General features: G+C 35.6%; 1 protein-coding gene and 1 long non-coding RNA gene across 2 annotated transcripts; both read left to right on the top strand.

Annotated features, from left to right (window-relative positions):
* Positions 1-1,090: 1,090 nt before the first annotated feature.
* Positions 1,091-22,645, top strand: LOC115923476. Its single transcript, XR_004063905.1, has 4 exons — positions 1,091-1,268; positions 8,043-8,144; positions 16,476-16,545; positions 22,481-22,645. It is a non-coding gene; the product is annotated as an uncharacterized LOC115923476 (long non-coding RNA).
* A 500-nt stretch (positions 22,646-23,145) lies between these two features.
* LOC105445064 (low-density lipoprotein receptor-related protein 1B-like) lies at positions 23,146-33,689 on the top strand. Its single transcript, XM_030984171.1, has 8 exons — positions 23,146-23,193; positions 23,365-23,439; positions 26,616-26,690; positions 28,135-28,209; positions 30,315-30,548; positions 30,941-31,118; positions 31,685-31,809; positions 33,142-33,689. The coding sequence occupies exons 2-8, from the start codon at positions 23,394-23,396 to the stop codon at positions 33,447-33,449; spliced, it is 1,041 nt and encodes a 346-aa protein (XP_030840031.1). The 5' UTR covers positions 23,146-23,193; positions 23,365-23,393; the 3' UTR covers positions 33,450-33,689.
* Positions 33,690-57,808: the final 24,119 nt, after the last annotated feature.

Below are 57,808 nucleotides of genomic sequence, written 5' to 3'. Positions count from 1 at the left end.
ACAGTAGACACTGGGTTCTAATCGGTTAATACCACGACAGAATCTTAAAGTAGATATTTATTGATTTTAAAAACTAACTTTATTTTCATTATTGCAAAGTTGAAACTCTGATTCGACAAGGTTATCAAAATTCAATGCTTGGAAACAGTCAAAGTAATGATTATTATATATTACAAAACGCTTAAATACAGCCCCGGCATAGCACTTGAAGAGCTCTCAGAACGCTGCTGAGATGTGTGAGATCACAGTATGGACATGATTTGCACAAGCAGACGATGTCCCATGACATCTCACACATTTTCAGTGCCTGTGTTTTCATCTTCTCTTGAGTTCTTTCTCTTACTTCACTACCGTCAGGCTAAATGTATAATCTATTGCCTCACTCTAAACCCCGCCCATGGTTTTATTTTGATGACAAATGCAGCGATACAAAAATAAAGGAATCTGTCGCTTGTAAACAAAGTTAGACGCCATTGTATATTCAGCTGCACACACCGCGGTATGTTCGGCATTTCAGGAGGGTACAAATGCCGTCCTTCATATCATTCCGGGGGGGGGGGGGTTTCAATTTGAAAGTCTGGTTTCTTTGATTGTTAATTAACCCCTATCCTGTGTATTTACAGGCAAAAGATTTAAGTTATCATAATCGGGTCATATCCCCTTTTGATTGGTTTGACATGCCATTACATTACATTTATATACACTAAACTCATTATAATTTGACAAATAATAGCTGTGCAATTATGTTCATTCTTTATGGGATGTCGTCTACTTAGGCAGTATTGGTCCATATAGTGACGTCATTAAAACATCGTTATTTTTCCGGCGAATCTCTCGTATATCCCGGCTGCGATGAAGGTGGTTGTATTTGTATTTTTTATAAATCACCCGATATGTAGTTGACCTAAAATTTGTACGATGGCCATTTGTTAGCTTACAGTTTCTTGTGATACATTAGTTGAAATGTTTGTGATTTTCTTTGAATTTCACCTTTAACTCAATTTTAGATTCTCTCTTGGTTTATATCTCGTTCAAAGCCTCTCTCGTTTCTTCAAATGAGTACACAGGTACCTGTTTTTCGGAAGGATTAGGGCTGAATTACACCTTACCAATGTTCAACGAGTGTAAGAAGGAACTGCATTATAATGGCAGCATGGTACAGACCATTCCAAAGCTCATCTCATACACATCTAATGAGGAAGCTGCTTGTCCAAGAAGGAAGAGTAAACTGGGGATCCCACCCGGACACAGAGTGTGCAGATTACCTGGTAAGTCGTTCTTTGCCTGCTATAAACATTATAAAACATATAATCTGTTCTACTGTTCTTTTGAAAATGTAATAATGTAAGTCCTAGCCAAAAGTGTCATAAGATTCGATATTTATGTTAGAGACCATTTTAAGACATTGACAACAAACGTTGACAGTCTATCCATAACAGTCGGATGTTATAGTCTGAGGAGTAGCCGAACCCCCCCCCCCCTAAACAAAAAAAAGATGGCTTGACTTCATCCACTAAACACGAAAAACTGTCAAAAGCTTAAAACTTCGATTTAAAAAAAGAAAAGTTCCTGAGGAGGGGTGTTGTATTTATTTTGTAGTTATATTTTACAGGGTAACATTGTTAGTTACAAAACTGCTTTACATAATGACCCTTTTGGCCTTGATTAAGTATGTATATAAGATGATTAAATATTGAATTTATAGAAATATCAATTAATTTCTATTTAAGTGTTGTTTCCTAAAAAAGTTTGAAGTCGATGATAGTTGAAAAGGCATTTTCTTAATTCAATTCAATTCAATCAAGGTTTATTAAAGACATGAATGGCATTCATAGACTGAATTGTACATGCTTTCACAGTGCAGGTAAAATATAATACAAGTATAAGATAACAACATGAGATCAGAAAAATGGAATTAAATATAATATGTACAAGCATAATTTAAAATTTGATTGGTGAAATTATAGTAAAAATATATACGGAATTTAAAATGACTGATTGAGATTGCTTCACTGTCAAATATAACATAATGTCGCACAGCTGTTAAGGCAATTACAAGCTCGGATTTTCATAGTGAACATTTAACATACACGTTAGATTGGGAAGAGCACTGTTCTGGAATCTCTTAGAATTTCAAGAAAATCCCTGATTGTTATTGACGAATCGTAAATTGTATTTGTTGGTTTTCGGTGGCGGTAACCATGATTTGCACAGTAAATTCGTTTCTAGTGCAGTAGCCAGATCTTCGGTGAGTTTTACTCTTCGAGTCACAAGGGTTGGCAATTTCAGTCTTTCTATAGAGCATTGTCATATGAAGTATAATTTAATCCTTATATATCTTATAGGCTCTTTTTTGTATACTTTCTATAACATCAATCTGTTAACAAGTCAAACAGAAACCAGCCAATGCTAATTTTGAAGGACATATCGGAACAACTGACAACCAATACCAAAATAATTAATTATTTTGTGGGGTATGGGTGAATATGGACGTGTGTGCATGTGATTTTTTTGTCGTATTCGGTTCAGGTTTATACTTTCATATCATGAATGATTTGCCTGCCTATTCACGAGTAATATAATACATTCCGTCCTCCACCATGATTATAAAACATATAATCTGTTCTACTGTTCTTTTGAAAATGTAATAATGTAAGTCCTAGCCAAAAGTGTCATAAGATTCGATATTTATGTTAGAGACCATTTTAAGACATTGACAACAAACGTTGACAGTCTATCCATAACAGTCGGATGTTATAGTCTGAGGAGTAGCCGAACCCCCCCCCCTAAACAAAAAAAAAGATGGCTTGACTTCATCCAGAAAAGGAAATAATGTATACATCACTAAACACGAAAAACTGTCAAAAGCTTAAAACTTCGATTTAAAAAAAGAAAAGTTCCTGAGGAGGGGTGTTGTATTTATTTTGTAGTTATATTTTACAGGGTAACATTGTTAGTTACAAAACTGCTTTACATAATGACCCTTTTGGCCTTGATTAAGTATGTATATAAGATGATTAAATATTGAATTTATAGAAATATCAATTAATTTCTATTTAAGTGTTGTTTCCTAAAAAAGTTTGAAGTCGATGATAGTTGAAAAGGCATTTTCTTAATTCAATTCAATTCAATCAAGGTTTATTAAAGACATGAATGGCATTCATAGACTGAATTGTACATGCTTTCACAGTGCAGGTAAAATATAATACAAGTATAAGATAACAACATGAGATCAGAAAAATGGAATTAAATATAATATGTACAAGCATAATTAAAATTTGATTGGTGAAATTATAGTAAAAATATATACGGAATTTAAAATGACTGATTGAGATTGCTTCACTGTCAAATATAACATAATGTCGCACAGCTGTTAAGGCAATTACAAGCTCGGATTTTCATAGTGAACATTTAACATACACGTTAGATTGGGAAGAGCACTGTTCTGGAATCTCTTAGAATTTCAAGAAAATCCCTGATTGTTATTGACGAATCGTAAATTGTATTTGTTGGTTTTCGGTGGCGGTAACCATGATTTGCACAGTAAATTCGTTTCTAGTGCAGTAGCCAGATCTTCGGTGAGTTTTACTCTTCGAGTCACAAGGGTTGGCAATTTCAGTCTTTCTATAGAGCATTGTCATATGAAGTATAATTTAATCCTTATATATCTTATAGGCTCTTTTTTGTATACTTTCTATAACATCAATCTGTTAACAAGTCAAACAGAAACCAGCCAATGCTAATTTTGAAGGACATATCGGAACAACTGACAACCAATACCAAAATAATTAATTATTTTGTGGGGTATGGGTGAATATGGACGTGTGTGCATGTGATTTTTTTTGTCGTATTCGGTTCAGGTTTATACTTTCATATCATGAATGATCTGCCTGCCTATTCACGAGTAATATAATACATTCCGTCCTCCACCATGATATCAAGAACGAGCAACACTCAAGTATATTAATTTCAATTGTTCATATCAAGTACGGTTACCGTGTGGTTTTCTTAACAACACAACATGACGAACAATATGATGATACACCCGAGAGATTCGAAATTTAATCTAATTAGTGGATAATTAATCAGTCAAGTATAGTCTGTTTACCATCAATAGTAGCATAAATTTTGGCACTGGTGACAACGACTGGTCTCTGCTTCCCTCATTTCTGGACAAGAGGTTTTGGAACAAGATCTGTCAATATAGATCAATTATATTAGCAGTGATATTGTAAGAAACTAATACTATTTGTATTCTATTTTATTTGTTGATATCATAAAATAACAGCTATTTACAACAATGCTGATGTACAGTATTCATGCATTCGTAACATATCATATATAGTACAAAACATGAAACTAATGTAACATAATCACTAACTAACTAAAGTATTGATTTTTTTTGTTACTTCGTTTGTATCGAATTTCTTTTGATTACATTTCATATCGAGATAGGTGCGAATTTCTACCTTTAATTTTTTTACCAAATATACAGCATGTATCCTATACTTTTCACTTCCAAAACATTCTCTAATATAGTTTCTATTGATAATAAACTGAGCAAAGCTTAATATAAAATCGACAAGATTCATTTCTCTTCTCTCTATTTCATGACCTATTAAAAGATTTTTATCGTTCAAAATGATTCTTAAATCAAACAAAGTATCGATTATTTGGATACAATCTTCCATTACATAGATAATTCAAAATATGCGTTTAAAAAAAAACTACTTCAAAGGAATCACCTGTTACCATTCATATCGCACTGGATTACATTGCAGACGATGAACTTTGTACATATTGTATCCTTTTACGTAACTTCTGCAACCCAAAAGTCGGTAAATGCACTTTTTAACTTTGCCAATTTTAAGGCCCGGTCACACAGAAAGGACGCATGGGGGACGCACGGCCAGCGCATTGGAAATTTCCAAATTTGGACCAATGCTATGCATTCGTGGTCATTCGCTGTGTGCGTCGGGATTTTTTGAGCATGGTCAAAAGTGTGCGCGGAGCTCGACGCATGAATGTACACGTACACGCCAAAGGGACGCCAGACCTGCTCGGAGCGCGCTAGACCAATGCCAGACAAACATGGAGCACACGCCCTGTATACGTGCAGCGCGCTAGCAACACGTTATGCATTTGGTGTCAGCTCGCTTGCTTCTCCCCTTGAGCCCCCCATGCGTCCCCTCTGTGTGACCGGGCCTTTAAGGCCCGGTCACACATAGACGACGGACGGCCCGCGCATTGAAAATCAGAAAAGGTCGTGCGCCCGACTTTTGTCAGGATTTGGGAGAAGCTAGCGAGCTGACACCGAATGTGTAGCGTGTTGCTAGCGCGCTGCGCGTAAACAGGGCGTGTGTTCCACGTTTGTCTGGCGTTGGTCTAGCGCGCTTTGCGCGGGTCTGGCTTCCTATTGGCGTTTACATCCATGCGTCGAGCTCCATGCACACTTTTGAGCGTGCACAAAAAATCCTGACACACACAGGGAATGACGTCGAATGCATAGCGTTGGTCCAGCGCACTCGACGAACGAGTAACGCAGTATGACGCACACATAACGCACGTCAACGCACTGGCAAAAATTGCAAATTTTCAATGCGCGGGCCGTGCGTCCCCCATGCGTCCCTAAGGCGGAAAGTAATTCATTTTCTTGAAAATTAACAAAAATGGAATCAACTTTTTCATATTATGTTTACTGTAAGACTTGTTTCACTTTGAGGATATTGTTTCTTATTCAGTTTGGAAAATGCCATAACTCATTCCTATATTTAATGTTGCTCTTAGTATTATATCAAAACGTTTCATTTTTAAATATCTGTTACTTTAAACATATCAATATATTTCAATTCAGCCCAGGGACAAAACATGTCAACATTAAAGTCAGGCAACTGTTTGTTTCTACAAATACGATACATATTGCTATTTTTGCAATTAAAATGCAAACAAAGAGGCAAATCTCAAATGTTGTGGATCCAGTATTTAAACAAAATTTTCCAAGCACTTTGCTCACTTCTTAAATACTTATAAGTCCATGATAGACGGAGTGACCGGCATTTCGACTCGAAGTCCATCATTCCCAGCCCCCTTTTATTTCATGATTGTGACAGAAGTTTTGTTTAAGAAACTACTACTCATACTACTACTACTACTACTACTACTACTCCTACTACTAATAATAATAATACTACTAATAATACTACTAATAATAACAATAATAACGAACGTTCACAAGGCGTCGTTCCCATCATAATTGACAGCGCTGTCGCATCCAGTGGTCAGACAATGTAGACAAAGGGTATTTGAATGGTGTAGCTTTCATAGATCTTCGACGTGCATTCGATAAAGTCAACCAGTCTCTCCTCCTAAATAGATTACATCAATATGGTTGCTCCCCGAATGTAATTAAATGGTTTGAATCATACCTGAAAAATCCCCAACAATTTGTCTAATTAGGGAAAGAAAAATCAACATTTAGAAATATAACAATGGGAGTTCCACAAGGGTCCATCTTGGCCCCGCTCCTTTTTACTCTATTTATTAATGACTTCCGATGTTCCATCTCAAATGGCATTGTTTATATGTATGCAGATGTTACAACTATTTCTGTATGTGGTAAAACTAAGCAAGAGGTAGAACTCAAACTTACAAAAGCTCTTGGTGAACTGAATTCTTGGCTGAATAAAAATAAATTGATTTTGAATAGTGATCAGACCAAATCGATGCTGCTAGGATCAAAGCATAAGCCTAGATCATTAGATAACAGTATGATGTCGATTGAATTAAATGGATGCCAGTTGGAATGTGTATATGCATATAAATGTTTGGGAGTTATAATTGTACTGCTGTACTGTTTGGTCGGGGAGATTTGAAGCAACTCATAGTAAACTGGAGAGATTACATAAGAGGGCAGCATATATGATTTCTCGTTGTTCCTGGGAACCCCCATCTGAACAAATTTTTGAAATTCTATCCTGGCAGAAAATAGATCTGTTTTTTTTTTAGAGCATCTTGTTGTATGATTCACTAATGTTTACATAAAGCTGCACCTGAAGTACTCGGTGATAAATTTATTTATATCGAAGCGATATCATCTCGAACAACGAGGAGCACACATAAGATGTTAATAAGAATGCCACATGCTCGTACGACCTTTTATCAGAAGTCATTTCTTGTCACAGGTCCATCAAACTGGAATAAATTACCCGAATGTGTTCGATTTATAGAAAATATGAAACCATTTAAACGTGAAATGGCAAAATGGCAAAAGACGTCCTCGTTGTAATATGATCATGTTGTAATATGACTCTTTTTTTCTCTCATCTTTGTATAGGCCTATATTTTATTATATATTCATCTTGATTTCTCCTGTTGGTTTGTTATTGTTGTTGTTGCTGTTGATTTTTTTTTTTTTTTTTTTTTTTTTTTACTGTTTGCTTCAATTTGGATATATGGCATTTACATATTTGTATCATATACATATTACTCATTTCGTTATTACTCATTTCGTTAAAACCAGTATTTATTTGCTGATTGGGCTACCCTTCTTTTTAAAGATGTGTAATAAATAAATAAATAAAAAAATGTAGGGAATATGGTATACTTGTGGATAATCTATAAAGACACAAATCAATACAAAAACGTACGTCAGTAGTAGTAGTAGTAGCAGTAATAGCAGCAGCAGTAATATCACTGTTATCACATCGTTATTAATAGTAGAAGTAGTAGTAGTAGTAGTAGTAGTAGTAATAGCAGTGGTATTACTATTATTACAATGATAACTATTATTTATATTATTGTTATTATTATTATTATTAGTATTGAATTTGTCATTGTATGTAGATTTAAGTTTAAGTCTGGCCTGTAACTACATGGCTTCCTCTTTTTCATCATGTAGCAGTAGCCTACCTGAAAGAATACAGTGATACATCATATACATCAAAGGTATGAGGGAGTCGCAGAAGTTTACCAGTATTCCTAAACAATCAAATTCCTATGGTTGAGCAATAATTGCAGTGTCTTGTCCCCTCTTTTGACTACAGATTGTGGCGAAAATCCTTGTCGAAACGGCTGGTGTGAGGAGACTATGAGAAACTTCAAATGCCACTGCTCTGCCGGATATCGAGGAAAACGTTGCGATGAACGTAAGAATACAAAACAATCCTAATAATTATTTGACAAGTCGGTTAGGGAATTAAAATATACAACTTAATTTTTTCTAGTAACCTGAATTCGAGCAAAATTATAAACTTTGTAAAAAGCAACCGAACGGTGTACAGTATAACCAACCGATTGTACGAACATGATACATTAGTGAAACCTATTTCAGACAGGTATGGAAATATATTTTATTTGAAATTTAAAAAAATCATGAATATTCATCAATTATGCAAATTAGGTCATATAAGCTAAATATATATTCGCGCACTCATTATGCAAATTAGGAAAGTCAAACTGTTCATTTTTGGGGCATTTTTTAAATCATATATTCATAGATCATATTTACACCAAATATTAACCTTAAAATCCAAATATTTTTACAATGCCGATAAAATATGGCGATCGAAATTACTTGGATCACCGTCACAGCTAGTTTCTCATGTGTTTCACAAATTATTCAGAAAAACCGATCATATGATAAGAATTGTACAGTTGTGGGTACCTTGAGTGTAAATATCAAATTGATTTAATGAGTGAAAGACTTGAGGATATTGCATTTTTGTAGGGGTGTTTTATACATTGAGGTGCATTTTTACCACGCAGAATAGCAGTGCGAGTCAATGGAGATCAGCGGGCCATGTCACACATGGCTGAAAAGACAATATTCTAATTAAATAATTTAACATATATCCCACATGCCTATAACTATGAAACTACACAGAATTGTAGTTAAAGGTATGCTTAAAATATATGTGAAATAATAATTAAAAAATATTGTTTAGTTTTTTGTAATAAATTTACAAAAAATGCTATTTCCACCAACTGACTGCTGTTGTGTGTGTGTGTGTGTGTTCGCGGGACAGACTGTGTGCACAGGCAGTGTGATCACCCTACTTTCAGTCAAGTATTTCATTGTATTATGTAGTTTGGTAGGTTTATTTTACTAACTGTTTAATTTTCAGATATCAATGATAGTTTAAAGATATGGAAAAGATTCTTGTATTTTATATTTAACAAAGCAATCTCACATTCAAAATCACTATCAAGTGCTATATACGCGAACTAGCTACGTTTGTGCTGGCGAAAATGAGACAACCGGAGCAATATGTAACATTGAAAGGGGTACTTCTTACAAAGGAACAAGGGCACTTGTCAAAGTAAAAGGGGCACCTCTCAGATTGGAATAGGGCAATTATCAGAGTTGAAAAAGGGCACTTATATGAATGGAAAATGGACACTTATCGCAAAGGAAAGTAGGAATTTGTCAAAGGAATAGGGGTACGTGTCAAAATAAAAGGACGCTCATCAGAGTCGAAAGGGGAAAGGGGCTTTTTTACTAGGTAATATGGGCACTTGTCAAAGTGAAAAGGACACTTTTCTACGTAAAAATGGGCCTTTTTGCAAAGATAAAGAGGCACTTTTTCTATGTAAAAACATGCAATTTTGGGGCACTTGAAAAAGTGAACCCCCCCCCCGAGAGCGCCGCCTCTGCCTCACTTTCTCGAAGTTCTTCTCCTCTATTTGAGTTATATCTTTGTAGAGAACTGATGTAGTTAAATGGGGGTTATTAACGTGCCCCTTCCCTGTCATGTTCTATAGACATATTTCGATTTACATTCACCTAAAATGTAATTAAATTGTAATAATATAGTAGGGAAAATTAAGGAGTCGATCAGATCACTTTTTCCCAATTTGTATCATTAATAATGGTCTGTTTTCACTCAAATTTTCAGATTATCTTTATTTGTACATCTAGCATTGAAGTCACTACCTTAGCTCCACTTTCTCTCATCTGAACAATGTTACAAAGTTCCTTTAAGTCCGGGAGATTGTTTCTATCACATAGTTAGGCAAACAGTTTAAATCTAAATAATGTATAATCATCATTTCCACTTAATCTACTATCGTACACAAATAATATGACTCGATTTATATTAATAGCAACCCCCCCCCCTAGAATTAAAAAAAAGGACATAAAATACCCCTAAAAATGAATCTTTCACTGAACTGCAAGCCTGCCCAAATGAAACCATTATTTCCCAGCATTGGTAACAAATAGAAACGAGATTAAAATGAAAGAACTCCATGGCGACCAGAAGTGAATTGAATCATGCACGACATACATATATTATCCATTCAGTGAGCCATGGCATGAACACCTGTATTAGTATAATTGTTGTAAACCGAATTAATTCTACTATGATTAGGATAAGTAGGCGATCATACACTGATTAATGCAGTGTTAAAAAAGCGCATGCAAATAATAATGTAGGCACAGTGATGTGGATCAATTTTTCACAAACAATTTCCGCCATTCTAGGCCAGTGTGCAATGCTAAAATGTAACAACAACAAAAGATTTAAAAAGTAGAAAAGCATTGGTAACAAATAGGAACGAGATTAAATAGAAAGAACTCCATGGCGACCAGAAGTGCATTGAATCATGCACGACATACATATATTATCCATTCAGTGAGCCATGGCATGAACACCTGTATTAGTATAATTGTTGTAAACCGAATTAATTCTACTATGATTAGGATAAGTAGTCGATCATACACTGATGAATGCAGTGTTGAAAAGGCGAATGCAAATAATAATGTAGGCACAGTGATGTGGATCAATTATTCACAAACAATTTCCGCCATTCTGGGCCAGTGTGCAATGCTAAAATGTAACAACAACAAAAGATTTAAAAAGTAGAAAAGCATTGGTAATAAATAGAAGCGAGATGAGAAAGAATAAACGCTATGGCGACCAGAAGTGCAATGAATAGTGCACCACAATACACATATTATATTTATCAATATAAAAAAATTCAGTAAGCCATGGCAAGAACACCTTTATTAGTATAATTGTTGAAAACCGAATTTAATTTTATTATGCTTAGGATAAGTAGGTGATCATTAACTGATGTGTTCAGTGTTTGAAAAAGCGCAAGCAAATGATAATGTAGGCACAGTGATGTGAATCAATTATTCACAAACCATTTCCGCCATTCGAGGCCAGTGTGCAATGCTAAAATGCAACAGCAACAAAGATTTTAAAAAGTAGAAAGAAAGTGGCCTCCATAGTTGACGATGTCACTTTATCTATCATTAAATAAAACGAACGTGACAATGATGAAGCTCGTTTCAAGTGCAAGCTAATACTTACATCAGATATCACATTTTTCATTATGAGTATACATGCAATTTACCTGAGAAAAAAAGAAAGAAAGAAGAAAATGGCTTCCCATAAGAAGACCAGGAGAAGAAGAAGAAGACCAATAGTATTAAAAAAGAGAAAAGGTTGCATGAAATTAGACAAGATAATGAATGATATATAATCCTAGATCATAGCGGACGGTGGAAACAGGGAGGAAGTCACTTCTAAAAACGAAATCAGTACGGCGTAGAAAATACTCTTATCTTTGATGTATGTATGTATTTATGTGTGTATGTATTATTCGGAGGTGGGGAGGGCGGGGGGGGGGGGGTGACACAGCAGCCATCTCTTTTTGTCAACATTTGACGAAATTATTTAGGGAAAAAAAAATACTTATTTATTGTATCATATGTACAAGTTTCTTACTATTGAAGTAAGTAAATTGGACAAAACAAATATGAAAATTATCAAATATTCTTTTTAGGCTAGTGACTGGTGATTCATAACTCAAAATAAACTACTTGACAAGCAATAGGTCTATCTAGTACGAATTGGTTTTTCAAAGCCACCCATTTTTCCTCTTCCCATGCTGCGTCACTTTCCCTACTCTCAATTTCTTTAATTTGAATATCCAAGGGAGTGACTTGGAAATGGGGATGCAATACACGTATCTCGCTCTTGTCTGTTTATGGCATTCCCAAAAATATATAGGCCTATTTGAAATCGTTAGCTCTAAACTATTTACACAGTTTTACTGTCTAGATTGATCCGTCAAAAAACATCGCCCGAATGTTAGCTGAAACGTAAACGAAATGCAGATCACCAGTGAGTCACTCAACAATCGGATAAAGCTACGCCCATTTATTTTATTGGTATCTCTATTACGAGCATTCACTAACACAGACTTGGTATAATTCAACACCTGTACATTCATTGGCTAATATCATTTATGCCACTGATGTCATGCTTCTTACTGCGCATGTATGGATTATGTTTTTGCTTATTGTTGCTAAGGCTCAATATATTAATCTCTTCTTAATTCTGGAATGATATTTCGGTAGGGAATATCATTACCTAGTAATTGGTTTGTGGTGATGTAGCTTCTCGTCTGCCTAGTTCAAGAGAGAGAGAGTGAAATCCATCAAGCGTACCCCGACAGTTAATGATGTATCACTTATTCATTATCGATTTCAAAATATTTAGCCAGGGTGGCCCATTCAGCGATTAGCTGGTCTTCCGAGGAAGCCCTGGGGAAAATGGTGACAAAATCATACATGTAAAAATATGAAAAAAGTACTCATAGAAGTGTACAATTGAATCTGATATATAGTATAAATAAACATAGATTTAAAACAATAATACAAATGGCAACAGATTTGTGTGTTTCAACTCTTTCCGGACAGATTTAGATTTGATTTCGCTTTGTGTTTTGTTACATGGAATTCATCGGAAGTATCGTGATAATGTTGAACAGATTCTGAGGAAAACTGCACGAAATTTCCGGCTATGTCTTCCTTGACTAATTCCTAGTGTTTCCCCCTCATAATCACAACATTAGCTTTATGCCTTAACTCGTGTGGCATCGACTATTAGTTTCGAAACGGCAGTTGAGTTATTTGTGATTCATCTCTCTGCAGTTAAAGCAGCCTTTGTATCATATGTCAAGCTTTTATACCATGCAGTGTTTCCTTTCGTCATAATAAATTTTCTTAGCTAGGACATCAGATTTCATTGGTTTGATGGAATTTCCTTACATTTCTCAAAATTCATCTAACGTTCCATTTATGTTGTTTGCAAGGCCGAGGCTGACGTCATATGTCTTTTGTTGCACCATAAAATCAACTAAATTTCCAGTTTTGCGAGAAAAAAATGAAAACACTGATAACATGGTTCGCTAAACACTCGATTGTCAAAGCGGTCGGGGTGGGCACGGGGGAATGTATCAAGTGTTCCTCGCGTTGATTGGTTACTTGAGATGGGCGTGTCTCACTACGCAGACCTTCCTGATCAGAGTGTCTGTTTGCTGCGAAATTCGAGGCATATTGGATATTAACCCCGTGAAAGTTGGCGTTAATTTCCGAGTGTTTCAGTAGACGTGTTCATCATTTCCCATTTCGCTGTCTAAATCATAATTAGGCAAATTTGTATTGCGAACATAAATATCATTTCGAAAAATAAATATACAGACTATCTGTAATACTGGAACTTTTATTCACGATTTTACTTCCTTTTGAGGAGTTCGGGAATACGGACTACATTGCAAGAAAAACTTTACAGAAACTATAATGACAGTGTCATATTTGAGTTATAAAGACAACACAGCAAGGAAGATGAGCAAAGTCTTTCGACAACCTTAACTGTAGTATTCTTGGATGCTTGCTTCACGTTTACAATACATGTTGTCTTCTGAGAGTTAACTTTATTTGAGATGTGCGCAAGAACAAAATACAATCAATCAACTGTTGCTCGACTTGATTTCATCGAATAATTGAGATTTGTTTTCCATCGGTCAAAATGGTGAGTCCTCGCCTTTATTTATTTAATTACAAACATGTGCATATATATATATATATATATATATATATATATATATATATGTATGTATTTATGTATGTTGTATATATATCAGTGGTGGGTCTAGGTGGGGGCCGAATCGGCCAGCCCATCCCCCCCCCTCCACTGGGAGAGAGAGAGAGAGAGCAACGAGAAAGAATCGCTACCCTGAATACGAAATAAGAACCAGGGAGGATGTTGTCGTTAGTAGAACAATACAAAAAACAGTTTTATTTTAATAAAAAAATTAGAGATGAAATGATAGGGGCTGTGTAAATATCGAGGAGAAAATCACTACTGCTATCGCTCGTGACGTGACGACTATCTCAAAGATTCTGAAGTCCTAACACTCGAGAGCGTCCGGGGGCTCCGTCCTTTGTTCCTCCGGCAGGGGAACTCCCCCTGCACCCCATCCGCAAAGATAAAAGTGATTCCCCAGACAACCCTTTGTTGTAAATTTGTCCATATTAGAGAGTGAATGTCTTTCTGTCGCTCAAGACGGCCATTTTGAAGGTTCAGAAATGCTAAAACTCGAGAACGCCTGGGGCTCTGCACCACAACTGGAGCCTTAGGGCGGGCCCTTGGTCCCGACCCCATCCAGAAAGGCTAGCGCTAACGTGCAAACGTTGGTTCCTCCCCCCTCCGAAATCCTAGATCCGCCGCTGCATATTAAATCGTAGATATAAGTTGTTGTTGTTGGTAGTAGTTTTATGGCGTTCATTCATAACTGGATATATACGCGATATCTTCAGTTATATAAGAAAATTGAGTTATCAGTAAAGAACACTGGAAATAACAAATTGTAATTGTAATAAATTAATCAGTATCGCAATTTATTAGGAGTTTCTAGATGGTTTACAACTTCGTATTTCTGCTTTTTTGTCTTCATACGTTTTATCTGGAAGCCCGGTTTCGATTGCATAGAAATCTAGCTTTGCATATTGGGTTTTATCATAGAATTCGATGATAATGATCAATTGTATTGGATAACAAATTTATCAAGATCTGAATTTTATACATTAATATTTCAAAGAAATACAAGGCAAAACTAATGTGAAATATGAATATATTTTTGTTTAAAGGACGTGGGGAATCAACATTTCCCATTTCTTAGAAGTTTCAATTTTGTTGTGTCTACCTAATATTGATGACCACATGTGGCATGTTTTGTATTAAAAACAATATAAACATTCGCAAAGCGTTCTTTTTTAAACTAATTTCGTTATCCCCATCCTTATCTTTAAGTCAATCCAATAGTTTCAGGGTTTCATCTTCATCTTTCTACTCGTCTTTAATTGGTAGTCAACATTGTCTTACTATAGATAGTCATTGTAACGAGTATTTAACTGTTAAGTCCGGGGTGCCACAAGGGTCAATTCTGGGCCCATTGATTTGTGTTTGTACATTAATGATATTAATAATTAAACATTTAATAATAATTCCAAAATATCACTTTATGCTGACGATACTGTCATTTTTAATAATTCTAATGATTTTTCTAAAGTTCAAGAAAATTTACATAATGACTTTGATTTAATATTTAAATGGTTTGGTAAAGATGTATATACACCCTCAAAAAAATATGGTTATGTCCTTTGGATCAAAAAGAAAGTTGAAGAACAATCGTCTCTCAATTAAATCAATTGGATAAAAACTTACAGTGTGTCGAAACAATGAAATACTAGTTATACTTGACTCACAACTTGCATGGTCTGAACATATAAAATATATAAGTACTAAGATATCTCGTTCTATAGAATGTATTCGTCGTATAAAACGCCAAATACCCCATGAAACTCTTGTAAACCTCTATTTTGCATTAATTTTACCACATATCGACTATTGTTGTACTGCTTGGGGAAACTGCTTAAAGACAAATTTATCGAAGCTGCAAAAGTTACAAAAAAGATTTGCGAGATTGATTTTAAATAAGGAGTACGACACACCACAATGTACGCTTCTTACGACTTTAAACTGGCAATCGGTCGAACAAAGATTAAAATATCACTACTGTTTGTTAGCTTTTAAAATTATAAATGTCATAGCCCCAACTTATTTAAAATCACTTATCAATTATCGCATCTCAACTACTGTACCCGCTATTCATTGAATTCTCTTCTTGACATCCCATACCCGAAAACCGAATTCAAAAAAGATAATTCTCGTATAAAGCAAGCACCCTATTTAATAAACTTCCTCCCTCAATTCAATCAACCAAATCAATTCAAATATTTAAGCGCGGATGCCAATTGGCAAAGCATTTATTATAGTAGAATCTCCGTTCTTATTTCCCTCTACCGGTATAAGCAGTTTTCTTATGTTATTATGTATGTACTCTATATTATGTCAAACATGTAAATGTTCAGTTTTTATGAATGTTATATTGTTATGTATTCCTTGTATTTTGTATATCACAAACTTGTTATGTCGTTCTAGAGAGCGTACTTGGAAAGCAGTTCTGTTAAAGTGAATGTATACCCACCCTCTATTTCAAATAAAACTTGAATAAATAAATAAATACAAATAAATACATCACTTTTCGTAAGAGTGAGAAAACGGTTTTACTTTAACAGTGCTAAATCCCTTCATTTTTTTTTCTTTTTGACTATACAATAGATGCAGAGACATAAATCCGCTGTTACCCTGAGAGACACGTTCCTACTTCTCTGCACTTCATTCGTCATTGGTGAGAGTTAGAATGAATTTCGTCTTTTTTAAAATTAATTAGGAGCATACTCGCGGGCTAGATCAGTTACCTTGGGGGCAAAAGTCCAATTTGAGGGTTTTGAGACATTTGATATTGTTTTCAATATGTTGAAAAAATATTCTGCTGAAAAACAGTTGTACCATATTTCAAAAAAGCCGCTATGCATGTATATGTAATATTGAACAGTTTGAAGATTACCTTTTAACATAACCACAATTTTACCCGGTTTGAAAGAGAATTTCTCTACAAAATGATACTACATTTGTTAGGCTTGATTATAGTTTGAATAACAATGGAGAGCCAAAAATGTGATTTCCCCCAAATTTTCACCATAATATGAATGCATGTTTCTCTACGTTTCATGAATTATCTTCAATAATTTCTTTTTAGAAAACTGCCTAAACATATGTTCAATATGATATCAAAATTATCTTTTAAATGTTATAGCGCTCTAAACTTAGTATGCTGATATCAGTTAACATGGCATTTATGGGTAAAAATACGTCAACCCCTAAAGTATTGCAACAACAGGTTTACCAAAGGTTTCCGGTAACGTTTGAAATCTGGAACAACATACTAAAATTTTAAGAAACATACCTAGGTATCGGGGGTCGAAGAATCCATCATACCACATACAATGTGTTATGGCCACCAAAATATCTGTAAATTCAACATGGCATCCAAAATGGCCACCATTCTCCTAAAGATGACCGGAAGTGAGTTAAAGTTGGCAGTAAAACTGTCATTTGCAAGATTAAATGTATGTTTAAGAGGTCAGGATACTCTAGTGTGCTTTAAATGATCATAAAAGGTTTAATTCCACTTGCTATAGCCTTATACTCAAAACAATTTCAAAGATGGCATCCGTTTTGTAATCCGAGATGGCCGACGAAAACTGAAATTAGCCATAAATCGTGACATATCCATATAAGAGATTGTTGTATCTATACCTAGGTTTCGGGGTCGACAAATCAATTTTGACTGTTTAAAATGTGTAGTAGCCGCCAGAAAACCCGGTAACTCATGATGGCGTCCACAATTTATTGTAGCGAGTATCGTAACATAACCGGATTCAGTTTACTATTTACAAGACAGTTTTCAAGTGCAAAGTACATTTTAAGTGTAAAAATATTCATTGATGCACGAAAAAGTATGTTATAGCCTTTTATAGAGCAATGTATCCAAGACGGCTGTGCTGCCATTGTGCAATTCAAAGTTGTTGCCAACGCATTTTTATTTGCTATCCATTAGGTATCCCATCAATAAATATAATGTTAGTGTCTTTTCATTGGTTTCGGGATTTAAAACTCTATTAAAACAAGATCAAGTTGATATGTGTCAAGAATGATGGGCAGGAAAGCTGGAAAAATGTTTAAGAACGGCTGACAAATTTAAATGATTGAAAGTGAGTAACATTTTTATTTTACCAAATAATGAGGATAATTATATTTGTTAGGTGTAAGTGTATTTTAGCGTTAAAGGTGTACATTGTAGGTTTTGTTAAGATATTCAATACTGTTTTCAAATGTGCAGTCCATCTTGGAGGGCAGAATGGGGGAAAAATGTATATCACATTTCATCTAAGGCTAGAATGTCGACCTCAGTGACACATAATGTCTTGCATTCATGCCAGCAGCCAAATTATAGAGCACAGTAGCAACCATATTTAAAACATTACTGTCTCGCGTAAAACTATGTGATTCTTTTTGTATATCAATGAAAATCCATAACTCGAAAATACATTTTGTTTAATCTTCACAACGTCTTACTGTTCAAAAGAGAATCAAAATCTGGTTATGTAAATTATTTATTTGCTAAATTGGAAATGCACCATCATGGATTTCCAGGTTTTTTGGTGGCCATACCACTCTTGAACGTCATTTTGAAAATAACCACTTTCCGGGGGTCCGATTTTCTTAGAGTTTGTGCCTGCTTTCAAGAACTACCGGAAACCGTTGAGAAACCTGTTGTTCATCCTAACACCGTTTACCACATAATATCACCCATAGCAACCATCACATCCAGATGCCACTCTGACAAAATGACGTCTCCTACAAATTATCATTATTTACTTCACCCTTAAAAACTTCATATTAAAAAACATGCTAGTGTGCGGACCTTGGAAGGCTCCTGGGCTAGAATAAGGACTTTTAGATTTGCACGTCGACATAGTTGACTGCTACGTGATGACGTCATTTTAAGGCACCGCGCATGCGTCACGTCGTCTCCGTCGTCGACTATCAGAATCGAGAACGCGTCCACTTTGATTTTCCCGTCGTCCTAAATCTACAGCGCCGTGCACTTGTTTTCACATAGTCGTGACGTCATTTCAAGCCTCAAGATGAATGATAAAAAATTCAGAGATATAATTTTGTCTTTGAGTAACAACAGCTTTCACGAAACTGAGGTAGATATAGGTAGATTAAAATTCTTTTGTCTTGAAATGTGAAAGTTTGATTGGTATGTTATAGCACCCTTAGAAAGGTTTATAGCTAGTGGCAATGGCAGTGTGCATAAGCTTCGTCTCCGCACCGTGTACCGCCCAGCCGGCTGGTGACGTGACAGTACGCGCGGAATTTCCTTTGAAATTTGGCGCGCCGTTCATGACTTCATCATGCTGACTTCCTGTCGACGTATATCCTCGAGTAAAATCTAAAAGATCATATCTGTAGTCAACAGGGGCAGTTGACTACGCTGACACGCATGATCAGTGGACGTTCACGCCGTTTCCGTCCACTCAATCTAAAAGTCCCTAACGACTCCTCCTATACACCGCACCCATATTTCGCATCCCCTCTTTTCATATTCAATTAAACACCTTCGACTCAACGCATGCCAGATAGCAATTAGTGTTCCCACGTATTGCCGTATAAACAACATTTGCCAGCTATACGATGTAACGCTGGCAAATACATGTTGCAATTGTTTTTGGTCAAACTCTATTCTGACCCCACTAAGTATTGTATCTCATATCTTGTTTGGTTTAAGTCTTTAATTTAGGTGATCGTGGTAGTAAAGAAAGGTAGGGAGGTAGAATCATGATTGTTTGAGAGATGGTTCCCTTACTAGGGAGCCGGAACGTACCTGTCAAAAACAAAACTACATGTTATGTCGTAATTCGAATGAAGACACGACAGGTAGTTAAATGTTTTTTGACCGGTTCCTGATCCACCCTCTTTCTGCTTCCCCATGTTTGGCCAAACTGATGACATGTGTCCCCATCATATGGTGGCCCTGAAGGGACATCGCAAATAGACTAAATCGTGAAAAATATGCGATAAAATTCACGATATCGTCAATTTTATCGCATATTTTTCACGAAGAAATTCACGAAATTGACGATATCGTGAACTTTATCGTGAACTTTTCACGATATAAAGTTCACGATATCGTCAATTTTATCGTGTACTCTATCGTGTACTCTATCGTGTACTCTCCTGACGGGCGCTTCGTAAACAAAACCAGCCCTAGCTGGGGGAGACAGAGAGAAGGAAAAAAAGGGAAAGGGAAAGAGAAGATAAAAGGAAAGAAAGAATAATAAGAAGAAAAGAGGGAAACGGGGGGGGGCGAAGGGCTCTTGCCTCCTCCTCACTCCCCCCCCCCCCCGCCAAAAAATAAATAAGGAGAGAGAGAAGGGAAAGGGAAAGGGAAAGAAAATATAAAAGGAAAGAAAGAAGAGGAAGAAGGAAAGAGGGAAACGGGGGAAGGGCTCTTGCCCCCTCCCTTCCCCCCCGCCAAAAATAAATAAGAGAGAAAAGGGAAAGGGAAAGAAAATATAAAAGGAAAGAAAGAAGAGGAATAAGAAGGAAAGAGGGAAACGGGGGAAGGGCGAAGGGCTCTTGCCTCCTCCCTCCCCACCCCCCGCCAAAAAAAATAAATAAGAGATAGAGAGAGAAGGGAAAGGGAAAGGGAAAGAGAAGATAAAAGGAAAGAAAGAAGAGGAAGAAGAAGAAGAAAAGAGGGAAACGGGGGCGAAGGGCTCTTGCATCCCCCCCGCCCAAAAAATAAATAAGAGAGAGAGAGAGAGAGAGAGAGAAGGGAAAGGGAAAGAGAATAAAAAAGGAAAGGAAGAAGAATAAGAAGAAAAGAGGGGCTCTTGCCTCCTCCCCCCCCCCTCCCGCGCCAACAAATAAATAGGAGAGAGAGAGAGAGAGAGATAGAGAGAAGGGAAAGGGAAAGGGAAAGGGAAAGAAAATATAAAAGGAAAGAAAGAAGAGGAATAAGAAGGAAAGAGGGAAACAGGGGAAGGGCGAAGGGCTCTTGCCTCCTCCCTCCCCACCCCCCGCCAAAAAAAATAAATAAGAGATAGAGAGAGAAGGGAAAGGGAAAGGGAAAGAGAATAAAAAAGGAAAGGAAGAAGAATAAGAAGAAAAGAGGGGCTCTTGCCTCCTCCCCCCCTCCCGCGCCAACAAATAAATAGGAGAGAGAGAGAGAGAGAGAGAGATAGAGAGAAGGGAAAGGGAAAGGGAAAGAAAATATAAAAGGAAAGAAAGAAGAAGAAGACGGAAAGAGGGAAATGGGGGAAGGGCGAAAGGCTCTTACCTCCCCCTCACCCCTCCCGCCATAAAGGGAAGAGAAGGGAGAGGGAAAGAAAATATAAAAGGAAAGAAAGAAGAGGAAAAAGAATAAGAAAAGAGGGAAACAGGGGCGAAGGGCTCTTGCCTCCTTTCTTTTCTTTCTTTTCCTTTCTTTCCTAGATCTCCTTCTTTTTCGTTTTTCTCTTTCATTCTTCTCTTTCCCTTTCCTTCTCTCTCTCTCTTATTTATTTTTTGGCGGGGGGCGGGGGGACGAGGCAAAAGCCCTTTGCCCCCGTTTCCCTCTTTTCTTCTTCTTCCTCTTCTTTCTTTCCTTTTATCTTCTCTTTCCCTTTCCCTTTCCCTTCTCTCTCTCTCTCTCTCTGATTTATTTTTTGGCGGGGGGGGGGGGGGAGGGGGGGCAAGAGTCCTTCGCCCTTCCCCCGTTTTCCTCTTTTCTTCTTCTTCCTCTTCTTTCTTTCCTTTTATCTTCTCTTTCCCTTTCCCTTTCCCTTCTCTCTCTCTCTCTCTCTGATTTATTTTTTGGCGGGGAGGGGGGGGGGGGGAGTGAGGAGGAGGCAAGAGCCCTTCGCCCCCCCCCGTTTCCCTCTTTTCTTTTTATTATTCTTTCTTTCCTTTTATCTTCTCTTTCCCTTTCCCTTTTTTCCTTATCTCTGTCTCCCCTAGCTAGGGCTGGTTTTGTTTACGAAGCGCCCGTCAGGAGAGTACACGATAGAGTACACGATAGAGTACACGATAAAATTGACGATATCGTGAACTTTATATCGTGAACTTTTCACGATAAAATTCACGATATCGTCAATTTCATCGTGAAAAGTTCACGATAAAGTTCACGATATCGTCAATTTCGTGAATTTCTTCGTGAAAAATATGCGATAAAATTGACGATATCGTGAATTTTATCGCATATTTTTCACGATTTAGTCTATTCGCGATGTCCCTTCAGGGCCACCATACCATCACTTCTTCGCTACCCCTCCCGGACCAGTGACAAAAGACGAGTTTGAATAGGGGGTGGCGGCACGGGGGAACTTCCGTAACAAATGCAAAAATGTGGAGTGTGGAGGGGAGAAGAATGAGAGTGTGTGTGTGTGTGTGAGAGAGAGAGAGAGGGGGGAGAGAGAGGGAGAGAGAGGGGAGAGAAAGAGAGAGTGAGTGAGTGAGAAAAAGAGAGAAAGAGCAGAAGATGCGTATTCTAGTGGTCTGCGAACATAATTATTCAGGTTGAACTCCGTTGAACGAAAGTAATGAGATTACATTTTTGTATTTGATTCTTTGTTGTTTCCTTGCGATCTTGTTTTTTGTGTGTATACATGTCAACTTTACATTTTGTGTATTTAATTACTTATTGATATTCTGTATATGTGTACGTGTTTCAGCTCACGCGCGGGGGTCTACAAACATGGCCGATGAAGTGTTGCATACGGAGGATAATCATTGCCAGCCGATTCTTGTCAATGGTAAATTGATGCCTATAGTGCCAGAATACATGCCCTCGTTTCCCGTCGCCTTGAAGGGTATTAGACACCATTTCGTTTGCAAGTTAGCTGGTGAGTTTTAGGTTTATAGTGATGATCGTATGATATGTCAGTCCAACTTGTAGATTGATTTTAACTCATCGAAGGGTAGGCATTGGAAAATTATGATTCTTGAACAATAATGATAACTATACAATTTAGAACCTATCAACTACTAACATGTATGCATGCGTTAGAAAATTGAGATCTTTCTGAGATCATAGAGGAGTCAATGTCGAAATATTTTCAGACTTAGAAATATGCAATAGTATATAAAGGATAGGTGTTAAGAATCATGATCTTTTCACACATGCCCTCTAAGGAAGTGAGTGATTTTAGTGCAAATGGAAATTGTCAAAGATTTTCCAAGGTATTGCCGCCGAAAGCATGGAAGGCCCATTAATATAAGTATGTACGAGTACGTTTAAGCACCCCCCCCCCCCACCTTCCTTCGTTCCTCGCTTACCACCATCTCCATCCCCATATCATATTGCTTTAAGAATCAACTACTACACAACATACCACAACGAAGTACACAACGGAATCCACCACGTCACATCCTACCACTACTACTCGTAAGAAAACTTCATTTACACTATGTCTCTCTCTCTCTTTCTCTCTAGGAATTAAATAGCATGTGATGATTTATCCAGTGAGATTTGTAAATTTGTTGTAAATATGGTTTTTAATTTATTTGCTCCCAGGGTGTTTCATCAGGTGTATATATCATAATATTTCTTCTTCAGAATCAACTTCTACACAAGACACAACAGCGATGTCTTCGACGGAAGCCACCACCACACACCCTACTACAACGCCTCGTAAGGAAACTTCATTTACACCACCTCCCCCCCCCCACCTCTCTCTCTTTCTCTTTCCGTCTCTCTCTCTCTCTCTCTCTCTCTAATCTCTCCCTCTCTCCCCCTCTCTCTCTCCCTCTCTCTCTCTCTCTCATCTCTCTCCCTCCCTCTCTTTCTCTCTCCCTCTCTCTTTCTCTCTCCTCTCTTCTCTCTCCTCTCTCCTCTCCTTCTCTCCCTCCCTCTCTTGGCGCATTTATACTGCCAAATACCTCATTTCCTAAAATTGCGATGTTTCGCGCACACGTTTACACTTGTGCTGAAACATCACCGACTGAAAAGCTCAGTGGTGTTTTTGCGTGTTTCAGATGGTAATGCGCATGCGCGGCACTCCCATGCAAAAACTGTTATTATTCTTATTATATTCTTTATCTTTTTTTTCTCTGTCTTTCCATATGTTATTCTTTGTTTCTTCCTTCTTTTACCTTCTTTTATGTTATTCTTTGTTTTTTTCTTTTTATCACCTTCTCTTATGTTATTCTTTGTTTTTAAAATTATATCACTTTCTCTTTCTGTCTTTCCTTAAGTTATTCTTTGTTTCTTCCTTCTATCACCTTCTGTTATGTTATTCTTTGTTTTTTATCATTCTATCACTTTCTATAATGTTATTCTTTCTTTCTTCCTTCTTTTACTTTCTTTTATGTTATTCTTTGTTTTTAATTTTCTTTGTTTTTACTTTCTATCACCTTCTCTTATGTTATTCTTTGTTTTTATCCATTTTATCACTTTCGCTTTCTGTCTTTGCTTATGTTATTCTTTATTTCTTTCGTCTATCACTTATTCTTTTTGTCTTTACTTATGTTATTCTTTATTTCTTCCGTCTATCACTTTCTCTTTTTGTCTTTCCTTATTCTTGATATCAAGAATTCGATTACTTGATATCAAGAATTCATTTCTTGATATCTAAACTTCATTTCTTGATATCAAGAATTCGAATTCTTGATATCAATAATTCATTTCTTGATATCATGAATTCATTTCTTGATATCAAGAATTCATTTCTTGATATCAAGAATTCGAATTCTTGATATCAAGAAATGATTTTACGTTGTAAAGCAATGGTAATTCTTAATATCAAGAATAGAATTCTTGATATCAAGAATTCGATTTCTTGATATCAAGAATTCATTTCTTGATATCAAGAAATATGTTTAAATGATAAAACGGCTTGCCATACGAGCGTTTATACTTGCCAAACACGCCAAAACATGCCAAAAGATCACACTTTGTTTTGGAATGTTTCGGGCTTGGCATTTCTGCCGGTAAAGCGTAGTTGCCCTTGGTAACATCGCGGTCAGGCTCCGGTTTGGCATTTTTTTGGCGTGTTTGGAATACAGTGTAGATGCAGCACCCTCTCTCCCTCTTTCTTTCGTTCTCTCCAACCACGCTCACCCTTTTTTATGCCTCCGCTACAAAGTAGCTTGGGGCTTTTTGTTTTCGTCTGTACGTCCCGTTCTCGTGATCGCGTTATCTCAAGAACGGATTGATGGATTCCCGCCAAACTTGGGTCATGTATGTATCTTGCAGAGCCCACGAACTGATTAGATTTGGGGGTCACAAGGTCGAAGGTCACATGGCTCATTATATATGCAAATATAGCTCGTGATTACATTATCATTAGAACCGATTAACGGATTACCATCAAACTCAAGAAATGTATGTATCTTGCAGAGCCAATGAACTGATTAGATTTTGAGGTCATGAGGTTAAAGTTCAGAGGTCATGGGGCTCATTACGTATGCTAAATAAGCTTGTGATCGTGTTATCTCAAGATTGGATTGATGGATTCACGCCAAACCTGGGTCATTAATGTATTTTGCAGAGCCAATGAACTGATTAGATTTTTTGGGTCTCTTGATCAAAGGTCAAAGGTCACATGGTTCATTATATATGCAAATATAGCTCGTGATTACATTATCATTAGAACCGATTAACGGATTACCATCAAACTCAAGAAAGGTATGTATTTTGCAGAGCCAATGAACTGATTAGATTTTGAGGTCATGAGGTTAAAGTTCAGAGGTCATGGGGCTCATTACGTATGCTAAATAAGCTTGTGATCGTGTTATCTCAAGATTGGATTGATGGATTCGCGCCAAACCTGGGTCATTAATGTATTTTGCAGAGCCAATGAACTGATTAGATTTTTTGGGTCACGAGATCAAAGGTCAAAGGTCACATGGTTCATTATGTATGCTAAAATAGCTTGTGATCGTGTTATCTCAAGATTGGATTGATGGATTCACGCCAAACCTGGGTCATGTATGTATCTTGCAGAGCCAATGAACTGATTAGATTTGGGGTCACAAGGTCAAAGGTAACATGGCTCATTATGTATGCAAAAATAGCTCGTGATTACATTATCTTTATAACCGATTGACGGATTACCATCAAACTCAAGAATTGTATGTATCTTGCAGGGCCAATAAACTGATTAGATTTTGGGGTCATGAGGTTAAAGTTCAAAGGTCATGGGGCTCATTACGTATGCAAAAATAGCTTGTGAACATATCAATAGAACCGACGGACGGATTACTATCAAACTCAAGTCGTGTATGTATCTTGCAGAACCAACGAAATGATTAGATTTGAGGGTCATGAGGTAAAAGATCAAATGGTCATACCTTATATATGCAAAATAGCCTGTAATCACGATATTCTGAGAACCTGTAAATGGATTACAATCAAACTTGAATTTGAAAAATTGCTTATGTTTTGGTTTGTAAACTCGCTCACTGGCGGAGGCATTATTTTTTACTTCGCGCAGTCGAAGATCCATCTAGTTATTACCATTTTCTACATTTCTTCATTCACCCTCACTCTCTGTCTCTGTCTCTGTCTTTTCTTTCTCTCTTGATTTCTATGTTATATGAATTCTCAATTCCCCTTTCTCTCTTCAAATTTCTTTCGTCGTCTCTCCATGCTTCTCTCTTTCGATTTCATGTTCACGTGGATACAATATCCTACAACGTGAAGCATCTTCTTGTTCTAGGCAACCGCTCAGGTGTCAAAAGCTAGGAATTGAATATCATGTGATGATTTTGTCCAGTAAACTTGTCAAATTTGGGTAAATATGAATTCAAATCCATTTCTACCCTCAGATTGTATAATCTGGTGTATATATCATATTTCTTTTTCAGAATCAACTACAACACAAGATACCACAACGATGTCTACGACGGAATCCACCACCTCACACCCTACAACAACTACTCGTAAGAAAACTTCAGTAAATGATTTGTTCCCTGCAACCGCTGAGGCGCTTAAAACCGCTGAGGCGTTTAAATATAATCTGATGATTTGTCCTGTAACATTCTCATTAAATTGCGAGAGTTCTCTATTTTGCCGTTTCTTATTCAATTTTCCAAACCGGCTTAGTGGACTAATTAAAAAGAAGAAGAATGATTCTCATATGAGGTATGAGTTGATAATCGTTGGTAGCTTGGTTATTATCAACACAAATCCCAAACATAGTTTCATAATATATATGCTAAGTATCCAAATTGCACAATCAACATTTAATTATCATGGTATTCATATTATCTTTACAGACTTAAAATTTACTAAGCAAAATATGTATATATATATATATATTTACCTCTGGTAAATATTTTCTTTTGCTAAAGAACTTGATCAGCTACCCACCATTATTCTCTCGTTTTCATTTCTCACAATTACTTATTGCTTCATCTTCTTTTAGTAGAGCCATTTATTGCCCACTATGTCAACGTAACGCTGTACTACTTGCTTTCTAGTCATATCCTCAAAGTACTTTGGGCCCGAAATTTTCACGCTTAAAGGTACAATGTCCCATTTCCAGGCCCAAAAAATGAAAAGGTTAAATTCCAACGGCATTTAAAAGACGATACTAATTTAGAACTCTCCTCAAAATGAAAGGGCTTGAAAATGGCTTGTATTGGGAAAAGAACGACCATTAGTTGTCGAATCGACTTAAGTGATTGCAATCACCTAAGTAATAGTCTGATTTTCAGACCCTTTTACAGAATGGTCGGACGTTTTATGCTGCACAAAAGATTCAATCAGTTTAGTGTTGTCCATTACAAATACAAGTAGTGGGTTATTGATGTAGACAAATGCTCATGTACCTGTTACAGCTCATAATATGTATGTTATTACCAAAGAAAAAAAATGTCAATCAGTCACTCAATAGTGTCTGACAGTGAAGTCTAGAAGGTTAACGGGTATCCTTGCATAATTTGAATTCTAGGACACTGCTAATGTTTACATTTCACAGATAGGACATACATGACATATTCATAATTCCTGCCAAGTTATACAGAATTTCATGTTGGCTGCGAACGGGGCATATAGTATCTTTAAGGAATAAATGTAATAGGTCTCAAACTAGATTATATTCCTTGGAGCGAATAGTAACTTTGTATCACATTGTAATATTCGCTATATACAAGAACAGCATATCATTATTATCTCTATGTACATGCTTCAAGTATATTATAGACAAGCTTCTATAAACGATTTTGTGGCGATAAATTAGTTGTTTACAATTTGAATTACACTTTATTTAAAATTTCTTTTTTTTTCTTGCTTGAGGTTTATCAAATCTGGTTGTAATGAAAAGAAGCGTATATTGCCCCAATATCGAATAATCCTGTGTTTATATCATCTTTCATTATCCAGAAACAACTACTACACAAGACACCACATCGATGTCTACGACGGACTCAACTACCTCACGTCCTACCACAACTACTCGTAAGAAAACTACAATAATAATGATAATAATAATATATTATTTGTATATTGCGCTTAATACAAATGTCTCTAAGCGCTTTACAAATATACTATTACCCCGGTCATTGGATTCAGTGCTTGCCCGCACACAATATGTGCACAATCTCCACTCCCTGGGGAGCATTCCAGCCAGGCGTTACATGACGCTCAAAAACTGTTTGACCAACAATGACGGTCGCATCCTACCGGGTATCCATTTAACACCTGTGTGGAGAGTAGCAAGTGCAGGTTAATATCTTGCCAAAGGATATTAGTGCCGTGTCGGGATTCGAACCCTCGACCTTTGCATCTCCAAGTCAGCGCCTTAAACCACTCGACCACGACACTCCCACTTGACCACGACGCCCCTCTCTCTCTCACTCTCTCTCTCTCTCTCTCTCTCTCTCTCTCAATCTATCTTTCACTCAGTACAAACTTTTTTTTGATATATTTCTTTTTTCCTTACATTCGTTTTTTCTTCTTCCAGCGCTTTCTTTGAAAGAGGCTATCATCTTTTGTTATTTCAAACTGTTTGTAGTTGCTGCTGTTGCTGTTTTGTTTTAATTGTTTTCTTTGTTTTCAGAATATTTCATCACGTTATCCATGAAATGGATAGGCTTTGTTTCTTTAACAAAAGTGAAAGCATGTAAATCTTTTCGACATGTTCCCCACGAATCCAACGATAGGTACAACTCTCCTGTTTTAGTTTTTTTTGTAATGGCATGTTTCTATACTATATACTTTCGGATTACACGTACGCGAAAATCAGTCCAAAGTTTACTGGCATAAACCTAATACAAAAAGCAAATAGATAATAGAATATTCTTTACCCTATTTTTATTTTGTACAAGAATTGTTGTCAAATCACAATTTTAAAGTAGGTATTTCTATACGGCCATCTTTAACAAAATTGTACAAGGAAATAAATATTTCGTCGTCAATTTCGCTAGTCAAATTGTTCGATAATCATAACACTTTGTAGGTAAGTCATAGTCCTAAAACTTAGCCCTATTTAACGAAAACCATGCATAGAAGGAGAAAAGTCACCTTCTGTGGATATATATATATATATATATATCCACATTCTGGAATTACTCACCTCAAAACCTGCATAATACACATTCACAAATTTTACGAACCTCAAAAATCAGTCCATTGTAGTACGTGTAGCATAGATAATAATTCGATCCCTCTGTGACACAGACTAGTTTTATAATCGTGAAGTGGCATATACTGCCTTTGATTTGTTAAGGTATTGTATATCAGCATTAACATTGATTTGATGTGACTTAAGGGTGTACCTTTAATTGATTATCTCTTTACCAGCTCTCAAGAAGGAAGAACGACAGATATTCATTTGTACATTGGCATTGTTATTTACAATTGAAGGAGCACATAGTTACAATTTATATTCAGAGCATTATTCATTGAAATGTTGGTTATTGCCCATAAATACATTATGAATAGTCATATGATTAATCAAATTTAAATTCTCAGTATAGTAGTGACGTCAGTCTAAAGTGCGATTGTTTACGATTTGAAGCCGGTTAGGCCTTTATTCTGACGAGAGGGCTCAAATGCACTTCATGTCCGATTGTTAGTATTCTTATCATCATTTGAACCTAAATCAGAAACATGATGTCTGTTTTAGATTTCCATATTTAATACAGTATAAATGTTTTTTTTTCTTCACAATCGTAACGCTAATAAAGACAGTGTGCGGTGGCCTTTACTCGTTTTAATTTTAATTTTAAAGATTTTAAAGTAAGACTAAGAATAAGACTAATAGGCAAAAAATAAACATTAAAAAGTCTAAAAGATAACATTGAAGGAAAACAAAAATCGTGTTGATGTATATAGGCAGAAAACCTCTTCTAACATAGAACTAAGACCTTGAGGGAGAACTGAGCCAGTATGTTCCTGGTTCTGTATAGAGCAATCTTAACGTATATTCTTTGAATAATTTCTTTGCTTATTTCTTTATCTTCATATGTCTTGATATACGGTTCTATTTGGTTCATCTATTGAAAGAGAAACATCAAAACGTTATGGAATAAAATTACCTTCCTTTCGCCCATTTATTTTAGCATCGACTGCAAAGATCTTTGTGACAGATAAAGGCACCGAGTACAAGATTTTTGTTGCAGATCTACAAGCTGACCTAGACTTCACTTCCATTCCATCCACTAAACAACCCCGTTTTATTACCTATGACTCCGTGGAGAAGAAGATCTACTGGACTGACTTTGATGAACAACGAGTTTATCGTTCTGATGCGGATGGTGGAAACAGGGAGGAGGTCACTTCTGAAAACGATAAAGGTACGGCGTAGAAAAAATCCCTTAGTAAAGCTTTGAAATACACTCAGACGTAACGATAAACTGGCTCCCTATCCAATGATTATATAAAAATACAGAATCTTATATATACGAATAAAACTGTTCAAAGAATCTGACACAATATGACACCGAAATAAAGCTGATTCCAAAACATATTTTCTTTATGAGATGGATATCAACCAACATTGAATGTATACAGATTTGTGTACTATGCAATCTTTGTTTGTTTGTGTGTTAGTTTATTGATTGCTATTACTTTGTGTATTTATTTGGAATCTTTACCCCCCAAAGAATATTTTTGTTCAATCGTTAATTAGGACCCCCCCCCCCCCATTTCAAGATGTTTCGAATTCCTGATTTCCTTTTAATCTCAGGGATCCGAGGAATTGCGATAGCTGAATCATCACGCATTCTGTACATCGCCAACAAAGAGTCAAAGGAAATAACAACTGTGGATATTGGACAAGGAAGCGCATTTCCAGGGAGTGAGACAATCTTTGTAACCACGTATAACAATTACCCTAGGAATTTGGAGGTGGATGAGGAACAGGGGTAAGTAACTTAATTGATTACATCATCATACTGTTGGTTCAGAAGGAGGGGTGTGTGTTGTTAATTGACCCACCCAGACCGTACCACGTAGTACCCCTCATAATTATACTACAGTCAATTGAAAGCCTCCTGAAGTTTTGTATTCAGTGTTTATGTGACTATGTGTTTATCAAATACATGATAATAACGATGATGATGATGATGATAATCATCATCATAATAATGATGATAATAATAATAATAATGATAATAATAATAATAATAATAATAATAACAGTACTAATAATAATCCTAACAATACAAATGAACTGCAGCAAGTACAGTAAAGTGCGAGGCTTGCCCTTTTAATAAACGATTTTCAATACTGAGGCCTTTGTGCGCCACCGCAATACTTGACTTGTTACTTTTCACTTTTCACACCAGGTTTATACTCAAATGATAATGCACGATATGTTTCACTTTAGCAATGGTTACCCGTACATTGATGAAAGGATGACGTTATGACAACTTTTGATTTTCCCGATATCGATATGTATTGACAGGACACTCTTTATTTTTTTCTTCAGATTCTTGTACTGGTCAATGACCAAAGGTATCCAGCGCAAATCTCTCAATGGATCTGGAAGCACGGAGAATGTATACTATAACTTGGGTCTATCCAAAATCACCGGATTAAGCATTGATCTCAGCCGTACGTATTTCATATTTAGAAGGGTTCAGTAAAATGACATGTCATTTCAGATAGATGAATCAGAATTCAACAAGAGTTTATCTATACATGGTTCCACTCAGGTGTTAATGGGTACCCGGTAAGTCATTGTGGTTGGATTAGCATGTAGGCGACTAACTTTAACGCCCCCATTGAGTGGAGAATATGCACTGTATTCTGCAGAATGGTGATAGAATTCAATAACTGGGGTAATTATAATACTGTTAAGTGCTTCATAAGAAACAGGTATTTGCATTATTATTTATTTTGTATACGCTAAATTATCATGAACTTTTTCAAAATATCATTTAGGTAACAAACTTTATAACGTTTCTCAAATATTAAGGCATTTCAGAACCTTGACAAAGAGATGAATTTGATGGGAGAATGAAAATGATAAATGGGGAAACCAAGAGTTGTTTTAATGGGGGTATATAGCCATCAACTCTTTATAATTCTGAACACAATGCATCGGTATGGTTTAATAAAAAGGATAAACACAAGATATATATTAATGCAATAATCATGTTAGTGCCAAGCGCTGAAAAATATAAAAGTTGTTGTGTGTTCTCGTATAGCACTAGTATGTCACACTTGACGACCCTGGTGCACTTCTGTTATTACCCTTAGTTTGACATCAGCCGTGTCGTGTACGTAATTCTTATTTAGAAGGGCCATTGACATCATCCGTGTACGTGGACAGACGAATCGATTTTTCATGAAGGTCTTTGGAATGCAAAATCATGGATTTATCAAGAAAAGACAATTATTTTGCATTCGTATTACAATATCACGATATTCCCTTCATTCCATAATGGAAATATGACTTCGGTGATGTGATAAAATCCCTCATAATTATATTCCCTTCATTTAAAAGCATTACATCAACGTTTTGAATAGTCGCGGGGAGACAGTGTTAGCATTGGCAAATTCAACTATTCAAATATTTAGAAATATGTATGATTCCATTTCCACGTCCTTCTTGTAGTATTAATATAACTGTATAGTTTTTATAATAATATACCATGGGCTAGCAAAAAAAGGAGAAAATTATAGAAATGAATCGAACTTAACTGAAAGGTATTACTTATTCAACCTGACCAAATGTAATACGTCACGTATACCACGTAGTATCTTCAAGTTCTATGTAATTTTGTCTTGTCTTTCCCTCTCAGAATTTGATTTTTAATTGATATCAATTGTTTTTTTGTTTTTTTTTGTTATTACATTTTTATTAAATTAAGGATTAAATTATTTAAGAAGATATTTGTTCTTGTTTTCTTGTAAGATTTGCACGTTTCTTTGTTTTGGCAGGAAATCCACGACGCATATTTTTCTGTGACTATGATAAGAAACGAACTTTCTACACGGACGTAGGCAGTCAAGATGCTCGCGAGCTCACAGACTACATGAATGACCCTGACATCGATGGCGATGAAGAGCGAACAAAACTGCGAGATATCAAGTACTTCAATGGCACCCTCTACTGGACGAAGGAAGGCAGTCCCAAAGGCATCGCTGTAATGACTAAATACGATCAAAGCAGCCGATCATTCAACATCAAAGAAACCAATGAGATTAGCACACCCTCTCGATTTATCATTACTAATGTAGATCCATGATCGATATTTGATAAAAAAGAGCCCGGAGGTCTATTGTTTATTTGATTCAGCGCAGTCAACATTGTCATGTCAGATATGACATGGGAAACCACCGAAAAAACGCCCGTTTTTTGTTTTTATGGGGGGGGGGGATTAATTTTGTTGGGGGTGAGTTTCTTTAATGTAAATGAATGACAACAAAGGTACTATGCGTATTCACTGAACTCAGATACTGTTGTCAGATACAGAAATATGAAGCGCGTAACACTTCATCATTACGTCATCGTCAAAATAAAAACACCGCCGAATTTTTTCCACGTAATATCTGAACGAGGGATTTTCGCTTAAATTGTATTACCAACATTTTCTCTGATGTCTAAGCTTTAAGTTGATACCAAATTTGGCTGCCCGATCTTGCCGTTGTTATGTTAGAGCCGATTTCCCTTGCCACATTGCCCCGAAAAAATGTGGGTTTTTTTTTGGTCCGCGGCTGAATCATGAAGGATTCGTGGTCATAAATCACGGCGCGAGGGGGCGCGTGACACTTGTTCTGACACCGCGGACCAAAATAAACACATTTTTTCGGGGCAATGTTGCAAGGAAAACGGCTCTAACATAATAACGGGCAGAATCGGGCAGCCAAATCTGGTATCAACTTAAAGCTTAGACATCAGAGAAAATGTTGGTAATAAAATTTAAGCGAAAATCCCTGGAAGTCTAAACATTTCCTCTGGATTTATAACAAATAAATCCCCAAACATGAGTTTTGGCGCACGTTGGTTCCTCCCTCGCCCACTGTGCGCTGTAGCTACAAGTATGTCAAAGTTTACCCATCTTAAAGGGAGAATGCTTGAAAATCTCATATCGAATTGAATATTGCAGTATGTATTTTCTAGAATGTAGGCTTGTGCTGAAGTTATCGGGGTTGTTTTAGAGGATCAGTTAATAGTTCTTTCTTGTTCATGCTATGTCTTGCTAAGGTTTTGCTTTTAATTGATATGCTCCTTTTATACTTATTCTGTTTTGCCTTTCAAAACGAAATTGATGGAACCGTGTATTCCAGAGATATGAACCGTAATTTTTCAGACAAGGCTAGTAACAAGTCTGTTTGCATGGTATAAACTCCTTGAAGTGATAGGTTATTATCATGATTGCTCGAATACTAGCTATCAAACTCTCATTAATGTCAAACATTCCATACTCATAACTAAGATTTTTATATCTTGGCCAAAATAAAACGCCATGAAACATTATTATAGTCAAATGTCATTGTGTACGGAATCTGAATGCAATCTCGCAAGATTTTGAGAATGCAGAAGTGTAACTTGAATTTTCGAATTATTTACCTAGGTAAACTGATTGGAGATACTTGTATAAAAAAAAAAAATAATTATCGATTGTTTGTTAATCATATACAATACTTGTACATATTGATAACTTATTTTCTTCAAATTTGTTGTTCATAGGTGTTACTGACGATGACGTAGATCTCATCTTCTGATATAGTGTACTGTGTGAACTTAACCTTGATCAGTTTATTTAATGTTTTGAGTGGGATTCGTTTGTATGTATATATATATATATATATATATATATATATATATATATATATATATATGTATCCTGTAGAGTGCAATATGTATATGTATTTCAAATATTTATTTAATTATAATGAATGGTTTTCTGATAGTACAGATAATAGTATATGTTGTATTGCTTTCGTAGGGATTATACAGGACTTTGTGTGCTTAGCATTGGTCAAGACTACATATTATTTTCATTTAGAAATATGACTTTTTAAACCGAAATATTAGCATTTCGTAGCAAAACGTTTAAGATTGCTTTCAATCCTACTTTGCTGTTGATTGCTGTGAAACTAAGTTAAACCGTATGTGTTAAACCTAAAAAGAGAGAATCAATTGTAATAAGTATATGCATTATGTTTTGAAACCAATAATGCTGTGCGGTTGGGAAAAGGATAGCAAAGACGAACGATTTCCAAACAGTAGTTTGTTCGTTATGTTTGTGGGTTCATGGCTGTATAATATATTCGATGAACTTCTAATGTCTTTCTGTGAAGAAATAATGGAAATTTAAAAACCGAAAATACACACGAAAGAGGAAGTTTGGTTAATGCTCATCAATGTTCTCTGACTATCGACATTATGTCCGGGAGATTTATCCTATCACATATTTAGGCAAACAGTGCAAATCGAAATATTGTAAAACCGTCAAAGTATTTGGTTTTCATCCTTCCCCTTAATCGCCTATCGTACACAAATAATATGATTCAATTTTTATGTAGGCAAAGTGATGTTGATCAATTATTCAAAAACAATTTCTACCATTCGAGGACATTGATAACTTATTTCCTTCAAACTTGTTGTTCATAGGTGTTACTGACGATGACGGAGATCTAAGCTTCTGAAATAGTTTACTGTGTGAACATAAATATACCTTCATCAGTTTGTTGAATGTTTTGAGTGGGATTCGTTGATATATATATATATATATATAATTTTATATACGTATCCTGTAGAGTGCCAAAATGTAATGTGTAACTGTATTTGAAATATTTATTAATTAAATTAATAATCATAATGAACAGAAACGCATTCATAGTCTTTTGACAGTACAGATGAAAGGATATATTATAGTGCTTTCGTAAGGATGAAATAGGCCTTGATATGCATCGGTCAAGACTACATTACATTTACAAGTATGATTTTGGGAATTTAAATATTAGCATTTTGTTGCAAAACTTTCAAGAAAGCTGTCATTTCTTTGTTGTTGGTTGCTGTGAAATTAAATTATACTGTATGTGTTACACCTAAAAAAGAGAATCCATTGTAATGACTGTGCATTATGTATTGAAACCAAATAATGATATGCGGTTTGAAGAAGGCTAGCAAAGAGTAACGATTTCCAAACAGCAGTTTCTGTACATTTATGGGTTCATGGCTGCATGAAATATTCGATTAACTTCTAATGTCTTTCTGTGAAGAACATTGGAAATATAAATACCGAAAATACACTCTAAATAAATACAACCTATCGATAGAGGACGTTTGATTAATGCTCATCAATATACTCTGACTATCGACATTATGTCCGTCCGGGAGACTGTTTCTATCACATAGTTAGGCAAACAGTTCAAATCTAAATATTGTATAACCGTCAAAGTATTGGGGTTTTAATCCTTTCCACTTAATCCACTATCGCACACAAATAATATGATTCAGTTTTTACTAATATCTCCCCCCCCCCCAAGAATAAAAAGGAAATAAAATACCCCAAAAAATGAATATTCCACTGAACTGCAAACCGCCCAAATGAAATCACTATTTATCAGCATTGGTAAAAAATAGAAACGAGATGAGAGAGAATGAACTCCATGGCGACCAGAAGTGCAATGAATCGTGCATGACATACACATATCATCATTATCCATGCAATGAGCCATGTCATGAACACCGCTATTAGTATAATTGTTGAAAACCGAATTTAACTCTACTATGTTTAGGATAAGTAGGTGATCATAATCTGATGTGTGCAGTGTTGAGAAAGCGCAAGCGAATAATAACGTAGGCAAAGTGATGTGTATCAATTATTCACAAACAATTTCCGCCATTCAAGGCCAATGTGCAATGCTAAATTGCAACAACAACAAACATTTTAAACAGTAGAAAGAAAATCGCCTCCATAGTTGACGATGCCACTTTATCATTAAAAAAAATCAACATGACAATAATGAAGCTCAATTCAAGTGCAAGCTAATACTTACACCAAATATCACAGTTTTTAATTTTTAGAGTATACATGCAATTGACCTGAAAAAAAGAAAGAAAGAAGAAAATGGCCTCCAATAAGAGGAAGTCCACGAGAAGAAGTAGAAGAGTAGAGTTTAAATGAAATAATACAAGATAATGAATGATATATGTAATCCTAGATGATAAATAAGCAACTTTTAAAATCAAAAGTGGTTGCCATAACCTTGAAATTTCCCTCAAACCCATGGATAAGAAGTTATTAAATGTTTGTCACCGAAACAGCAGCCATTTGAATGTACATGGTCAAGGTAAGCACTTTTACTTTTGAAAGTTGTATAGTTGAAATCGCCATGTCAGAAAACATATTATAAGACCCTAAAATCATAAGAATCGGACAATGTTAACTGTGTTGGTAAATTCGACCACCAGTCTAAAGTGCATTGACCTTTTTGACAATAGCGCCCTCATTCAAGGTCGGAGGTATAACAAACTATACATTTTTGGAATCCTCGTGATCAGACGAGTAATTTGATATGAAATTTGATAAGGTTATTAAACTGTGTTGGTGAATTTGACCACCAGTCAAAAGTGTGTTGACCTTTCAACGTTTTTGACCATAGCGCCCTCATTTAAGGTCGGAGGTATAGCAAACTATACATTTTTTTTATTCCTTATGACCGGACGAGTAATTTGATATGCATATCGACACGATTGGAATATATTTGAATTTCTACCCTGTATGACCTTTGTTGACCCCTCACGAAAATGCCTGGGATTTTCAAGGGGGCAGCCCAAGTCAAAATTGTTCGGTATTCATCAGTGAACACAAAAACACTTTCAAAACTTTGTTCCCAGAGATTGGTCACGGGACCTACAGGCTGCTCTCTTACTACCTGTACATTCATTGGCTGATATCATTTATGCCACTGATGTCATGCTTCTTACTGCACATGTATGAATTGTATTTTTGTTTATTGTTGCTAAGGCTCAATATATTGATCTCTTTTTATTCCTGAAATGATATTTCGGTAGGGATTATCATTACCTATTAATTGGTTTTGGGGGATGTAGCTTCTCTTCTTGGTTGTCTGCTTACCTGGTACAAGAGAGAGAATGAAATCCACCAAGCGTACCCCGACAGTTAATGATGTATCACTTATTCATTATCGATTTCAATATATTTAGCCAGGGTGGCCCACTCAGCAATAAGCTGGTCTTCCGAGGAAGCCCTGGGAAAATGGTGACAACTTCATGCATGTAAAAATATGAAAAAAGTACTCATAGAAGTGTACAATTGAATCTAATATAAAGTATAGATGAACATAGATTTAAAACAATAATACAAATGACAACAGATTTGTGTGTCATATCTGTAAACAACTCACTGCTAGAGAACAATAATCATTCAATCTTACACCAAACAGTTTGTGAATAAAAAGATATTACAAACTTAGGGGTTTACAAAATAAGATGTTTAAATTCCATATCTTGTGTTAAAATGATTGGAATTGTCAACACACTCATACATATTATGAAACGTTTGTACATAAAAGCATATTTAAAATGCGTCGCACGATCGTTGAATGGGAGCCATGTCATGTATAATCGGGGCTCGATTTGACAAATCATAAGTACATTAGTTTTAGGGTGTCTTCATCAACTTAAGGTCTGACCCTTCGTAACCAAAAATTATCAATATAGATAAAGAAAAGAAGGGGTCCTAGAATGGACGCTTTACGGCACTCCTACAGAAACGGAATGTTCATCTCAGAGTGTTTTGACTCTTTTCAGACAGCTTTAGATTTTATTTCGTTTTTTGTTTTGTTACATGAGATTCATCGGAAGCATCGTGATAAATCTTGAACGGATTCTGAAGAAAAAGTGCACGGGATTTCCGGCTATGTCTTCCTTGCCAAATTCTTAGTGTTTTCCCCTCATAATCACAGTAGTTAGCTTTGTGCCCAAACAGACTTATACGTGTGGCATCGAATCTTAGTTTCAAAACGGCAGTTTCGTTATTTGTGATTCATCTCTCTGCAGTTATAGCAGCCTTTGTATCATATGTCTAGCTCGTATACCAAAATAAAAGTTTTTTTAAATAGAACATCAGATTTCATTGGTTTGATGGAATTTCCTTACATTTCTCAAAATTCCTCTTACGTTCCATTTATGTATAACGGCAAACGTCTTTTGTTGCACAATAATATCAACTAAAATTTCCAGTTTTGCGAGAAAAATGAAAACATTGATACCATGGTTCGTTAAACAAGCGATTGTCAAAGCGGTCGGTCGGCGTGGGCACGGCGAGGATGTTCAAGCAGGTGTTCCTCGCGTTGATTGGTTACTTGAAGTGGGCGTGTCTCGCTACGCAGACCTTCCTGATCAGGGTACCTGTTAGCTGCGACATCCGCAAATTGGATATTAACCCGTGAAAGTTGGCGTTAATTTCAGAGTGTTTCAGTAGACGAGTTCATCGTTTCTTATTTCGCTGTCTAAACGGAATAAGGCAATTGGTATTGTGAACATTAAGATAATTTCGAAAAATAAATAAACAGACTATTTATAATACTGGAACTTTTATTCACGTTTTTACTTCCTTTTGAGGAGTCTGGGAATAAAGACTACATTGCAAGAAAAACTTTACAGAAACTATAATGCTGCTGGGTGAACAAGACAGTGTCGTATTTGAGGTATAAAGACAACACAGCAAGGAGGATGAGCGAAGTCTTTCGACAACCTTAACTCTAGTATTCTTGGATGCTTGCTTCACGTTTTCAATACATGTTGTCTTCTGAGAGTTTACTTTATTTGAGATGTAAAGACACATCGCAAGAACAAAATACAATCAAGCAACTGTTGTTCGACTGGATTTGATCGAATGATTGAGAATTGTTTTCCACCGGTCAAAATGGTGAGTCCTCGCTTTTATTTATTTGATTACAAACATGTGCACATATGTGTGTATATATATATACCGGCATCTTCTGGAGGTCGCAAACACGGCACCACGTTGTCGTTACTTAATTGCGATATTCCACGATTCCACATGACGAATAGAAAATACCATGCTTATAGTAATACCCGAAACAAAGGATTACATGGCGCTTCCCTCCCCTCTCCAAATGTGTTCAAGCTCCTAAAAAATGCCCCTTTTTGCTGAGGAAAAGCGCACTGTTTACTGCTTAATTTTTCTCACTTTTAATAAGTTACGCCTTTCCATTTTCACTTTTACAAGTGTCCCTTCTTATATTGCCCTTTCCCTTGATTAAAATTGCCCTTTTCAATGCTGTGATAAGTGCCCTTTTTTTTAAAAGTGTAATAAGTTCCCTTTGTCACCTTTTTTGTATAAGTGTCCGTTGACCAATATTATTCTAGCAACATTTCCCGTCGTCGCTTTATGTTGTGTCATTTTACAGAAAAGTCAGAAAAGAGGGTTTTGCTTGCCACTACCAAACAAAATAAGCACACCTTGTTTATTTGAAAGATTTTTCCATAATACAAAGGTGTTTTTTCTACTTCATTATTGTGTAGCGGTCACCGCTTCATCGGAGGGGGCGTCCAGAAAAAGGGGCCCTTTGGATGAAAAATAGTATTTTGTAAATAATTTTTCAAGAAAACCTTGAAACACAATTAGTTTGATGTCATATGAAATCAAATTAAATAATTTACATTTTGATGACAATTTTGACGGAATTGGGATTAATTAACATCGCAATTTTTGTTTCTTCAAATTTTATCAAAAAAGGGTATTTTCCATACATCAAAATCGTAGAGGTGTCTTTTAATTTCCAGGAATTTTCTCATGTACAAGGTTAATTTTTGTGCAAAGGGAGGATTGTTTGTATCTCTTTTCAGTGAAATAGTTATCGAAACCCAAAGTTATTTACTTGACTTCCACACAAACGACATTTTGGGCATGTGGGAAAATGGAAAAAAAATGGGCATGGGCAGTTGCCGCCCCCTCCCCACCCGGCCCGTTCCAGCCGCTTGTCATAATCTTGCCCATGGTCAAGACTAAGGGGTGAGGCACATACATGGATATATTATGTATATCTACCGTATCTAGACTTGCCATGATGCACACCATGTTATAACTTTAAGAGCAATTTGAAGAATACTCAGACTTAGAGAATGATGGGGAAGTTAAGAACACCGCTTTTTAATTCAGAAAATACAATTGAGCATCTACAATATATCAGAACTACATGTAGGTTAGTGAAAGAGTCCTTTCCGATATTATAAATATTCTGAGGTTCTAACCATCCAAAAAATATTAATAATGCAAAAAAGTTCTTAACTTTGAAGAAAAAAAATGATGGATAAATGCGGAATATGCATGTTATTTAATCGTAAGTTGTTTAATCGTAAGTGTGGACAAAATCTTGGAGTTATTAAGTCCAAAGAATTGCTAAAATGCTTGAATAACTTTTTGCAAGAAATACAAAAAGAAGTCATCCTGGATGTTTTTAAGAACGAGCCCCCACCCCACCACCCCAATTTGAAAGACAAATTGAGAACAAAAACTCCCAGGATGTGTTTAGAATGCTAACTAGTTCTGAATTTTGAAAGAAATTAAGGCATAAAAAATGAAGACACTGCTTAATATGGAGATGGGTGTTGGGTGTATGTTTGAGCTTTGTATCACCAGGCGCGTGGTATGATACACAAAATTGGTTTGTTCGTTGTTTTAAACAAAACATAAAAACTACATTTATAGTAAGTAGAAAATTGAATATTTATTCGCACAATCACATCCCTAGAATTCGAATTTCCTGACAAGATTAAAGAATATTCAGTAAAATAAAAAGGGAAAATTTTGCTAATGTAAGTTTTTTTAAAGATTGTTCGTCAAATGCTAGGATAAAATGTTTATCATCAAATTTTTGAATTAATATGGTGTCAATCCCTTTACCCCCCCCCCCCCGCCCCTCCCCTCTCTCTCTCTCTCTCTTTCTCTCTCTGTCTCTCTGTCTCTCTGTCTCTCTGTCTGTCTCTCTCTCTCTTTCTCTCTCTTAACCGACGCCTAAAAAAGGGGTTCTCCTATGACAACAACTGTCATGTTTGGTAGAAGAAAAAAAATACACGTATCCTAAGGAAACATCCAGGGGCAGATAGGCCGTAGGGAATTTTGGGAAATTTTCCCGACAAGTAATTTTTTATTTTTGGTCGTGTTTCAAGTTTTCCTTGAAATATTATTAATAAAATACAATTTTCGTCAAAAGAGCCGCTTTTTGGACGCCCTCTCCGATTTATAGGTGACCGCTAAAAATACAAAAATAAAAGGCCTCTGATATATTGTGTATTATGATGAAATCTTCCGAATAAACAAGGTGTGCTTAGTTTATCTGGAAGTGGCAGGCAACTAAAAAACTAACCATGATATTTGACTTTGGCCCTCAGCTTATAAGAGCCATATCTTGATTCAAGAAGAATCGGAGTAGCTTTGTGTTGTAACAGCTACTCTATATTTCTATCATCATAGTAACAGGTTCCTATTTCTATACCACTACAAAGAGACGGGGCATGGGAGCAATATGCCCATAATATTATAAGAACGAACTGTGCGCCCCTGTTGTTAAATGGAATGGTGTTCACCGCTATCGAATGCCCCTGCTCTTTATAATAGCTTACTATGGCAAGGTATTTTGTCACCCCTAGTCTACCCCCTAACAACAGATACGTCATAACCTCCCTCACGTGTGTTTCCCTAATCTAAGTATCCAAGACCAGTTTATTCCCTTGAGTTTGCGCATAGTTCGCTCGCTATAATATGCTCGCTAGCATTCGTAATTCATCATCTAATTAATTTGTGACGTTAAAGGTATTATTCATTCTTATATTTTGAGAATATTTCGAAAAAAACATATCAGGAATATTTATTCTCTTTAGTAAGATCTCATTAATCGTAATGCGACCTGACAAACCTATAAGATATACAGATCATCACACATAATGGTAAAGTATGGTACTGAAGCAGTATCATGGGTCACGCAAAGAGAGAAACGATACAATATTAAAAAGATAGTCCTCGATAACTATTAATTGTAATGTAGGGGTATAAACCCATGTCCTAAAATTATGGTGTTTGGTTTTTGAAAGCCTATAAGTCTATAAAGTCTATAACTAATTGAGGAGCGGATTCCTCTTAATGTTTAAAACAGATAAATGGCACCAAACAAGTACTATGGATCATCATCGTATTTTTAATAGGCCATTTTGTAATGTAACCAAATTTATTCCTGTGAAGCGCCTCGATACGATTTATTGTATCTCAATAGTCAGAATTCAAATTGGATACATTGGTTGTTGCTAAGTAGGACAAACATTATGGCTTGCCCTACCGTACAACATTTAATAATATGCTATTCGCGTTCTGACTATATCGTTATTCGTAACAGGTGAATGAAATGATTCGTAGCGAAGCACTGAAGTTTATATTTGGTTACTTTACGAAAATGGCCTATCAAAGATACTATGTCCCTTTTGCAGCCAACATCAAATTTTGTAGAACTTTGCAGGAATTATGAGTATGTCATGTATGTCCTATCTGTGAAATTTAAACGTCAGCAGTGTCCTAATATTCAAAATATGCAAGGAAACCCGTTTACTTGCTAGAGTTCATTGTCAGACACTATTGAGTGACTGACTGGCTTTATTTCATCGTTGGTAATAACATACATAAAATGAGCTGTAAAGGGTACATGAGCATTTGTCTACATCAATAACCCACTTCTTGTAATGGCCAAAATTAAACTGATTGAATATTTGCGCAGCATAAAACATACGACCATTGGGTACAATGGTTTGCAAAATCAGACTATTACTTATTGGCTCCTAAGTCAATTCGACAACTAATAGTCCCACTTAAAGACATTTTCAAGCCCCCTTGTGTTTAGGGAAGTTCTAAATTAGTATTGTCTTTCAAATGCCGTTGGAATTTAACCTTTTCATTTTGTTTGGCCTGCAAATAGGACATTAAGATTTATCTGCAGGGAAGTAGAGTTAATTGTCCTGAAATAGCTCATATCACATGTAGCCCTCGTATTCTTATGTACATGTACGTCAGTCTTCAGTCATGTAACTTTGCTGAATTTATCTGTATTTATTTAGTTAATATACATTTTGATCATCAAACGTCAAGCCTTTCATCATCATCTAATGTCAGGCATTTTCCATTTCTTTTCTTTTTTTGCATGTAAAGGACAAAGATCTCATACGAGGCGTGATCCTTGTTTTCCTGACATGTGTCTCCCTCGGTACGTATGATTCTGGTCAACGATCATTTATTATCAGGTGGGCTGTATCTAATACAGACCACCTTATATTTTTGTTAAAATTGCCTTTATTATTATTATCAGGTGGGCTGTATCTAATACAGACCACCTTATATTTTTGTTAAAATTGCCTTTATTTATTTATCAGGTGGGCTGTATCTAGTACAGACCACCTTATATTTTTGTTAAAATCGCCTTTATTATTTTTATCAGGTGGGCTGTATCTAATACAGACCACCTTATATTTTTGTTAAAATCGCCTTTATTTATTTATTTATTTATTTTTCTTATTTCGACCCACTTTTTGTTAGCAAGATAACTTAAAAAAAACTTAATCAAATAACTTGAAATTTGGCACACATATGTATAGGCATATGGAGAAAACACAGTAAGGTTTTCAACCTTGACCTTGACTGATGACGTCATCTAGACGCCATTTTGTGAAATTTTCTGAAAATAAACTCATGATCATATCTTCATAACCAAAAGGTATTTCTCATTCATATTTATTATGCTCAAGGTCAATATCAGTCCAGTCAATTTCAGGTCAAAAAACGCGCGCGTGCGCGTACGTCCGCGCGTCAATGCGCGCGCAAAATTTTTAAATGCTTAAAATCGTCTCAAATTTATTTTGCATACGTTTCAGGTCATTTTAAGCATTTTATAAAAAATCGCGCGTACGAGCATGCGCGCGCGTTTTCGCGCGTAACACCATTAAAAAACATAGAATCGCCATTTTTTTTTCTTTCATGATATTTCTCATATTTTTTCAAGGAATTTGATTCCATGTTTATCTCTTTATGACCATTATTAACAAGATGAGCGTAAATTCAAGATAAATGTCAGTGCGCGCGAGGTCTTTTAATACATAGCATATATGGGCAAAAACATGCCTATACAAAATCCGTTATAGCTCTTTGGAATGCACCAGGATCCTCAATTTTTTTTCATATTAAGATAGAGTATGAGTCGGAAATATGATTCCATGTCTCTTTTGGCCATTAAGTGTATCGTGACATCATCACAATGGCCTTGGAACTCAAAATACGAATTTGCATATTATGACGTCAGCATATTTATGTAAAATTGATTGTATCTCTGTAAATATTGATCAATTTTCTTCAAAATTTCGATATGTTGTAGCTAAGACAATTCTCTACAAGCGCAGTAATAACCATTTTTCATTTTGATGACGTCATCATAGTGAAAATTTTGATTAAAGGCCTCATGTCAAAAACTTCATAATTTGCGTGTTATGCCTATAGAAGGTGAATTTAGTTCACGTTATGAATCTACATGATATTGTCTTTTAAGAATTTGTAAGCAGTATGTCGCTTATTTTTGCCTTATTTTGTCTCAAATGTTTGTTGACCAGCCCACCTATACTTGTTCCAAACAAGTATTATATGTCTAGTTTATTTATTTATTTTTCTTATTTCGACCCACTTTTTTGTTAGCAAGATAACTTAAAAATGGTTGAATGAAATACCTTGAAATTTGGCACATATATGTATAGGCATATGGAGAAAACACAGTAAGGTTTTCAACCTTGACCTTGACTGATGACGTCATCTAGGCGCCATTTTGTGAAATTTTCTGAAAATAAACTCATGATCATATCTTCATAACCAAAAGGTATTTCTCATTCATATTTATTATGATCAAGGTCAATATCAGTCCAGTCAATTTCAGGTCAAAAAACGCGCGCGTGCGCGTACGTCCGCGCGTCAATGCGCGCGCAAAATTTTTTAATGCTCAAAATCGTCTCAAATTTATTTTGCATACGTTTCAGGTCATTTTAAGCATTTTATAAAAAATCGCGCGTACGAGCATGCGCGCGCGTTTTCGCGCGTAACACCATTAAAAAACATAGAATCGCCATTTTTTTTTCTTTCATGATATTTCTCATATTTTTTCAAGGAATTTGATTCCATGTTTATCTCTTTATGACCATTATTAACAAGATGAGCGTAAATTCAAGATAAATGTCAGTGCGCGCGAGGTCTTTTAATACATAGCATATATGGGTAAAAACATGCCTATACAAAATCCGTTATAGCTCTTTGGAATGCACCGGGATCCTCAATTTTTTTTCATATTAAGATAGAGTATGAGTCGGAAATATGATTCCATGTCTCATTTGGCCATTAAGTGTATCGTGACATCATCACAATGGCCTTGGAACTCAAAATACGAATTTGCATATTATGTCGTCAGCATATTTATGTAAAATTGATTGTATCTCTGTAAATATTGATCAATTTTCTTCAAAATTTCGATATGTTGTAGCTAAGACAATTCTCTACAAGCGCAGTAATAACTATTTTTCATTTTGATGACGTCATCATAATGAAAATTTTGATTAAAGGCCTCATGTCAAAAACTTCATAATTTGCGTGTTATGCCTATAGAAGGTGAATTTAGTTCACGTTATGAATCTACATGATATTGTCTTTTAAGCATTTGTAAGCAGTATGTCGCTTATTTTTGCTCTATTTTGTCTCAAATGTTAGTTGACCAGCCCACCTATACTTGTTCCAAACAAGTATTATATGTCTAGTTTATTTTTCTTATTTTGACCCACTTTTTTGTTAGCAAGATAACTTTGAAATGGTTCAATGAAATGCTTTGATATTTTGCACACATATGTATAGGCATATGGACAAGACACGGTAAGGTTTTCAACCTTGACCTTGACTGATGACGTCATCTAGGCGCCATTTTGTGAAATTTTCTGAAAATCATCTCATGATCATATCTTCATAACCAAAAAATATTTCTCATTCATATTTATCATGATCAAGGTCAATATCAGTCCGGTTAATTATAGGTCAAAAAACACGCGCGTGCGCGTACGTCCGCGCGTCAGTGCGCGTGCAAAATATTTTAATGCTCAAAATCGTATCAAATTTTTTTTGCATACGTTTCAGGTCATTTTAAGCATTTTATAAAAAATCGCGCGTACGAGCATGCGCGCGCGTTTTCGCGCGTAACACCATTACACAACATAGAATCGCCATTTTTTTTTCTTTCATGATATTTCTCATATGTTTTCAAGGAATTTGATACCATGTTTATCTCTTTATGACCATTAATAACAAGATGAGCGTCAATTCAAGATAAATGTCCGTGCGCGCGAGCTCTTTTATTACATAGCATATATGGTCAAAAACATGCCTATACAAAATCCATTATAGCTCTTTGGAATGAACCGTGACCTTCAATGTTTTTTCACATTTAGATAGAGTATGAGTCGGAAATATGATTCTATGTATCATTTGGCCATTAAGTGTATCGTGACATCATCATAATGGCCTTGGAACTCAAAATACGAATTTGCATATTATGAAGTCAGCATATTTATGTAACATTGATTGTATCTCTGTAAATATTGATCGATTTTCTTCAAAATTTCGATATGTTGTAGCTAAGATAATTCTCTACAAGTTCAATGATAATTATTTTTCATTTTGATGACGTCATCAGAGTAAATATTTTGATTAAAGGCCTCATGTCAGAAATTTCACAATTTGCGTGTTATGACTATAGAAGGTGAATTTCATTCACGTAATGAATCTACATTATATTGTTTATAAAGAATTTTTAAGCAGTTTGTCGCTTATTTTTGCTCTATTTTGTTTTAAATTTTTGTTGACCAGCCCACCTATACTTGTTCCAAACAAGTATTATATGTCTAGTTTATTTATTATTATCAGGTGGGCTGTATCTAATACAGACCACCTTATATTTTTGTTAAAATCGTCTTTATCAGGTGGGCTGTATCTAATACAGACCACCTTATATTTTTGTTAAAATCGTCTTTATCAGGTGGGCTGTATCTAATAAAGACCACCTTATATTTTTGTTAAAATCGCCTTTCTTTATTATTTATTTTTCTTAATTCTTACCACTTTTTTGTTAGCAAGATAACTTAAAAACGGCTGAATTGAATAAAATGAAATTTGACACACATATGTATAGGCATATGGACAAAGCACGGTAAGGTTTTCAACCTTGACCTTGACTGATGACGTCATCTAGGCGCCATTTTGTGAAATTTTCTGAAAATAAACTCATGATCATATCTTCATAACCAATAAGTATTTCTCATTCATATTTATTATGATCAAGGTCAATATCAGTTCAGTCAATTTCAGGTCAAAAAACAAGCGTGCGCGTACGTCCGCGCGTCAGTGCGCGCGCAAAATTTTTAAATGCTCAAAATCGTCTCAAATTTATTTTGCATACGTTTCAGGTCATTTTAAGCATTTTATAAAAAATCGCGCGTACGAGCATGCGCGCGCGTTTTCGCGCGTAACACCATTACAAAACATAGAATCGCCATTTTTTTTTCTTTCATGATATTTCTCATATTTTTTCAAGGAATTTGATACCATGTTAGTCTCTTTATGACCATTATTAACAAGATGAGCGTAAATTCAAGATAAATGTCAGTGCGCGCGAGCTCTTTTAATACATAGCATATATGGGCAAAAACATGCCTATACAAAATCCGTTATAGCTCTTTGGAATGCACCGGGATCCTCAATTTTTTTTCATATTTAAATAGAGTATGAGTCGGAAATATGATTCCATGTCTCATTTGGCCATTAAGTGTATCGTGACATCATCACAATGGCCTTGGAACTCAAAATACGAATTTGCATATTATGACGTCAGCATATTTATGTAAAATTGATTGTATCTCTGTAAATATTGATCAATTTTCTTCAAAATTTCGATATGTTGTAGCTAAGACAATTCTCTACAAGCGCAGTAATAACCATTTTTCATTTTGATGACGTCATCATAGTGAAAATTTTGATTAAAGGCCTCATGTCAAAAACTTCATAATTTGCGTGTTATGCCTATAGAAGGTGAATTTAGTTCACGTTATGAATCTACATGATATTGTTTTTTAAGAATTTGTAAGCAGTATGTCGCTTATTTTTGCTCTATTTTGTCTCAAATTTTAGTTGACCAGCCCACCTATACTTGTTCCAAACAAGTATTATATGTCTAGTCAGGTGGGCTGTATATAATACAGACCACCTTATGTTTTCGTTAAAATTGCCTTTATTTCTTTATTTTATTTCTTACCACTTTTTTGTTAACAAGATAACTTGAAAATGGTTCAATCAAATGCCTTGAAATTTTGCACACATATGTATAGGCATATGGACAAAACACGGTAAGGTTTTTAATCTTGACCTTGACTGATGACGTCATCTAGGCGCCATTTTGTGAAATTTTCTGAAAATCAACTCATGATCATATCTTCATAACCAAAAGTTTTTTCTCATTCATATTTATCATGATCAAGGTCAATATCAGTGCGGTCAATTTAAGGTCAAAAAACGCGCGCGTGCGCGTACGTCCGCGCGTCGGTACGCGCGCAAAATTTAAAAATGCTCAAAATCGTTTTAAATTTATTTTGCATACGTTTTAGGCCATTTTAAGCATTTTATAAAAATCGCGCACACGTGCATGCGCGCGCGTTTTCGCGCGTTACACCATTACTTAACTTTGAATCGCCATTTTTTTTCTTTTATGATAATTCCCATATTTTTTCAAACAATTTGATACCATGTTTATCTCTTTATGACAATTAATAACAAGATGAGAATCCATTTAACATAAATTTCCGTGCGCGCGAGCTTATGTAATACATAGCATATATGGGTAAAAACATGCTTATACAAAATCCATTATAGCTCTTTGAGATGCACCTGGACTCCCAATTTTTTTTTCATATTTTGATAGAGTATGAGTTGGAAATATGATTTCATGTCTCATTTGGCCATTAAAAATATTCTGACGTCATCATAATGGCCCTTAAACTCAAAATACAAATTTGCGTATTATGACGTCAGCATTTTTATGGAAAATTGATTGTATCTCTGTAAATATTGATCAATTTTCTTCCAAATTTCGATATGTTGTAGCTAAAACAATTCTCTACAAGCTCAGTAATCCTCATTTGTCATTTTGATGACGTCATCATAGTGAAAATTTCGATTAAAGGCCTCATCTCAGAAATTTCATAATGTTCTTTTTATGCCTAGAGAAGCTGAATTACGTTCACGTCATGAATCTACATGATATTGTTCTTTTAGCATTTTAAAGCAGTGTCTCGCTTATTTTTGCTCTATTTTGTCTCAAATTTTAGTTGGACCAGCCCACCTATACTTGTTCCAAACAAGTATTAGATGTCTAGTTTATTATTTATTTTTCTTAATTCTACCCACTTTTTTGTTAACAAGATATCTTGAAAATGGTTTAATCAAATGCTTTGATATTTGGCACACATATGTATAGGCATATGGACAAAACACAGTAAGGTTTTCAACCTTGACCTTGACTGATGACGTCATCTAGGCGCCATTTTTGTGAAATTTTCTGAAAATAAACTCATGATCATATCTTCATAACCAAAAGGTATTTCTCATTCATATTTATTATGATCAAGGTCAATATCAGTCCAGTCAATTTCAGGTCAAAAAACGCGCGCGTGCGCGTACGTCCGCGCGTCAATGCGCGCGCAAAATTTTTAAATGCTCAAAATCGTCTCAAATTTATTTTGTTTACGTTTCAGGTCATTTTAAGCATTTTATAAAAAATCGCGCGTACGAGCATGCGCGCGCGTTTTCGCGCGTAACACCATTAAAAAACATAGAATCGCCATTTTTTTTTCTTTCATGATATTTCTCATATTTTTTCAAGGAATTTGATTCCATGTTTATCTCTTTATGACCATTATTAACAAGATGAGCGTAAATTCAAGATAAATGTCAGTGCGCGCGAGGTCTTTTAATACATAGCATATATGGGCAAAAACATGCCTATACAAAATCCGTTATAGCTCTTTGGAATGCACCAGGATCCTCAATTTTTTTTCATATTAAGATAGAGTATGAGTCGGAAATATGATTCCATGTCTCATTTGGCCATTAAGTGTATCGTGACATCATCACAATGGCCTTGGAACTCAAAATACGAATTTGCATATTATGACGTCAGCATATTTATGTAAAATTGATTGTATCTCTGTAAATATTGATCAATTTTCTTCAAAATTTCGATATGTTGTAGCTAAGACAATTCTCTACAAGCGCAGTAATAACCATTTTTCATTTTGATGACGTCATCATAGTGAAAATTTTGATTAAAGGCCTCATGTCAAAAACTTCATAATTTGCGTGTTATGCCTATAGAAGGTGAATTTAGTTCACGTTATGAATCTACATGATATTGTCTTTTAAGAATTTGTAAGCAGTATGTCGCTTATTTTTGCCCTATTTTGTCTCAAATGTTAGTTGACCAGCCCACCTATACTTGTTCCAAACAAGTATTATATGTCTAGTTTATTATTTATTTTTCTTAATTCTACCCACTTTTTTGTTAACAAGATATCTTGAAAATGGTTTAATCAAATGCTTTGATATTTGGCACACATATGTATAGGCATATGGACAAAACACAGTAAGGTTTTCAACCTTGACCTTGACTGATGACGTCATCTAGGCGCCATTTTGTGAAATTTTCTGAAAATAAACTCATGATCATATCTTCATAACCAAAAGGTATTTCTCATTCATATTTATTATGATCAAGGTCAATATCAGTCCAGTCAATTTCAGGTCAAAAAACGCGCGCGTCAATGCGCGCGCAATATTTTTAAATGCTTAAAATCGTCTCAAATTTATTTTGCATACGTTTCAGGGGCGGTATTCTGAACCCTGTGTTATCTCTAATATTGTTGTATCTTTGGAGATAAGATAAAGTTGGTATTCTGAACACTGTTGTAACTTTTGTGTTATCTTTTGTTGTATCTTTTCTCTCATCTCATTGGCCGCGCCTGCGCTCATAGCTTGGTGCGCTTGTAATTGTGCTTATTAGTAATAACATGGCGCTTAATCCTCATTTGCATATGCGCACGGGAGATAATATGTCGAGATAATTGGTATTCTGAAAGTTGTTGTATCTTTTATCTTATCTTATCTTGCATGGTATTTACAACAATATTTACAACAGGTAGGGGGTTGTTGTATCTTTCGTGGTGATATAATGGCGGCAATATTTCTTGCCCAGAACCAACTTTGTGCCAATAGACGAGTTAGAAGAAGATAATGTGTTGACCGGAAACATCAAAGATGAGAACTTTCTAAGAAATTAAATGCTAGGATAGGACTATTTTAATGCTCTCATCTTAACCAATATAGTGAAAGCGTGATTTGTCTTCATGATCCACATTCAACAGCGCATAATGATGACGCGCGTAATAAGTGCTCAAATAACTAATTACGCCCAAGATTAGTATGCGCTAGGCGCATCTTCAGATATGGCATAAAGTATTCCTATTGGTTGATCTACTTATCATGCTTATATAAAATAGATTTTGATTGGTAGGGTCCATAAAAATGGGCGTGTCATCAATGGTCAAAGATAAGATAGAGGCGGTCCTTCAAGAGATAACACAGGGATAAAACAATGTTCAGAATACCAACTTACAACAATATTAGCGCTGTGTTATCTCTGGAAGATACAACAAAAGATAACACAAAACTTACAGCAATGTTCAGAATACCACCGCAGGTCATTTTAAGCATTTTATAAAAGATCGCGCGTACGAGCATGCGCGCGCGTTTTCGCGCGTAACACCATTAAAAAACATAGAATCGCCATTTTTTTTTCTTTCATGATATTTCTCATATTTTTTCAAGGAATTTGATTCCATGTTTATCTCTTTATGACCATTATTAACAAGATGAGCGTAAATTCAAGATAAATGTCAGTGCGCGCGAGGTCTTTTAATACATAGCATATATGGGCAAAAACATGCCTATACAAAATCCGTTATAGCTCTTTGGAATGCACCAGGATCCTCAATTTTTTTTCATATTAAGATAGAGTATGAGTCGGAAATATGATTCCATGTCTCATTTGGCCATTAAGTGTATCGTGACATCATCACAATGGCCTTGGAACTCAAAATACGAATTTGCATATTATGACGTCAGCATATTTATGTAAAATTGATTGTATCTCTGTAAATATTGATCAATTTTCTTCAAAATTTCGATATGTTGTAGCTAAGACAATTCTCTACAAGCGCAGTAATAACCATTTTTCATTTTGATGACGTCATCATAGTGAAAATTTTGATTAAAGGCCTCATGTCAAAAACTTCATAATTTGCGTGTTATGCCTATAGAAGGTGAATTTAGTTCACGTTATGGATCTACATGATATTGTCTTTTAAGAATTTGTAAGCAGTATGTCGCTTATTTTTGCCCTATTTCGTCTCAAATGTTAGTTGACCAGCCCACCTATACTTGTTCCAAACAAGTATTATATGTCTAGTTTATTATTTATTTTTCTTAATTCTACCCACTTTTTTGTTAACAAGATATCTTGAAAATGGTTTAATCAAATGCTTTGATATTTGGCACACATATGAATAGGCATATGGACAAAACACAGTAAGGTTTTCAACCTTGACCTTGACTGATGACGTCATCTAGGCGCCATTTTGTGAAATTTTCTGAAAATAAACTCATGATCATATCTTCATAACCAAAAGGTATTTCTCATTCATATTTATTATGATCAAGGTCAATATCAGTCCAGTCAATTTCAGGTCAAAAAACGCGCGCGTGCGCGTACGTCCGCGCGTCAATGCGCGCGCAAAATTTTTAAATGCTTAAAATCGTCTCAAATTTATTTTGCATACGTTTCAGGTCATTTTAAGCATTTTATAAAAAATCGCGCGTACGAGCATGCGCGCGCGTTTTCGCGCGTAACACCATTAAAAAACATAGAATCGCCATTTTTTTTTCTTTCATGATATTTCTCATATTTTTTCAAGGAATTTGATTCCATGTTTATCTCTTTATGACCATTATTAACAAGATGAGCGTAAATTCAAGATAAATGTCAGTGCGCGCGAGGTCTTTTAATACATAGCATATATGGGCAAAAACATGCCTATACAAAATCCGTTATAGCTCTTTGGAATGCACCAGGATCCTCAATTTTTTTTCATATTAAGATAGAGTATGAGTCGGAAATATGATTCCATGTCTCATTTGGCCATTAAGTGTATCGTGACATCATCACAATGGCCTTGGAACTCAAAATACGAATTTGCATATTATGACGTCAGCATATTTATGTAAAATTGATTGTATCTCTGTAAATATTGATCAATTTTCTTCAAAATTTCGATATGTTGTAGCTAAGACAATTCTCTACAAGCGCAGTAATAACCATTTTTCATTTTGATGACGTCATCATAGTGAAAATTTTGATTAAAGGCCTCATGTCAAAAACTTCATAATTTGCGTGTTATGCCTATAGAAGGTGAATTTAGTTCACGTTATGAATCTACATGATATTGTCTTTTAAGAATTTGTAAGCAGTATGTCGCTTATTTTTGCCCTATTTTGTCTCAAATTTTAGTTGACCAGCCCACCTATACTTGTTCCAAACAAGTATTATATGTCTAGTTATTTATTTATTTTTCTTATTTTGACCCACTTTTTTGTTAGCAAGATAACTTTGAAATGGTTCAATCAAATGCTTTGATATTTGGCACACATATGTATAAGCATATGGACAAGACACGGTAAGGTTTTCAACCTTGACCTAGACAGATGACGTCATCTAGGTGCCATTTTGTGAAATTTTCTGAAAATCATCTCGTGATCATATCTTCATAACCAAAAGATATTTCTCATTCTTATTTATCATGATCAAGGTCAATACCAGTCCGGTCAATTTCAGGTCAAAAAACGCGCGCGTGCGCGTACGTCCGCGCGTCAGTGCGCGCGCAAAAAATTTAAATACTCAAAATCGTCTCAAATTTATTTTGCATACGTTTCAGGTCATTTCAAGCATTCTATAAAAAATCGCGCACACGCGCATGCGCGCGCGTTTTCGCACATAACACCATTACACAACATAGAATCGCCATTTTTTTTTCTTTCATGATATTTCTCATATTTTTTCAAGGAATTTTATACCATGTTTATCTCTTTATGACCATTAATAACAAGATGAGCGTCAATTCAAGATAAATGTCCGTGCGCGCGAGCTCTTTTATTACATAGCATACATGGGCAAAAACATGCCTATACAAAATCCATTGTAGCTCTTTGGAATGAACCGTGACCCTCAATTTTTTTTCATATATATATAGAATATGAGTAGGAGATATGATTCCATGTCTCATTTGGCCATTAAGTGTATCGTGACATCATCATAATGGCCTTCGAACTCAAAATACGAATTTGCATATAATGACGTCAGCATATTTATGTAACATTGATTGTATCTCTGTAAATATTGATCGATTTTCTTCCAAATTTCGATATGATGTAGCTGATACAATTCTCTACAAGCTCAGTCATCACCATTTTTTATTTTGATGCTTCATCATAGTGAAAATTATAATTAAAGGGCACATATCAGAAATTTCTTACGTTGTGTGTTATGCCTATGGAAGGTGAATTACGTTTACATCATTACATCAATGACATTGTTTTTTAGCAGTATCTCGCTTATTTTTGCTCTATTTTGTCTCAAATTTTAGTTGACCAGCCCACCTATACTTGTTCCAAACAAGTATTATGTCTAGTTATAATTATTATTATTATCATTGTTATTACATTGCTAGAATGCTAGTAGTAGTAGTAGAAGTAGAAGTAGTAGTATTATTCAACATGACTACAATGAAACATTGATAATGACATAATTAATCAAAATGTGTCGTTATTAGTTATTTATTTATTTGGCGCTTTCAATACATTTAGAGTTTTAGATAAGAGTTTACATAAAAGTTTACATAAAAGGGCTATGATAACAACTAGAGAGTTGTTGTGTTTAAAACAAAAATCATAATTGAAACTTAACTTCAGAATCTGATTTATCACGAATCTTCATTATTTGGTGGGAGAAATGCCATGCTAGTCTAGTACATCTTCGTTAAAGGATTTTAAGTTGGGACAACTTACTATTTATTTGAACTACTTTATGCCACGTATACAAGGTTTTTAAAACGCGTGTAATGGTAGTTTATTAATAATTTACATACTCTTATTTCACTTTAAGCCATTGCCTACGGCAACTTAGTAGTTCCTGTATTTAGTCTATGGGAATAAGAGAAATCACTACTCAACAGGTTAAATGATCAAATACCGTTAACAAGTTACCTAAAAACATTTTCATGAAAGTTTAGAGCAATCACAGTTACCGTTTGTCATGGGATCATCCATTTCAGGTATTGCAGCTTATATCCCATGAATATAATTTCAAAGGGACAGATCTTGGATGTGTTTTTTAATCATCATTTCAGGTAGAAGAAAAAACAGCAGGTCTGTATGCTGTAGTCAGTGGAGTAGAAACTGGGGGCAGAGCAAGCCGCTCTTGCCCCTTGTTTCCCAATCGAGTGATGAGATAAAGTAAAACGAGAAAGTGAAAAGGGCAAGAAAATAAATAAAAGCCAACTAAAAAGAAATGTGAAAAGTCGAGAACAGAAGACGCTAAGAGAGCCCCCCCCCCTCCCGCACCCCATACTAATTTGTAAATTTTGTCAATTCGCATTTCATTTTCCGATTTATACCTGTGCCCCCCCCCCCCCCCCCCCCCAATAGTTCAAGGGTTTCCTCAATGGATGGACCCACGCTCCGCTAAATTCTCTCCTGGTTTATATCTCGTTTAAAGCTTCTCTCGTTTCTTCGAATGAGAAGACGGGCACTCGTTGTTCGGACGGATTAGGGCTGAACTACACCTTACCAATGTTCAGCGAATGTAAGACGAAACTGCATTCTAATGGCAGCATGGTACTGACCTTTCCAAAGCTCATCCCATACTCATCTGCGGAAGCTGCTTGTCCAAGAAGGAAGAGTAAACTGGGGATCCCACCCGGACACAGAGTTTGCAGATTTCCTGGTAAGTCGTTCTTAGCGAGTTGAATGATGATGCCTGCTCTAAACGTGATAAAACATATAACATGTTCTACTGTTCGATTCTTATGAATATGTGATCATGTAAATCTTTGCCAAAAGTGTCAGAAGATTCGATATCTATGTTCGCGAGACTATTATTAAGACATTGGCAACAAGGATTGACAGTCATATTGACAATGCATTTCCGGTGTGTACATTGTGTGTATATGTGTTTGTAATGCCCAAAATAATATTTTATTTTGACAAAGTTTGATGCATGGGGAAGACAAGATGAAATCGCCCCAACGGACAGTTTTTTTTTTTTTAGGGGAGGGGGTTTTGGGTGCCCGACGGTTTACGGATAGGTTTATAGCAGCCAAAACCTATGC

This window comes from Strongylocentrotus purpuratus, unplaced genomic scaffold (assembly GCF_000002235.5).
Source record: "Strongylocentrotus purpuratus isolate Spur 01 unplaced genomic scaffold, Spur_5.0 spur5_scaffold_14, whole genome shotgun sequence".
In the NCBI taxonomy this organism is placed as follows: domain Eukaryota; kingdom Metazoa; phylum Echinodermata; class Echinoidea; order Camarodonta; family Strongylocentrotidae; genus Strongylocentrotus; species Strongylocentrotus purpuratus.
The sequence above is the reverse complement of the archived record's forward strand: the minus strand, read 5'-3'. Positions and strand labels throughout refer to the sequence as shown.

Excerpts from the sequence above, each read along its gene's own strand:
- LOC105445064 (XM_030984171.1), top strand. The coding sequence starts at position 23,394 with ATGTCTTCGACGGAAGCCACCACCACACACCCTACTACAACGCCTC. Across the intron at positions 28,210-30,314 it reads ACGTCCTACCACAACTACTC|CATCGACTGCAAAGATCTTT; the intron begins GTAAGAAAACTA and ends CATTTATTTTAG. Across the intron at positions 31,810-33,141 it reads ATTAAGCATTGATCTCAGCC|GAAATCCACGACGCATATTT; the intron begins GTACGTATTTCA and ends TTGTTTTGGCAG.